This window comes from Pollicipes pollicipes, unplaced genomic scaffold (assembly GCF_011947565.3).
Source record: "Pollicipes pollicipes isolate AB1234 unplaced genomic scaffold, Ppol_2.1 Scaffold_7261;HRSCAF=8764_pilon_pilon_pilon, whole genome shotgun sequence".
NCBI lineage: Eukaryota > Metazoa > Arthropoda > Thecostraca > Pollicipedomorpha > Pollicipedidae > Pollicipes > Pollicipes pollicipes.
The window spans coordinates 63,108,343-63,179,099 of NW_023597054.1; the positions used below are offsets into that span (position 1 = coordinate 63,108,343).

General features: G+C 49.3%; 4 protein-coding genes across 5 annotated transcripts; 2 read left to right on the forward strand and 2 right to left on the reverse strand.

Annotated features, from left to right (window-relative positions):
• Positions 1–15,225: 15,225 nt before the first annotated feature.
• Positions 15,226–21,608, reverse strand: LOC119111720 (sodium- and chloride-dependent glycine transporter 2-like). The gene is made up of 6 exons (XM_037235527.1): positions 21,510–21,608; positions 19,808–19,958; positions 17,395–17,630; positions 16,293–16,484; positions 15,806–15,976; positions 15,226–15,354 (listed from the first exon to the last, which is right to left on the reverse strand). Exons 1-6 carry the CDS (start codon positions 21,606–21,608, stop codon positions 15,226–15,228), a joined length of 978 nt encoding a protein of 325 aa, XP_037091422.1.
• Positions 21,609–24,923: 3,315 nt separating this feature from the next.
• Positions 24,924–32,106, reverse strand: LOC119111721 (sodium- and chloride-dependent glycine transporter 2-like). The gene is made up of 7 exons (XM_037235528.1): positions 32,082–32,106; positions 31,580–31,765; positions 29,083–29,226; positions 28,255–28,407; positions 27,551–27,702; positions 26,296–26,534; positions 24,924–25,254 (listed from the first exon to the last, which is right to left on the reverse strand). The coding sequence occupies exons 1-7, from the start codon at positions 32,104–32,106 to the stop codon at positions 24,924–24,926; spliced, it is 1,230 nt and encodes a 409-aa protein (XP_037091423.1).
• A 14,933-nt stretch (positions 32,107–47,039) lies between these two features.
• Positions 47,040–53,802, forward strand: LOC119112583 (SWI/SNF-related matrix-associated actin-dependent regulator of chromatin subfamily B member 1). The gene is made up of 10 exons (XM_037236797.1): positions 47,040–47,125; positions 48,860–48,948; positions 49,288–49,393; positions 49,726–49,870; positions 50,621–50,758; positions 51,708–51,835; positions 52,201–52,367; positions 52,879–53,024; positions 53,218–53,391; positions 53,551–53,802. Exons 2-10 carry the CDS (start codon positions 48,868–48,870, stop codon positions 53,588–53,590), a joined length of 1,125 nt encoding a protein of 374 aa, XP_037092692.1. The 5' UTR covers positions 47,040–47,125; positions 48,860–48,867; the 3' UTR covers positions 53,591–53,802.
• Positions 53,803–54,776: 974 nt separating this feature from the next.
• LOC119112582 (amphiphysin) lies at positions 54,777–63,753 on the forward strand. Of its 2 annotated transcripts, none has more exons than XM_037236795.1 (8): positions 54,777–55,094; positions 55,533–55,680; positions 55,817–55,924; positions 57,437–57,640; positions 59,786–59,923; positions 60,346–60,491; positions 60,893–61,122; positions 63,152–63,753. In XM_037236795.1, the coding sequence occupies exons 1-8, from the start codon at positions 54,931–54,933 to the stop codon at positions 63,352–63,354; spliced, it is 1,341 nt and encodes a 446-aa protein (XP_037092690.1). In that variant the 5' UTR covers positions 54,777–54,930; the 3' UTR covers positions 63,355–63,753. The 2 variants fall into 2 exon arrangements, with proteins under 2 accessions (XP_037092690.1, XP_037092691.1); XM_037236796.1 differs by having other exon boundaries at positions 60,893–61,127; positions 63,152–63,267.
• The last annotated feature ends 7,004 nt before the right edge of the window (positions 63,754–70,757 follow it).

Sequence of the window (70,757 nt, forward strand, 5' to 3'; positions counted from 1 at the left end):
GCGATCTTATTGGTTAGCGTAAGTACCTACCATTCGTTACTGTTGTGTCTAAGTGTCACCCAAACATCCACCCTACTTTTCGGTTATTCAACTGAAATTCACAAAAACGGAAGATAAAAAGCGTGTCGTTGTCTCCTTCAGGCCCTAATAATATTCAACTATGCGAGTTCTGAGACACTACAACGCCGGCGCGCGCCAAACAGAGGTATCCCTGTTTGTCTGGAGAGCTGGATGGATGGGTGAGGGGGGGGGGGGCATAGCGTTTCATACATGTTATGAGTTCATTGGAGGAACATATGCCAAAATGTTCCCATCGTTGTTGCCATTGTTAAATTTTTCTAAGCACTCACGCTGGAAAACGTATATTAGTGAAATGAAATATTCACTTCAAGAACACTTTCAGGCCGCTTTTACACGATCAGATTAGGATCCCTCCCATCCTTAAAGACCATGGCGCACCATGCGCACCGCGGCCCACATGGTGCACCATGCGGACCAGGGAAAAACCCATGTGGGAAAATATCTTTGGGGTACGTTTTATCATTTTGCACTTCTCGGCCCTCCCGAAGCCCATGTTTGAAAACTATGTTTGTCCAATGTACACGGTATACAACTTATATGGTGTAGCAATCACGTCAAGTAAAAGCCTTTGCAGCAGGAAGAATGTCCCGTATAAGTAACATCTGTGTAAGCTTTTGCGGTAGAAGTGTAACCTTGCGCATAACTGACGTCGTAGCACTCCTGCCGACAGGAGCCTTTGTCGTGGCACTGAAGTCGTGGCACCATTGGGACATCATTTCCAACGCTGTTTTCCCAACTGTTAGGGCGTGTCGAGTTCTTGGTACGGCCGCACGAATCAAGGCAACAACGGCCTTCACCCCTTTGATCTGACATCATATATCGCAAGTAAAATAAGATTACGCCTTATTAGTGGCTGGCTGATATAATTTTCCAAGAGTTATGGAATGCTGCCATTTGCCTTCTCGTATCATGTTTAGTTCACGGGATAATAGGGGGTCTTAAAGAGTGTTAATTTCACCACTTTAACACGAGATCCCCCGCTGGGCGAAGGTGAAAAAACTCCCGTACAGCAAAGGTTAATAGCCGACGAAAGTCATGGACGCACCGGCCGGCCAATACAATAGAAAACAAGTCATTCGTCGCAGTTTAGTTTTATTAAAGAACCTGCCGTTTTTTCTTGGCATCAGCCCACCTGAATTCGGGGAAAATTTGCGTATATATAGGGTAAGGTGGGGCAAGGGGCCCCGCCGAGGTAAAACGCCCGATCAAGATATCTTAGAATTTAAAAAGTTCCGGGGAAACACTTTCTGCTATGTTAAACAAACAAAATGGGATCAGCACGCTGGCAGGTAGCGACGAGCCTGGTGGATCGCGTTGGAGAGATAAGGGTAAAAATGTGTTTGCGAGTGTTTTTTTCTTTCTTCCATTTTTGGGTTACAATGCCAAGCTAAGGCAATTGTTTATACCACACTACAGTTCAGAATCGTTAATACATATCTAGAGATCATAATTTGAACCCAAAATTGCCTTACTACTCGGTGTTGAATCCGTGTTGGTTCTCGTTCTTGGCGCCGCTTTCTATCCGAATGAGTGGTCGGGACAAAACGCCACAGTTGGTCGTGAGGTAATAAGCCCCACGGGGTGTCTCGCGCCATTTGTGCGTTTTAGTGACAATTTTCTGTTAAATCGGCTAGTGACTAGGTGACCATAGTTTAATCCGTGTAACTATTTTGGAACTTTTCAGCGACAGAATTTTGAGGAAATGCAATTGCAGGAAGATAATGATATTGACAGTTGATTCATCTCTTTAACTTAGAAATGTGATTAAAGTTAACAGCATATTGTTGTTTATATTGTAATTGTGCATTAAAAATGTCTTTTTGTTTCAGGCACAGTGCGGACATACAAGCAAAAAGCGCAGCGCATGAAATATGGCGAAATTGCCATTAGAAAATTTTGGGATGACCTCAAAAAAGGCTGGGTGTGCGGGAGGTGTCACGTAAATATGGTGCGCCACTTAGAACGCTCCGACGTCATCGCGACGGTGACGTGAAATGTCCGGGAGAGCGGCATCTTGGAAGGTACAACACAATTTCCCCTTCCGATGTGGAAATGGCTCTCAAAGAACACATTCTTGCGATGGGAAGTCACCTTTTTGGCTTGACTACCGTAGACGTACGGAAGCTGGCATTTCAGTTGGCTAAACGTATGAAATTCCCGCATCCGTTTCGAGATGGATCTGCCGAAAAAGAATGGCTATGCAGCTTTCTGAACCGCAACCTAGGCATCAGCCTTAGAAAGCCGCAAGGAACCAGCATCCATCGGGTGATTGGCTTCAACAAAGAAAGGTTTCAAAAAAGAAATGTTCAGGTTTTCGAGATCCATAAAGATCTTCTTGAAAAGTTCATATTCGAGAGCTGGCGGGTTTAGAATATGGACGAAACTGGTGTTACCATTGTTCAGACACCTTCAAAGGTTTTGGCCAAGTGTGGGAAAAATTGCGTCGGAGCGCTGGCTAGCGCGGAGAGAGGCGAACTTGTGTCAGTTGCTGCTGCCGCGGGACATTACATACCTCCGATGATCATCTGGCCGACAAAGCGTCTGCTGGACAAAGTCATGAATAAAACTCCTTCAGGGTCCATCGCTGGTACCAGCCATTCAGGATGGGCGGACGGTGAACTGTTTTTGAAGTGGCTGGTGCACTTTCAGCAGTGGCCGCAAAGCAGCATAAAAAACCATTGCTGATCACACTGGATGAACACCAGTCCCACAAGTGTCTTCCTGCCATCCTCTACGCCAGGGAACACCACATACATATGCTGACCCTGTAACCGCATTCTTTGCACAAGATGCAACCTCTCGGCCGAACCGTCTTCAAGTCACTCAAAGCCGGCTACAACGTCGCGGCAGAGAACTACCTGCGGACGAGCCGAGGCAGAGGCGTCACCGTCTACGAGATTGGGCAGCTGATCGGCAAAGCGTTCAACCGGATGGCAACAGCCGAAAGAGCCATCAAGGGCTCCGAAGTGACCGGTCTTCGGCCGTTCGACCAAGACGTCTTCACAGAGGAATACTACGCACCATCGCAGCTGACGGATGAAGCGGGGCCCAGTGGATGTAGAACTGGCGGCGTTGGCCCCTACAGAGAAGCTGGCGCGGCGGGCAACGATGGTCCCAGCGGAGGAGCTGGCGCGGAGGGTGATATTGGTCACACCGGAGGGGCTGGCGAGATGGACGGCGCTGGCCCCAGCGGAGGAGCTGGCGCGGAGGGTGATATTGGTCACACCGGAGGGGCTGGCGAGATGGACGGCGCTGGCCCCAGCGGAGGAGCTGACGCGGAGGGTGATATTGGTCACACCGGAGGGGCTGGCGAGATGGACGGCGCTGGCCCCAGCGGAGGAGCTGGCGCGGAGGGTGATATTGGTCACACCGGAGGGGCTGGCGAGGTGCAAGGCGCTGGCCCCAGCGGAGGAGCTGGCGCGGAGGGTGATATTGGTCACACCGGAGGGGCTGGCGAGATGGACGGCGCTGACCCCAGCGGAGGAGCTGGCGCGGAGGGTGATATTGGTCACACCGGAGGGGCTGGCGAGATGGACGGCGCTGGCCCCAGCGGAGGAGCTGACGCGGAGGGTGACATTGGTCACACCGGAGGGGCTGGCGAGATGGACGGCGCTGGCCTCAGCGGAGGAGCTGGCGCGGAGGATGACGCTGGTCGCGGCGGGAGAGCTGGCGCGGAGGGTAACGCAGGTAGCAGCGGGAGGACTGGTGCGGAGGGTAACGCTGGTCGCAGCGGGAGAGCTGGCGAGGTAAACGGCGCTGGTCCCAGCGGAGGAGCTCCAGCGAGCAGAGGGATTGCGTCTGCAAACCCAAGGCAGACAAAAGAAAACGCACCCGTAAAACGGAGAAGTCTGCAGTCTTAACTTTATCTCCGTCCAAAGAGAAGCTACTTGTAAGCCACCCCAAGAAAACAAAAGGCACTAAAACAAAGCCGGCGAAAAAGAAGTCAGTGCCGGACTCCGAGAAAGACGTGACATGCCTGATATGCTCAATGCGTTTCTTCTTCTCTGAGGAGGGCATTAAGTGTGGGAGCTGCAAAGGATGGGCTTGTGTTCCGCGCACTGATGCAGATGACACTCAGACGGTGTACATCTGCGACCACTGCCGTGAGTTGTTCTTACGTGGTAGTAACCCAGACACGCTACCGCATCAGCCACCGTTACTGTTCGCTTACCGTTCAGTGAAGGTATGCCTGAATAAACGTTGGTTGTTTTGATACTAATCTGTTTTGATGTTGAGGAAGGTGATATCTACAAGGTGGAAATACTTAGTTTAATAACTGTAGGCAGATACAAAATCTGTTTGAGCCCGGACATGAACTTTTGATGTTAGATGGGGTACTATTCCTGGTGAAATACTTTGCCCTAATACCCGGGGCTTCTTGCCCCATGGTCCGGGCTTCTTGTCCCACGCCCCGGGGCGTCTTGCCCCGGGGGTGGGGCAAGACGCCCCACTTGCGGGCTTGTCGAAAATCACTTCCGAGAAGCGTATGAAATGAAAAAGGGGAAGTGATCAGTAAAAATAGATCAGTAAAAACGTTCAAAGAATAATTCAAATAAATGCACTTGCAATGGTAGTAAGATAGGACAAAGGATATTCAGAAAAATGCACTTTCTGGGGCATCTTCCTCCCCCTTACCCTATGATGATCACTTTATTTCATTTTTGTGTGTCCTTGAAGAACTGCCTCCAATTTTGGAGTGCATTTGTTGTTTCGCCTGTTACAAAGCGTTAGGAAGCCAAGCTCTGGATACGATGTGTTAAGGCGTGGCATGGCATAGTTTGAATCGGCATGCCGATGAATAACTCTGCACCATGAGGCGGATACGCTGTAAAGTGTCTTGTCTATTGCAAGAAGCTTATGCTCTTTGGCATGCTCGTTAGCCATTGATTCCTGTGCTATGCAGTTTTCTGTAGCTTATATTAAGGTGGGCGTGTTGAGGTCTTAAAGACACAAGAATTAGTAGGTTATTTATTTGGTAAGACAACCAGCGAGTTGGGCCAAGTGTCCCTACGCTTCCGGCTTGCTTAAATTTTGTTCAGATTCACTCCGAGCTTGTGATTGGATGCATTTCTGGGATGAGTGCGGACGCTGAGCAGCACGAGCTGCGCAAGCCCTGACCCTAATATTCAATCGTAAAATTCCCGTCCAAAGGCAGAATTGTTGGCGAAAGCTTGACGTACCGCAAGTTTCGGCGCGGTCCGTCCTGCTCTCTGATGTCACCTGACCTTTATCGCAGCCACTGTCACCGGCCACAGACGATCGCAGTCAGAGTCAAAAAGCGAATACCCGAAGTGGCTCGAACCGATCCCACCGCGGTGGGTGAATCGGAGAGCAAGTTAGCCAATTGGGCCATTGGGATGGACGAATTTGGTAACATAGTCGTTGAGTGCACTCGTAAGGATATGACTGTGATGCAGTTCAGCACTCTTCATCTGTGATCTATGTAACGTACCTTTGCATTGTACACCGCAATAAATATGGATCGGAAATAAATGCAAGCATAGCTCCGTAACAGCCCTAGAAAACACGTCCTGAGAAGCAAAGCATATCGCCCCCCCAAGCAGTCAGAATGATGACGTTGCTATGCTGGATGTGGTCGTGAATTGTCCTATTGCCAAGGCGCTCCCCGACTTTAGGTTCGAGCCGTCGTGGCAGCATTTGACGCCTGCCTCACCGCGCCCACCCCGCCGTTTGACAGTCCGGAGCAGTCCAGTGACGTCACCGACCCGCCTGACGCCACCAGGACATGGGCGATCGCGTGACTCCAGGAGGTCGGGGGCGGTCTGATCCACGCGCGTGATTCCCACGAGCATTCATTCTTCTTGCTGACGTTAGTCCTAATCATAACTGCGACACGATTCCTGACACACGTGTCGCCAAATCCGGCGTACCCACGGGATTACTCACAGGCGCCTCGAGTGCAGAGCACGCACTCGGGCGCCGGCTGCAGTGCTGGCAGGGCCTGATGGGGCCATCGATCAGGGCCATAAGCGCCGCCGATCCGCTCGCCAGCCTGGTGGGAGGCCACTGGCCACTTCACCGCGCCATGCTGAGACATTGGACCCGGCTGTGCTCTGAGTACATTGCGATATGGGCTCCCAATGGGTTAAGCCGCAGGGAGAACGCCATGTGACGCTGGCGCTTGGCGTCAGCAGCAAGTGGCGCTTAAAGCCGGCACCACAGGGTTTCTCGCAACCCCTCAGCGCTTGCGTGTATGGCGTGGAGTGAGACGGGTCCCGCTGTTGCAGAAATTCACAGGTAACAAGTTCTAAGGACAGCTGCTTTCCCTACCTTCCTAACATGTTCTCCAAATTCTGCGGTCAAAACGTGAATGATCACGTTTATATTAGTTGCATGTCGCACGAGCACAGGTCTAAGTTGATGAACGAATGCAGTTGTGCACTGAATGTTTGTGTTTGAAGTGTGCAGTATTGGTCTTAGACCACATTGGGACGAAACTGTGACTTAGATGACTATGGCTTAGTGTATGACGGTCATTGCTAGAGGTAATGCGCTGCAGATGCCCATCTTCACGCCGTTTGTCGGTCTGTAGATTGCGTTCCCAAAACGCACTAAGCTACTGTGAAATATGGAGGTGGTGATGGTGCGCATTGAGCTGCGCGGACGACAGTGAGACGTATAACGCCCAGGTGTTCCTCGTTTGGGCTTATTACATAATCTATGGCATAGTTCACTAGACCTACTCAAGATCAGCAAGCCATGCGTTTGTTTGGCACAATTGGTTATTTTGCCTCGGTCTTAGGTAAGTTGGCGCATACATTGGTGCATACATTTGAGGTACGGTGGGGTACATACGTTTGCCTCCGGTTGCATTGTGGCAAGGTAGGAGCAAAACTACATATGTCGTAATTAGAAACTGATGCAGTGAAGGTATGTGTAACATTTGTGTTCTGGATATTTATTTCGCTTTGCGTGGCTGGCAGTGGTCCTAAGTATCCCGATAATATGATAATTACTCGGACTGCATCAACATCATGCGGTCAGCATTTTTTTGTTGTTGTAATTTCTAACTGTTTTAAAATCCACGTTCTTGAACTCCCATGCCTGCACATTGAGCAAATATTTTAAGTGGCCGCTGACTGCGTAAAGGTGGAGCACCTGGGCAATCCTGTGCGTCTTAGTGTGGGGGGGGGGGGGGGGGGGGAGAGGGGGCGGAGCTCGAAAAGTGTGCATTACACATATTCTTACCTTTTTATTGGATATGTCTTTTGTGAAAAAATCTTAACCTTGGACTCTGAGTTCTGAACAGTTTTCAGTCATACATTTGTGATGGTTTTGAAGGAAAACGGAAGAGAAATGGCAAGACATTCTTTAGCGGTAGTTTGTGAAACCCATGATAGATTTCGAACAACTGACAGGGGAAACGTCACCAAAGTTACGAACATACAAAACTTGTGTTATTCTCCCGAATGCATTCTGTTTACGTCGACGTAGCTAGATGATGAGATTCACCAGCATACATTAACTGCTCCGACAAGTCAGACCACATTTGGAGTGCCTTAAGTTGATGGCCGTGCACAAGTGGTGAGTGGGAGCCCTTGAAAAAGGTAGCTTACGAGTTATTCACCGTGAATATTGAATAACATCGTGAATAACCCAGAGGGTAAAGTGAGCTTTGGTGACGTGCAACCTGTTCCCTATTTGAAGACAAAGGCTCTTCACCTCTCCCTTTGTCACCTAGCTGTGATTCGGGCTTTGAATGGTCGCGGATGGGTGATTTCATGCTTGCATTCTTGGGGCACAAAATTAGATGCATATCGGGGTGCAGCAGCTTCGGCATGGCCAAAGGCGTGCGGGAAGGCGTTTTCTGGGGAGACCGACCGGTACCTTCCAGCCACACCTCTCGAATTTGAAAGAAAAGCTGGTTACGGGGCGTAATCAGTAGAGAAGAACGCACCCTGCACATTTACCAGGTCTCTCAGCTCAATATTTCAGGTATATGTTAGGCAGTTCAGTCTGGGCAGTTTCTTGTCGCGTCGTTGCAGGGGTACTGTTAAGAGCAAATCAAACCACTACGACGAATGGAAGTCAGGGAAATTACTTCAGATAAAAAAATGCCGATAACCTCAGAAAAGTTTTATGAATATGTGAATGATTTGAAAGATCATAACTTAGCATTGATACGGTTTAGTAAAATTGAGCTAACTATCTAAAAGGCATGGACGAATAATTTCACGCGCGCTGCTGTTTGGTCTCTCTGTTAAATATGAAGCATGGCTTCCTGATTATCTAATCAGCAACATAAAACATTTTATCTTCCTCACGTATGTCTGCTTCCTCAGCGCCTCAGTAGATCACCAAAATAAAATTGCAATGTTCCGTGGGGCGCGGGCTCCGGGGTTTCTATGACCAGTGCTTCAGAATGTCGTGAACAGCTTGGATCAAAATAATTATGGTTGAATTGATGTTTAGTCCTCCATTCCTGAAATAAGCAGATTACTGATTGAACATATATCCCTGCCGTGACCCAATTTTAAGCAGAACGTCAGCTGACATGATCAACGAGCATAGCTGCCACTGCATCATACTTACTTCTTACAAAGATCGCGACACAATTCAGTTTTTATTAGCAGCTTCCGACAGTGAAAACTTTCCAGAGTGCTATCATTTCCTTTGGACCATTTATTACCAAAGTGGTTCTCCCCGAAACGTGAGCTGGCCAAAGGAAAATGTAAACCAAACGTCAACTGGCAGGGACAAGGGACAGGTGCCGCATTTAAATAAACAAACATGTTCTATAGATATCATTATACTTAATTCTGACCTACACTATTGGTCAATGACATTTTTCTAAAATTAATATACCGCACTGTCTTAACTTTCTTGGTTTTCCTAGACTGGTTGTCTTAAAAAGGTTATTTCGAAAACGCCAGCTGGCGAATGTAAGCTTAAAGGGCTTGTGTTGTAGCTTATGTTCGGCTTTACTTGCTGTTTCTGTAGCCTTGCATGACCCCATATAACCGGCTTCCTGGCGTTTGCCGTCGGGACCGGCCGGGGATGCGGATGGATACGCCGGGCGCTCTCAGAACAGGCGACGATGACTGTCGTGCGACTGTCACCGCAGTTAGGTTTGGCAGTGAACATGCGTGTGCATTAACAGACGCTAAAAAAGCCATGTTGCGCGGACTCGTCTTGGAGGCACAAAACGCTGATACATTGCTGACTCAGAAATGTGTCAAATGAGCTAATGAGGAGTCAGTGATCCGCGCATAACAGGGTGCGCGTTTCTATGAGGTAGTTGTCGCACACAGTTATAAATGATCTTACAGTGACCTAGAGCATGCTATTGACAAGAGCGTCAGAGTTGTTTGGCACCGCTAAGCAAAAAGGCCTGACGTGGTGAGACCTCTGGGACCACACATATTTGCCACCAGCGATAGGGACTGCGTGATGCGGTCATATACTAACTATCGGAGGGAATGCGAGTTTTCCGCTTCCTGGGTCTGGTGCAAGATGAGAATCGGCCGACAGGTACGGGACATGACGAGGAGTGGTACTTTGACAACGAGATACGGTGAATTCATTGGACCGGGACTGACAGCTGACAACGGACCCAACACGGACGGCAATCAAATATAAATAAGAACTTAATGGTTCCGGAAATGCTGAAAAGAGACATTAACTAAGAAAAGAACCATTGAACCAATGCAATCAGGAATTTCAATTACAAGCCATGCACAAAAAGGTTAGATAGTAACTTGTTTGCTCAGTCACATATTCCTCAAACAAATTTTATGATGAACAGATCACACTGACAATTTGATATGAATGAGTGACACTCATATATGCTGCTATGGAAAACTTGGCTCTTATTCCTTCCAAACTATTAAAAATATATAATGATCTACAAATCTATCTTAAATAACCGTCAATATAACATACCCATCAACTGTGAGCATGCGTTGAGCAGCAGTATGTTTTGTTGATAGAAGGCACTCAACCGCTTTGAAATCAAAGCTCCTGTCTGAGCAAATCAAACAAAATAATTCCATAGCAACACTATAGTTTGTGCATGCCTAGTCCGTATCCAAATTTGAATTTAACATCATCTTCAACTTAAGTATGCTCTTTCAGCTGATCGATTTTCAGTTGTTTGCCAGAATATAGATTGTTGCACCTCAACATTTTATCCCCCCCCCATTAATGTATACCAAAGAGGAGCCAGGGACCAAATACAACTTCCTTACCCAATATTTAGTCACTTAATGTGAGTTAGGTACTCTTTGCATCCAGCGAAAAATTTGGGCATTAGGTAGGTATTATTGATTTGTGTCCTAGCTATTCTACTCCCACTCTCACAACCCATGCGCCAGTGGGACGTCAATAATGCATTTGAATGCCTATAATCCTTCCATAATGGTTTAGAAGGCCCAACATCCCACAGCAAGCCAGACAATTAACTTGGGTGAACATGCCACCAAAGACCGCTCATACATATCTCAAACGAAGATTTGGTAAGATTTAGAGTAGCTCGTGTAATTACCTTTTCAGCTCCTCTTGGCTATTCTTGATCAGTTATTCCATGTCAAGTGGATAGTATGTTTATCGGATGCCAAAGTGCCAGTGTTCATGACAGATGTCAGATGACGGACGACATGTCCCTACCTCTCGCACCACATTTGTTGAATATGGAAGGCAAGGCGATATAAAAGTGAAAAAATTCTAGGTTTGCACCTGAGAGACTCACGATGCATGATGCGCCACACCATTGGACTAATACGTAGCATCATTTAATAAAGTGTTTATTGTACACCTGTATGCGCGCTGAATACAAAAAAAGAAAGTGCCGCACAATTGTCCACAAGTAAGGAAAGTTAATTTTTAACTGTGTAAATGCTAATTCATGAAGCTGCGCGAGGCACTACTGATAATCAAAAAAATATTTTGTCATTTTTACTTATTATCAATATTACACTTAACTGTGATTATCACAAATAAAAGAGACTGCAAATAAAATTATTGCATTATTATTTATGTTACAAATACTATTATTACAAGTAAAAGAGGGCTTTCGTACTTTGTTTCAGTATGAGCAAAAAAGGGATAGCAGCCATCCTGCATGTTGGCACTGGTATTTCAAATTGACACAACTTCTTCACTTTCCCTGGATGAAAGAGCAGGTAACGCATGAACTTGTCAGTTGACAGCCGCGCACGTGGGTTATAATTTTGACGCAATCGGTAATTTAGCAGGAAATAATGGCCGCAGATGAGGCTGGCACACCAGTTGGCGTGTCTGGGAACGGAAACACACATTAATTATCATGAAGAGGTGAGGTGGTCGTCATATTTACTCAGATGGCGTACTAGCTGAGCGTCCACTTGCGCTTGTGAAGTGGGTACCGCTGAAACTGTCCAGTGGCATGTGTAGATATGTTGTGCAAATCTTGAAATACGAAAATATTATATATTGTGCTTGCGCCGTTAGGTTCTTGCGACCATAAGCGATCGTAGCCTCTTTGATTAGGTGGCACCTGCTAATTATTGGACAAATGTAGCTGTGATATGATCAATACTTTGATGAGCCTTCTTTGGTTTGATGATGTATTCCCGACAATGTATTCAGCAATGCAATGTATTCCCGACAGGCAACAAGCTACGCCAAGTATCTTGGCTCTTACTGGTTTCTGGCCACTTATGGCACCTTTTGTGTAATAGAAATTAAGAGACAACTAAAATTTAACGTGCTCAAAGGAACCAAATTTGCTGTTAGATTTTACAAGCTGCGAAGTGTGGAAAAAATTGGCACAAGTTTGCTCCATAGTTTTCTGCTGAGTCAAACCGGATCGGATCGGATTGAGAAATCCGAGAAAAGCGGATCGGTGGGCGAATGGGATCTGGACTATCTGGGCTGGACCAGACCGAATCCTGAACATGTGATCAATGAAGCGTTCTACATCGTACATGTGTGAATGTAAATAAGAGTGCAGGTTAGGTCCATTTTCAGGAAAATTTGGCATTTGACCTGCTGTAATGGGGTCAATTATTGACCTAGCAACATCAAACTTACAAAAAATGCCGAGATCTCATCAAGACCAATGAACTGTTTTTTTTTCTGTTAGGCTCTTCTTATATTTTAAATCTTGGATCTTCCGTGATTTGAAACGGCAGAGTGGTTGCACCGATTTCCCTATCAGTCCGCGGAATGAAAAATGGCGAATCAGGGCAATGGTCGAATCAAATGCAGCTCCAACGCGACGCATGAATTTCGAGGCGCATAATCACTGCATTACTGAAACATGTACCAAATTTGAGCACTCGATATTTTCCGCAAGGAGAGAAGTCCAACGCAAGAATGAGTACATATAGTCATATCATTTATGATATTGATAATTGTATTAACCACATCAACACTAACACTTTTACTTGTGATATTATATCACACTGCAGGAATGGCATGTGACTGAGGGCAACCTTTCTCCAACATCTTTTGTCTAGGTGTGTTCACAACTCCTGACTAGTCTGATTTGAGGCGATATTGTTTCTGTTGGTACTAATCACACTAAGCATCTGAAAAATGTAGAACAAGGTGGAAGCACGTAGTTAATTTTCCTGTCACATTTGATCACATGATCGAATGCTCCTTTATTATTCATTTGAATGTGAATATATCATCACGCGCCTGGCCGGGGGTCTGAGACAACGACGCCCGCCCAGCAGGGGGGTGGGGGGGGGGGGGGGGACTTTCCACCGGGATCTTCTATTTTCAGACACCGTTTGAGAGAAAATATGCATTTTTTAAGGCCTGGTCAGGTCATTAAGAATGCCACCAGATATTTTCCTCAGGTCAAATGCAAGCTCACCAGAGATCACGAAAGGCCAAAAACAGTCGTTCCGACAGATGCAGTTAAAACCTAAGTGAACACATCAAGACGGATATGGGGTGCATAGAAATAATCGTTAAGACTGTGTTGACTTCATTCCGTCCATTTCTGTTCTCCCACATGGGTCAGGCTAGATCAGGTCACCGTTCAAAATTGATATACAAGTAGCCTACAATAACGATAGTTTTCACAATGCGCTTCTGATCAGGTTTACTTTATTGGGTGCAGATGTAGGGCAAAAGTATTCCAGACACAAAAATGCCACGTTGGGCTGACCCTAATCTGTGGCCATCTTTGGCCAACCTAGGCCCAATTCATAAATTATCCAATTAAAAAAATTGTAGCGCTAACCGAATCCATCTGACCAGCACTATGTTTTTCTGTGTTCAGAAATAGTGTATTGTATATCTACAGGAACTCAAGATGGCATGACTGTTGTCTACATTGTACCTAGTCCCTTTGACGCATGACAATATATTTGTAGCAAACTACGAAGAGTTACATTTATGCTATGAAATATGCGTCATCAGATTCACAAACACGATAAGGGGATGGTTACAAGCGTCGCACGCGTTCATCTAGCCTCTCTGCTACTGACAACATAAATGATTGACCTTTGATGATCTCAAATGGCCTTGCATGTTCTCACTCGACCTACTGTGACCCCATTACGCATTAGAGTGATAACACAACATATTTCAGTGGAGTATTCCAATTCTGTGTACAAATTACGTAATAAAGCTGCCTATTTTGAACTTAACATGTACTTTGCAGAATGTACCTATGGAGTTAGGTCATGACCTAGGCCGAGGTCATATGATCTGTTGTCATATGAAAGCTGAGCATTATGTTATTACTTTTTTCCTTGCATACAATCGCCAAAATTACAAAAAACGTACAAATTTGCACTATTCACGAAAAATGCATAATTCACCTGACTCCACGTCACCGACCTCGCCTTTCCCAAATAGTCTGATACATACAACATGCTGGTACTATTATGTTTTATTAATAGGGCAAGTTTTTAGTGCAAATGACTCGCAAAAAAGCTATAGGTGGTCATAGTTAAATTAAGTTAATTCATTAAGTTTTAGTTAAAAGTGTTAAGTTTAAGTTTAGTTGAAGTTAAGTTTAGCTTTAAGTTAAAGCTATTTAAGTAAAGGTAAGTGAAAATTACATAATAGTTAATTTAGATGATGATTTTTTTGAATTGTGGGGAATTGTTGAAAGTGCATTACTGGACTGAGTGTGTTCCGCAGTAACATTGTTATCTTCATATCGCACCTGGAAGCAGAGAAAAGCTTCTGTTCCCACACTATATTACGGTAATCGACTGACATATTTGTAAAACCACTCCCTTGAGGTGCATTTGAAGATTGCTCATGTTCAGCATAACAACCCATACCATCAAGGATATCAACACAGCAGGGCCAAGCAATCAACAATCAGGTGGCTGACCTACGAAGCACGGGCAGCGACGCATAATTATGACGCGACTGCTGATGTATGGGGTCAAATCAGGTAGCATTGAACCCCACTCAATTCCAGATTCAGTTTGTGGCAAATTGGGTAAGACAATGCCGCCGATTTCCTGCCAGCTTATTCCAATGAAGAGTGGAGATCATGCCTACTAGCTGAAGATCTGATATCCACGAAACGTCTCATGCATATAATGTTTTTGACCGTTGGCCCCTTGCCTCCGTACCCCCGTGTCCCTTTGCGAGCTTGGCACCAATTTTCGCCTGATGGGTGATCAGGTAGCGTGGTGGTTGTCCAAGGGAGAACTAGCGAGGAGTCCGTTCGACAACACTTCTTTTTAAATAACCCCACTAGAGATGTGATGCGAAGACATCGAATAAGCATCAACCGACGAACGCATGGTTCCACTCGGCGGCAGGCCCGCCGCACCGCAGACGCACGCGTTATTTGGTGCGGACGACCGGCGGCCGCGTGGCATTGACGCTGTGACCGCCAGATTGTAGCTAAGAAAGCTGCTGCCGGAGCAGCGCCGTTCTGCGTGCATTTGACGGCCTGCTTTCTTATTAGGCACACGAAAAATTGTTCGCTTGCATTGCTTCGCTCTGCCCATATTTAAGAAAAATGAGTGCCCATCGACAGCGGGATGTTAAGCTGAGTACAACGGACCAGGTTTGAGCATACGCAGCCATATCACCGGGCCAGGTCCATAGCTGCTCAGACGGCAAAAAGGCGTATTGATCGTATTTCAAACGGGCTGGAGGTACCGGTAGTACGAGCGGTGCCAGCTACGCAACTTTCGGGCGGGAAATTGAGCTGCGCCGTCACAGCCGAGTGTCGTCGGTGATGGTGTTGTCCTTCAGGGATCGCCGCCGCTGCTCTTCCTGCTGCTGGGTGATTCGCCTTGAGTGGCTGTACCATTGCTCGGTGGGCGTCAAGGACGAGCGCACGCGCTGAAACGCACAAGCAACCTTCCGTCAAAGTGGCACTCGTTGGCCTGTGATGCCCATCTACCCTGGTGCTGATTTCTTTCTGATAGGGCTCATTGCATGTAGCAATAAGCACAAGATAACGCTACATTTAGGCTGTCTGGAACAATATCTTGTCAGGTTTAGGTTTTACTGCTTTTGCGGCGAGGACGTCTGGTTCATCAGGACTGAGAAGTTGGTTATGCTGTTTCTAAACAATTTCGGAAATCAATAAATGCTGAGTTGGTTACAAAGAGCGGTGAACAATCAAATTGTTTTTAATCAATCTATTAGGAAAAACAAATCTCAGAAGCCCCGGCACGCATTGGACAGCATGGCCGACGACATTTCCGGTCGACACATAACTGCTAGTGTCCATTCTCATCAATCAACTACTCGGCTGTGCCAGCGAAGATCATTCCAGCAGGCCACTCACGCTCAGCAGACTCCCCGTCTGTTGGAACACGACGTTGAAGGCAGCGCCCAGCGGCAGAGGAAGAATGCAGAAGCCCAAGAAGGAGGACCCTAGAATGTTAGCCCACAGCGGGTACACGTAGCCACCGGACTCATACGGTTTGAAGTCTGTCCAGCTCATCGCCATGATAGCCTGCGGATGGTGAAATCGATTGTCCACCTGCCTCGCCATCGCCGGTTATCGTTGACGTTCAGTTTAGGGTCTCACAGTGAACGATACATGCCAAAGTTAGAGGTCGCCCCGGTTACGTGTTCGGTAAGCCTTCGTCCCTGAATATCAACGAATTCCTTTTCTGTCATGCACGTCAGCAACAGCAATGCTGGGTGGACTGACGGCTCTATCGTTCACCCGCGACGAGACCCGGTAACGTCGGTCGGCCGTGGCAGTGCCGCTGTCATGGCGCCAGGAGAAAGCCACATCAACTCACGCCGACCAGAAGGGGCGCTACCGTTCCGTACAGCACGGACATGTGCGCCGTTACACGGGGGCCTGGCCAGCGGCCCGTCATCGCCTCCAGATTTGACAGAAAGTTGTCGAAGCCGTAGATGTAGTACAGAGCGAGCAGCTTGAGCAGGCAGATCAGCAAGATGGGTCGTCCTGCGATGTAGTAGTCGAGCAGGTCCACTATGTGTCGACCTCCCTGGCGTGCATGGAGCGGCGATGTCGTCGATGGCAATGTTATGTGCCTTTTATGGTGGTCATCAGGCTATGGTGGTAAATGGAATGACATCGATTCTGTTTACGGAATAGCCTCGCTATCAGGTGTTACGAGTAATCCCGGTATGGGCATACTGTGAGCATGGTGACCCAGTGACGAATACCAGCAGCGGTACGAAGCCGCTCACTATCCTCGTCATCTGTCCCCGGTCCAGCACGTCTGCTGTCCTCAGACCCAAACGTCCGCTGTCCTCGACCAACACGTCCGCCGTCCTCGGACCAACACGTCCGCTGTCCTCGGACCAACACGTCCGCTGTCCTCGGACCAACACGTCCGCCGTCCTCGGACCAACACGTCCGCCGTCCACACACCCAAACGTCCACCGACCTCAGACCCACACAATCGTTGTTCTCGGACCAACACGCTCGCTGTCCTCGGACCCACACGTTCTCTGTCCTGGTGCCCAGATGTTCGCTGCCCTCGGACCCGTCCGCTGTCCTCGGATTAAAACCGTCCGCCGCCCTCGGATTAAAAACGTCCGCCGTCCTCGGATTAAAAACGTCCGCCGTCCTCGGATTAAAACCGTCCGCCGTCCTCGGATTAAAACCGTCCGCCGTCCTCGGATTAAAACCGTCCGCTTGTCCTTGGACAAGAGCAGGCGGAACACGCTCCATGGACAGAATGAGAGCCCGCTAGAAGTTCCAGCCTGGAATGACCTCTGACTGCTTGCGTGCTCGCTATTCACGGGGTACTATTTGCCTATCAGCCAGCGGAAGTGGACGAAGAAACAGTTAATTCATATTAGATACTACACTGAAGTGTTAATGCGTCTACACTCCATCTTTACGGTAGAGTGTTTTAGCGAAAGAGCATCAATTTCCGTGGCGATTACCTGTGTAGAATTGACGAGGGATCCCAGGAACAGCGTGGTGCAGACAGCCAGGACCGCCCATGATTTCCTGGCCCGAAGACGTGGAAAGACGTCGAGAATGCTCGTGATCACGTTTTCGACACCCCCAAAGTGGGAGTCGATGCCGAGAGTGAAACACATCAGAAAGAACAAACATGCCCAGAGCGGTGAAACTGGAAGATGCGTCACCAGCTCCGGGTAGGCCACAAAAGCCAAACCTGTAACACAAACGGCAGATCAGTGCCTTGGCGTGGACGATGGCGCCTTGCTCGATACTCCCAAAAACTGGTTTTAACAACTAGCCCCGTTATGTAAGGAGTGAGAGGTGATTGCTCAGTCGTATTTTTTCCCGTTTTCTCCGAAAGGTGTTTGGAGCAGGCTGATGAAGGTATATGACTTTTCCTAAATATCCTCAGAACATGTGGCGTCAAAAATTTAAGGCAACTGGCATGCGCGGGGTTCCGGTTTTAGGATGAGCTTCTTGTGAAATTAGGCGATACTATTAAGATGGTGATCACCACAGGATTACGCGTACTGCCCTCGGTTTACAAGAGTTACTGCCGTTTCCGGCGACTGGCAAATGCACCATGAGTGAAAGTATGACAGCCAGTTTTAGGTCTCCGCAGATGAGGAGTTTCCACACAGTATAAAACGTATTGTTGGGCCGTCAATGCATCGAGACGAAAATATGACGTCATCTTGATGGAAAGATTTGCATGTTGCGCTAATATCCACACAAGAAATTATTACATACGGTCGCAAAGGTCTACTCAGGCGGATCCACAGGAGAAAGGGCGCAGAAGGTTGTAGTGCCATCCTAAGCCAGCACTACGGCGCTGTGAATGGATGATGGAGGACAACATACCAGCGTGTGAAGGAGGAATAGAGAAAACTCTACATAGATGAAATTTCCAGGGTTTCAGGTGTTAAGTGAGGCATGATTTGTGCAGGGCAGTCCCACACATTCACGGTGCGGGATCATGCATTGCTTTTTTCTTTCAAACGACACCTGATTTCCTCAGCCTAGTTCTATGCAGCTGTAATGTGGCGCCGCCACGCCCTGTGGCTGTGAATGCAATCTCGCAGACTGACACGGATTTAGAAGTTTTGACAGACCGGGGTGGAATGGATGCGCGATTTCGAGATTAGATTTCAGATTTGCACATCAATCCCATACAGCGGCAATGTGCGGCTCTATCCCGTCCTTTGACCTTGAAATTTGTTTATTGAGCTTTTCGACCAAAATCCTCGACTTTCAAGTGTGGCGCTTTCATAGCTCAGGGTAGAATAGAGGGCAGTTTTTTAGCGACAGCTGATTTATGCAGATTAGTCTCATATATTAGCAGCACGACCCAGTCACGTCCTTGGACCTAACATGTCAACTTGAATGTTGACCTTCATCAAAGTTTGCTAGGGGAAACTCAGGCTGGAATTGATACCTGACTCTCAAATGCATCACAATCAGGAACTTCCATCCCATACAGTGGCAATGCAGCGCTAAACCGTTTTTACCTTGAATGCGCCTTTTAACGTTGACCTGGATTTATCCGTACTTGGGGGTCAGACTTAATTGGATACCTGGCTTCCAGATGGTATCCAAGAGCACAGGTCCGTAGCAGCGGTACAATCGCGCAAGCCTAACTTTTGACCTTAAAATTTAGTGTTTTGAGTTTTTTAAACGGAACAAATGTCCTTGAACGGTGGCGTGTTGGATTGCACAAGCTGGTGCAGATGCCTGGCTTTCAAATGATTCCTAATCTGTTTAGATCAATCCCACATATTGGCAGTGCAGAATTACCCGTCTTTAACCTTGACATGTTGCATTCTATTTTAAAGCGGTAACTATCGGCCTTTAAAGTAGTTTGTTTTCGAAAGGTCAGGTTGCCCGTCATTTGACCTCAAATTGACATGCATGGTTGGTCATGATCAATGCGTTCTTGGAATGCTAGATTTGAATTTATAGCCACCATTTAGGTAACCTTATTTCAGTTTTTTAAAGCATGCTTGCTGTAATGTGTGTCGCTCTTTCACGGAGTTTGCTTCTGACTGTCATAATCTTTTTTTGGAAATAGCTTGCTTTTGACATGGCTACCACTTGACTTTGCTCTCCGACCACTTGAGGTCAATCTGTTAGAACAGAACAAAACGAACAGCATTTTTAACCGTATGGTGTTGTTTGAGCCTCATGAACACGGTTAAGATGGAATCAGAACACAACGCCAAATTCGAATACGAATATGTCGCTAACTTAACTCATGTTTTGGGAAGCAGCTTTACCGTGCTGAAAACCCCCTTTCGAGCACCAACTCTGGTGGTGAAATGGTGGTGAAAACCCACACGTTCGTCACCGGGGTATACGTCTATCCGGGATTGATCTCCAGCCGTGTGTGCGCACCTGATCCACTGGTGACCACGTCCTTGACAGGCACCTCCAGCTCGTGCGCCAGGAAACCCAGAGACGAGAAGATGGCGAACCCGGCAAACACGGACGTCAGGCTGTTACATACGCAGACGACCAGGGTGTCGCTGTAGGACAATGTCGCCGACTATCACGCACAGAGTCAGTGGCAACTGGTCACTATCACGCACAGAGTCAGTGGCAACTGGTCACTATCACGCGCGGAGTCACTGGCAACTGGTCACTATCACGCGCAGAGTCAGTGGCAACTGGGCACTCTCCCGGGCAGAGTCAGTGACAACTGGTCACTATCACGCGCAGAGTCAGTGGCAACTGGTCACTATCACGCCCAGAGTCAGTGACAACTGGTCACTATCACGCGCAGAGTCAGTGGCAACTGGCCACAGGCGCAGGGAGCCTTCACTCACTGGAGCACACGTGACTCTATGATGAGGGCTAGGGTAGCGTGAAGATTAAGGGCGTGCGGATCGAGGTACATCGTATGCTTCCAGCCAAGGGCGCAGCCAAGGGGAAGGAGCGGGAATCCCGACATCCCACTAACATTTCTTCACCGCGAATGACTACTGAGAGAATGTTTAAAATTGGTGTGATGTGTTCCCATCGAGATCTACAACCCCCCCCCCCCCCGTCTCATCCTTCATGTACAAGGCATTTTGCAATCATCGCCGATGTAGGGGATGGGGCGACGCTTCTGACGTTTGGACACATGGCGTAATAGCGGAAAATCTCCTGGCAGTGAACAGTGTTTCCAATGTATGCATGCGTGCATGATGTGTGCGTATCCGATGGCGGTCGTGAGCAAAAGACAGCACAGACATGACGCGCGCCTATTGATCTTCTGGCTTGAACAACGACATGCGCCCGTGCGTGCACGACACGTGCGCTGTCAGTCCTTGGCCTTCACTCATTGTCTGTCCTGTTAGCCTGTGCGTCGCACTCGTATACCACTGCCGCACTCTTGCCATGCTTTCCACACGCCGCCCTCCTGCATTTGCAGCGCCGCTGCTTCATTCTGTTCACAGCTTGATGTCGTCACTTTTTTGTACCCGCATTCCAGCTGGGTAGCCATTCACAGGTGACAGCGCGCACGTACGTTGTCTAAGCCGTGCGATGCGGAGGTGGACGTCGCGTGCTTGATTTTCAGAACAATCCCCGCTGCTAGTCTGGTTTTGAAGATCGTGCTGTCTGTGGGCCGGCACTGGATGGGCGGCTTCATGAGCGACAGGCCCAGCTGGCATGGTAGCATCTTCCTTCCGCCGTGCTGCGTGTCATCGTACAGCCTGGGCTTGCCTGCCAGCGCCAACGAGCTGCTCACACCGGCGATGTCCAGCAGCCACCATGAGCCATCATCTCGTTGGAACCCAGCAGGAGAACTGGTCGAGCATCTGATCGATGGTATTAATGCTGCTTTTGGTTTGGTTGCAGTACAGCATGACCTCCGGTTTTTACTTGCTGTCGGTGCCGGCTGTGAACACAGGCTTGCCGCGCCGTATGGGTTGAAGCAGCACGTTCTTCCCACTCCTCTTTGCGCAAGAGGTCAGTATGAGTCCCCCTGACCAGAAGAAGTTCGTGGGCTTCTCCTGTCGCCTTTCTCTTTTGTTGGCATCTGCCGGCAGGTGCCGCCAGGTCGGCATGACTGTGCCGACGTAGGTCAGGCTGTCGGCCAGCATCTCCTTGCCAGCTCCACGCCGGTGCAGTAGCCATCCGCCGTGACGTCGCGGCCGCTGTTCTTCAGCGGAGCCACGGGGCACTTCACGATGTTGACGGCGCTGGTCATGTGGAGTGCCTGGCCGCTCGGCTCTGCCGACGTGCATCAGCGTGTTTAGCATGCCCCTGATCTGGCAGTAACCATGATCCAGATGGGCAGCCCATATTTTGACGGCTTGTTCGGCATGTATGTGATGCAACTACAGCGACCCCCGAAGCCAGAAGCGTCTCGTCCACCGTGACGAAGTCGGACGGAGCTGCATGAGCAGAGCAATGCTCAGCATGTCACCGATAGTCGCGAACGTGTCCCTCGCCCGCCCCGGCTTTCGGTCGGCGCGACCGTCGAAGCAAGGGATGCGTACCAGAATCTTGAACCGGCCGACGGGCATCGTAGCTCAGCAGAAGGGCCTAGAAGACGGTCCACAGAAAAGGTTCTGGAGCTCGCACCGCCAGTAGAGCTGATGTAGAGCTGATACTTGCGAAGCAACAACAGGCCAATTAAAGCAAGCGGCTTCTGCTGGGTGACTGACGCATGAGTCTTCCTCTTTTGGAATGCCACCCTTCACTCTCTTCATTTCGGTGGTGAACAGGGGCGGATCCAGACCGGGGGACACGGGGCCATACCCCTTTGGGTCCGAAAAGGGCCTATAAGTTCCGAAGGGGCTCATACCTGGCCGAACAGACGCAGTTTTATTGACAAAATCGAAAGTCTTTTGGCCTCCAGGTGATCAAGAACAATTGCAAGTGACGGCGAAGGGCTCACGAGCAGACATAATAATTATTCACTGATTTAGAGGATGTTGAGTTGAGAGAGTCTAAGGCTCAATACGCTGCCCAGAGGCCCTACGCTGTTCCTATGGCGCTCTATGTGCCCACTTGCCGGGTAAATCCGGTCGCCGAGGAGCCTTTCTCGTTGCCCTTGATTTATTTACATTTGCTCAGAGGGCCCAACGCTGTTCTCGGGGCCCTTTTCTGCTGGCACGCTGGGGCACTCTTGTCGATCAGGGCGCAACCACGGATTCTGACAAATCTCGGCAAGGCTTTACATGCTACACTCGGGGCTCCATATGTTAAACTGCCGGGATATTCTATGCTTCTCAGAGGCCTTCCACGTTGGTTTCGGTTAACCTACCGACACACTCGAGATATGCTAGTGGGCTTTTTACATTGGTCTAGGGCTCTCCCAATTCCGTGCCACTGGCGGAGGGCTCTATCGGAGCCACCATCTGCTAACCAGCTCGGGCTTACTCGATCGCTCGGGGGCTCTTCACACTGGTTCTTAAGCGCTTCTTATTTGGAGGGCCCTACGCTCTTGTCGGGGTCCCCTTTATTAAACTGCGCGAGCACACTCGATCGTTCGGGGCCCATCACACTCAGTCTTGGGTGCTTCCTGTTAGCTTTTAAGGGCTCTACGCTCCTGTCGGGGGCCCACCTGTTGGCCTACTCGGGCACACTCGATCGTTCGGGGCCCTCGCCATTGGATCTTGGGTACTTCCTATCTGAATGGAGGGCGCTATCATATTAGGAACTTTGTATTTGCTACCACGCCTGGGCACTCGTAATCAATCAGGGGCCCTCCATTCACTCTTCATATTTGCCCAAAAGTCTCTACATGCTTTGCCGAGGCTCCATACGCCGTGGTGCACTCAGTTGTTCAGGAACCCTTCATATTAGTATTGGCTGCTTTCCACTTGCTCGGAGGGCCCTGTGCCCTTGCTGGGGCCCATATATCGTAATGAACCGAGGCACTGGATGCTCAGAGGCCCTCTTCATGGATCTTGGGCTCTCTCCCATTTAGCTGATTTGCGGAGGATCCTCTACTCTCGTCAGAGCTCTTTCTGTTAACCTGCCCGGGCACTCTTGATCGCACAGGGACATCAGTTCATGTGCACTGGTCTTGGGTTATTCTCATTTGCTTAGAGGTTCCTGTGCTCTGGCCGGGCCGTATATGTTAGCCTGCCGGGGTACTCCCACTTGTTCAGGGCTCCACCATATTGGTCTGGATTGTGGCTCCACCATATTGGAGAATAACCTACTTCTCGCTTCCTCTGAGGACCCTACGCTGTTGACGGGGGCCTTTTTGTTGGTCTGCCGCGGCACCCCCGATCGCTCAGGTGCCGTCCCTATTGGTGTAGGGTATCAAATGAGGGCCCACGCCGTTGACGGCGACCCAAATTTTAATAATGATTGTGGTTTTACGTCTCCATGAGTGCGAGGGATATTTTGAAACAGATGCCTTTATTAGGTATCATAAGGGATGCGGTGGTGACGTGGCCGGGGCCCGAATCCCAGACCAGCAGGTATAGAGTAGAGCTCCCTAACCATCCTACCACCCCCGCCCCGGACCTGAATGTTCATCGGTCGGGACACTGTCGATCGCTCCGGGGTCCTCCACCTTGGTCGCGGGCTCTTCCGATGAAGTCAATATTTTATTTATGGCCGAAAGCCCCACATGCACTTGAGGGCGCCCGGGCCTTTCTCCTGCTGGTGCATAAGGGCCTGACTAAACTAATTCATGTCTGAGATCTGAGTCTGAGATCACAAGATGACAATATTCCCATGGGCCTTAGCCTTACAGTAGCAGCCGGATCTGTGCTGATGAATTCTTACACGTAATTGTCGAACATAATTTCTCGCGTCGCCCATGTCGTGCAGGCATTTCCGTTGGTTATTAAATTCGTGACATTCATCACACTTGTGCGGAAGCTCTTAATGCATGTTGAATGGTAGGGTATTTTACACTCTTTCATAACAGTCAAAGCAAACTCTCTTCATTAGTCATCAGCTGATCACATTGATTAGCCGGCCAGCCGTGAATAAGCTGGGAATCAAGTTTGTGCTGATGGCACTTCGCAGCGAACTTAAGTGCATTTTGCCATGTTTTCTTCGAAATATTTGGCCTAAAAGCAACAGGATCCACCATGATCTGAGCAAAGTTAACAAGCTCTATGCATTTGCATACGCAGCAAGCCTAGTTTTCTAGTGCTGCTCACGTTTGGATGGGTTCCCGTATACAAAAAGCATATATAAAAACATTAGAATGTAATGACGGGAATAAGAGGACTTTTGGGGGAGGGACCCAAACTCAAGGGGCTTCCATACTGTTGCACGTCTCCCCCTTGACGAAATTCTGGATCCGCCCGTGGTGGCGGATTATTTTTTCAGACAGGCTAAGTGGCAACAACAAACCCAGAGCTTGGGTTGTACTTTCCTCGTCCCCACGTATGTTGGTGCTCGCGGCACGGACGCGGTAATTGGGCGGCTCGGTCGACCATATCCTGTCGGTGCGGGCCGGCACCTGGATACTGTGCTGCTCCACTCTCAGGAAACCCCCTGGCCGCCTGTCCGAACCTCTTCGTCTTCATCTGAGCTGTCATCAGAGAAATCACCGGCCGGCGCTGGAGGAGCTGCCGGTGATAGCGGAGCTGCCGGCGATAGTGAAGCTGTCGGCGGTAGAGGGTCTGCCTGGGGTGGAGGAGCTGCCGGCAATAGCGGAGCTGCCGGCTTTGGAGGATTTTCCGGCGCTGGAGGAGCTGTCGGCGATAGCTGAGCTGCCGGCACTGTAGGAGCTGCCGGCGGTAGCGGAGCTGCTGGCGATAGCGGAGCTGCCGGCTCTGAAGAAGCTGCCGGCGCTGGCGGAGTTAACCGCGCTGGAGGGGCCGCCAGCGCTGGAGGAGCTGCCGGCGTTGGAGAATTGCCTGCGCTGGCGGAGCTGCCTGCAATAGCGGAGCTGCCGATGCTGCGGGAGCTGCCAGTGATGGCGAAGCTGACGGTGCCAAAGAAGCTGCCGTCGATAGCGGAGCTGCCGGTGCTGGCTTATCTGGTGGCGCTTTCAGCGCTGTCTCGCTCTCTTACAAGGCCGTTGTCGGCTGAGATCTCCGGTTCGCCTTCAATGCCAGCTTCGTCAGACGACTCTGAGAACAGTGGACTTGTTGCCCCGAGGACAGCCAACGTGTTCATGAAGAGGCACTGTATCTCAGCGGCGGTTAGAGCATGGTTAGCATAACCTCGTCTTGTACCTGATGTTGATGCTGCCGGGCTGGCCGCCGGTTTCTGGCATCATTTTCTCCGCGGTGTCTTCAGCGCCCCACACGGTCGTACACGGTCTATCTCACCGGCGTTGTAACCAACCACAGCTGAGCATGTTATTCCGCGGTCGATCGGCTCCGTGCAGCCAGCGCGTGCCTTATCTTGTTTCTTTTTCAGTTTCATGAGTCGGCGTGTGCGATGCCGAACAGGATCTATGCGATCAGCGAAACGGCCTCAGCTGCAGAAGCGCTCTGGAACACGCAATCGATATGACCTTTCAGCTATGTTGAATGACAGACGTTACCACGACCGCCGTGTGTATGGTGTACTCAGGGACTCAAGAAAACCCAGAGAACATGAGAAGTATTGCTGGAGGTCAACCCAGGGCAGGGACTTTGAATCATCTTCGAAAGGTCAAGAGGCAACGTGCAAATGTAAGTCCAGATAAATTCGGGACAAGCATGCATCTTTACGAAAAATTGGAATCAGGAACAACGTAGCCCATTTCAGTATTGGATGCTGCCGGGCGCTCACCAGGACAATCGCCTCTCTGCTCCATCCAGTGTATGAATATGTGCCTTAAAGGTGGCATCTGCTTGTTGGCTCGAGACACGCTTTGGCGTCTTTTAGGCATTTTAACGTTGAGTTATCATACCGGGCCGAGTTTTCTACACACCTTTAATATTGTTCAGCTGCGTTAAGGAAATGCTGACATCAGTGTCACACACCGTATGACGTTGTTGTTGAACCTGTTGTAGCTGGCGTAGGTCATGAGGCCGCCACTGCCGGCGCTCAGTGAGAAGAGCATCTGTGAAGCGGCCAGCTCCCATGTGCGAATGTCATGAAACTTGCTGAAGTCAGGTGACATGTAGAAGCTGATGCCGTCCATGGCACCTGGCAGCGTGATGCCACGGACGAACAGGACTACCAATACCACGCACGGGAAGATGACTGTGAAATAAACCACCTGCCAGGCATAAATGATCAAAAGTTGACCGCTTGTTAAGGGAAGAACATGTTAAAGTACACAACGGGCCGACAGAAAATCATTTTAGAGTACACAACACTTTACTGTGGAATAGTTGGCTGCTCAACATAAAATCGAACCCCTCTGAGTACCAAGTACAGACAAGTGGTACCGTGACAGGAACGGTGGTACCGTGTTCAGCTCGGTATTGAACTGTGAACAAGTTGAAATATTGACTTCTTCATGCCGAGTAGGCCCGTCTCTACGAGAGCCAGGATGTAAGTCATTCGATATGCTAACATAAAGATGTACTGTTATCCAGCTGTGAATCAAAGCTGTGAAGGAATTGAGAAACGAGGCACTCCTTCGTCTAACGTCGCCTCTACCCGTAGTGATAGAGTGTGGCAGAGTGTCAGACATCCGATAACTATGTGGTACATTTGTGAGTTCGTAAGCAGAAACAGCTCTAAGTGATTCGTCCCTTAAGGCTGATAAGTAACTGACGAATAGAAACAGGCCGACCCGAGGCGGTCACCGTGTCACGATATTGGAAAACACGATAATAAAACTTGGAAAAATTAAAGTTTACCTGGAGTGGTTCTACTGGTGATGTGGGGTCACAGTGTTTAGGACAGGGCATGTGCTTAACAACCACGTGGTCATAAACCATGATCCCAAAGTTTGGGACCCAGACCCAGCCGACCACAACGCTGGAATATATATCTTAAAAGCAAACAGGTGAATAAAAATTAAGCTGCCAAAACAAATCGAAGCACCGAAAAAATCCATAATTATTTTGTCAAGCGTCGGGCTAGTTCACAACTTGGTCCTTTTCGGCTCTTGATGAATTTGAAAGCAAGATAAAAAATGACGTCACCACTGAGCTACAATCGGTGCGACTTCCGTCAGCTGCCATGCATGGGCTGATGAAGAAAAATGACAGACCTTTGACTGTCCTTACACCGTCCGGCCTTACCATGCTTGTCTGCACTCAACAGTCCGTCTGCGGGAGTCACCTTGCCGGAGGACTTGATGCCCTTGCTGAGCGTGGCGAAGATGACCAGCCAGGTAGCTAACACGGCCAGAGCTAGCCCCCACTGGATGCTGCCCAGCTCGCTCACGCCGCTGCTCAGCTTCAGCACCCGACGCTCCAGGTATTCCTCAGGAGCTGAGGCGGTGGAGATTCCGGGTCATCTCCTGACGCTCCAGGTATTCCTCAGGAGCTGAGGCGCGCCCCGCACGCTCATCAGCATGCGGGCGCCCCAAGAACTATAAAGGAGCTGTCGTACCCCATACGATCAACATGCGAGCGCACCAAGTACTCTTAAAGAGCCGCCGTGTGTGAACGCGCGTCACTTGTTTAACGTGTGCGAGCAGAATGTCACAGCACATTGGGCTTGAAATCTTAGCTTCTGGGGTAGCTCTCAAACATATAGAATATCCCCAGGTATGTAGCCTCACTACCTCAATGCCACACTCTCCCGGTGGGATTTCTTGGTCAAGCTTACCCTACCTCTGTTGCAGAGAAGGTGGCTTGGTCACTCTCACCTATCATCCTCTGCCATCGTGGGGTAGGACGGTACTCCTCAACCCACTCTCTCCGCGAGACAATATCCTGACCGCCCTCACCTATCATCCTCTCCCCTCGTAAGATGGGATGGTCCCGTTCACCTCACTCTCTTTCTCTCTCTCCGCGAAACCATAGCCTAATTGCCCTGACCTGAAACCCTTTCTGCTGGTGGGATCGTCTGGTTGACGTGCAGCTGCTTCGCTTGGCTCCGATTGTGAATGCACTGGCCGTGGTTGTAGATCCACCAGCTGCCATTAGCGTTCTCCGACTGGCATGCGTCGAACGCATTCCGGCTAAAGCACGCTGCAAAAGGTGGATCGTGGAACTGAGCGAAAGGTAGGCGTTCATTCATCGTGTCAACCGTGGTTAATTGTTAATAGTAAACGGGAAAAGATATCGTATCCAAACTGAAACCAAAATGTCAGAAATATTACGTTAAGCGTTTGGAAACGTTCCGTTAGAGCCGGCCAAAAATTGACAAAAATTTTTGACTTCTGCGTATGCATAATGCTACATGGGAGTGTAAAGATTCGACACATTCCATGGCAACGAGGTTCTGAAGATGTCTTCCATCGCTCCGCCGAATTAAGGCGATAAGCACTTCAGTGAGCGCTGCTTATGGACGTGTTAAGAATGCTGTTTGCAGCGCCCCGGCGCACGATAGACTGTGGGTCAGTGCTGTCTCAGTTGAAAAAAACGATTTAATAAGGCGAAAATTAAGCACAGTCTGCATTAAAATAAACGCCCCTGACGGAGCCGCTTAGAATATGTTCATATTGCGGGACAAAATAAGTGCAATATTACCTAAAGCCATTTGCATCTTCACGCCTGTCGTAGTGCTCTCATTTCCACTCATTACGGGGCCGTGCAATGGTGTGAGAAATTTATCATGCTTTCTGCAAGAGAGCTTCGATAGCGGTGAGCTGGCGAGCATGGCAATACAATGCCAGCCCTTTGAAGTGCGTTCGGGATTCTTACCCGCGGTGTTGTACTCGTTGTTGCAGTACTGCCACGGCAGGTCGCTGGCCATGCTAAGGTACAGGTAGTACAGGCACCACGCTATCACTATGGTGAAGTTGCAGGAGCTGATTGCGTTGGCAAAAATCATCGCAAAGCCGAAACCTGAAAGTAATTTATGTGGGTATTTTCAGAAGAGGTACACGTTGCCATGTGAGGCTAAAACATTAGGGCACAGCATATTTCACGGTTAGACGAGGTTGTTGGTGTCAAATCAAAATGTACAATCCGTTTCATCACTGCACCTATGAAAACAGTTGAAAGGCACATCACCAAGGGTATCCGATAACACAAACCTCGTCGTATTGGTGCATTTTCACATGCAACCTACAAACGGTGCCTCAGAGACCCTCTCCACACTAATAAGTATGGGGGTAATATGGATACTAGTATGACAAGAGCTAAGCAAGCTACAGACACGCCGGAAATACCATTGCCAACAATAGAAATACAAAATATCCTGGAGACTGTAAGCTTTGAAGGGAATGTTTCACAATTGAGGGCAGTAAAGAAGCCATCAAATATGATACAATAGCTTGCTATAACTATTAATGTACTTTAAAGTGGTCTGTGTGACCAGTACGATGCCTTTCTATGGCCAGAAAGAGTGTATTGGACATCTACATGTACTCAAGATTGCATAGATGTTTACATTATGGATAGTCCCTTTGAAGTTTGGCAAAGTATCTGTAACAGCCTGAGAACAGGTACGTTGGGACGTTAAGATAGACGTTATCAACTTCGCAAATACGATAAGGGACTGGTTACACGCATCGCTCTCGTTCATCTCCCCTCCCCGCTACTGGCAACATAGATCACTGACCTTGGATAGACGTATTTGGTCCTGAATATCCTCACATGACCTATTGTGACCTTATCATATATTATGATGATACCACAACATATTTTCAGTGGGGTGTTCGAGGTCTGCGTCCGAAATTACCCAACAACAATGCCTCTCCTGAGCTCAGCATATGTTTTTTTCTTCGAAAATTACCCATAGAGATAGGTCATAACGTGGGCCAAGGCGATGTACTCTGTGATCAAATGATGATTGTACATGCAAGTTAGCAATCTTTTCCTCATACAAATACACCAAAACTACACAAAAATACGTACAAATCTACATTGTTCACAAAATAGCAAAAAATCGAACTCGCTTAAAATCACGGACTTTGCAGCTTCCAAAAAAATATGAAGCATACAAAATGTATATACTATCATGTTCTATTACTACAAAAAGTTTAAACCGCAGCAAATGGCCCATAAAAAGGTATGTGTGGGTAAAAGTTTTTAAGAAGTTGACCTGTTTGACCTGATCTAGGTCACTGATCTTGATATACCAACGCTTAAAATATGCACGAAGGATGGCAGTTTGATAGATAAACAGGTACTGAAAGTGTCGTGTTGCTGCGAACGTTTGTTTTTGGCTCGTGGTCAATGGTCAATGCAGCTGCTGGCGCTCAGTATTAAAGGGACGTGACCACGTGTGCGCCGTTCTCCTTTCTAAAGATCGCATTCAACGCTTTGACGTGGCATGCAATATCACAGGTCACATGTGTGATGCAAATGAGTGTCCTATCTCATTGACTTATCCAATGCCATTCAATGCCGTTCCTGCATTGTCCTGTCAAGGGTTAATTTGACTACGGTGACCTGGTTTTAACAGGAAAAGTACACAATCTGACTCACAATTGCCGAGATATATCTATAGGATGTAATTTGATAACTTCTAGAGAATGCATACCACAGTTTTCCAATGCCGGTTTTGCGTAGCCTTTGCTGGCCTAGAGTTTGAAATTTTAGGTGGCCCCTGAGGCCTTTGAGGAAATTTCCTTCTTTAACGTTACTCCAGAACAGGTCACTAGGAGCGCCCTTTCTCTATCCCAGCGATGCCGTACACCGTACGCTAACACCAGAAAATAGGAAATCAAGCCGCGGCACTCGCAGCTAAGAAGAAAAACCGAACACAAAGAAGCAGACGAAGAGGTGGTGCAGATCCGGCAGAATTTGTCAATTATCCAATGGACAATGACAAACCTTATAGGAGAAGGCTCAAAGTAGTGACAGCTGAAGTCAGCTATTAACAGTCCGCTAGACACTGCCCAGTGAACTACTTGCACTCATTCAGTGTAAGCAAAAGTTATCGGCCATACAAGTCGGAGAGGCAATTAACTAGTCGATTTCATGCTGGCTATTGGGCTGGATCTCCAGGGAGTCCACTCAGCTGAACGGAATTGTTGCTGAGAGACTCCCAAAGCCAGCACCATTAATTCGGGTATTTGTTTATGGGCATATCTATGCCAGTAATTATGGAACATGAAGGGGGCTAAGCATGGAGCAGAGAAATTTTTCCGCCGATTCGCGGAGAAACCCTGCTCGCGATCACAGTGTTGATGCACGGACGCCTGTGCCAGGCGGAGTGGATGATCCACCTTATCCTCACAGTTGGGCATACCTTTCAGGGCGGGAGCGAAGTTGGCGTAGCCGGCAATGGGTGACATGGCGCTGAACTGGCCCAGCACCAGATCGAGCAGAAAACAAGGTATCCCCAGCACCAGCAGGAAGATGAAGTACGGAACCAGGAACGCGCCGCCCCCATTTTGGTAGCACAGGTACGGAAACCGCCAGACGTTTCTCAGGCCTGCAAAAAAATCACGGCTAGTGCATCGACGGCGCAATGTCCTGGTATTTAAAGCCTTCTTTGTAAAGACGATGCGCTGAATTGACAAGCGTTTTCGTTCATGCAAGTTATCAACGCATTCGCTTAGGTCATCAGGTACTGAAAAATGCTATTGTGATATGCTGGCGGAGGTTTACATACATACACGTTGAGTACGGGGTTTAGTAATGACACATTTCGAACAGCACATCAATCAAAGCCTGACACTGATTGCTTTTATAAATGTTTCAATACCTGACAAGACGCCTCTGCAGCTGGAGGCAGTCTATGTCCTTACCAACGGCAAAGCCCAGAGCAGACATGATAAAGTCCAGCCGGCCCGACCAGTTGCCTCTTTCCGGATTTTCGTCGCCTTCAATGAGGTGCCTGGAACCAGCCTGGACCGGACGCGGTGGCACGGCACCCTGGAATGCATCAGCCGTCTGACTGCCTACCAACTAAGTACCTGCTATGGCGAAACCTCTCTCATGAAAACCTCCCCAAAGGATTGCTCGTTTACAGATACCAAATCGCGCATATCGTTCAGGCGCGAGAACAATGATGTTGTTCAATGGAAAGCTTGCACCGTATGTGTTATGGATCTGTCCCAATAGCTCCGTTGGCTGCAGCGCCTGCCTTTCAATTCACCCACCCACGGCGCGGTGGGTCCGGGCCGCTTGAGCAGCTCACTATTTCCCCTTTGACAGGCATGACTTGCGGCCGGTCATCCACTCCAAGTACTGGGACTAAATCTTAAAAATGACGAAGATACAACAGCTCCTTTCATAATGTAGCAATGTGATGCAAACATATACAACGCAGTGCGGTAACCAGGCTGTAAAGAACTGATCCACGTTTGCATGGGGGTTTGATCTGAGATAGCCAGATACATGGCTATTCCGTGAAATTCACAACCATGGCCCGCTTGTGACCAAAAATGTTCTAGTCTATGAGCTTGACAAAAGTGAATTGGTGCCGACTTTGTCGTTACAGCCTATCATATATATGCATTACGTCATAGAAGCGTCGCGAGAAAGCTACATATCTCAATCACACTTCCCCACAGCTCCCATGAGTCACGATCGACAGTAATCGGTTGTAGGAAATTTGTTTCCAAGCAAGACATGGGGCAGATGTTTCGTGAGCGTTAACACTGCCATTGGTCAACCACGCGGCAGCCAGTGGACGTAAATGGGCCAAAGATGGGTTTTATTTCCGATCGCTAGCGGCGAATACGGCACGTCCTGCGGTCTCGACATTGATATTGAAGCAATGAGAGTTTGGCGCTAACTGCACTCCAATTTCGGTTCGGCTGTAACTCAGACTGAATTTGCCGCATTGCATTGATGTATATGCTGCACCCGTTCGAAATTAATGCCTTGAATTTCGTTGTACCTATGCGTGTCTACCTGCCACCATATTACTGACATATCAATAGATAAGTTGATGTGCTGTAAACATGGGCATGACGATACAAAATAGCGACAGCGTGAATGTAGCAAGAACGGTGGAGATATGTTTTGAGCAGCTTGATTTCTGTCCTTGGTGGGACAGCAATCATTTGGATTAGCTTGCTGTTGATAAATGCTGTCTTACGCTTGCTCGAAATCTACCCAACACTAGACCAACCACCCTGAGGCAGCTCAGACTATCTTTGGTCCTCCTTCTTAGCATGAGCTGGCCCTATGGCAAGGGTTATATCCACTGATATAACCCCTAAATTAGACTTTGAGATGCATGATGGGATCAAATATCAATATAACAGCATGCAAATCAGTACCAATCGTGAGATCTCATTGAGACTAATAAATTAGTGATTTTGCTAAGCTCTATCTTTATCAGGTTGGAAACGCCAGGGATATCGCATTTTCCCCGCTATCAATTCACGTTACGAAAAACGGCGAATCTGATTGAGTGTTAAAGCTCTCAGTTTACAGCCGATTAAAGGGAGTGTTCTACGTTTGTGTGGGGTTTTAAGCTGAACTAGCCGTTTTAAGACCATTCGGTGAAGTTCACAGGCCTGCCCTTCTTAAGACCTTAAACCGTCTAGTTTCTTAGCTATACGCGTGCAAAGATGTGCAGACTATGTTGTGCCGACTATTTCAAGGTCATGCAGGCATATATGCCCCGTATCAACGTCATTCAAATCCTGCCACCCCATAGATCATGTGGCATTTAAGGCCAAAAAGAAGGTTATCGTGAAGCCTTTCAAATCTGGCGTCCGTAAGCACGATTTGCAAATTTAGCGGACGTCGGTTCGCACTCAGTGTTGAGCAAGCACAACAATGTTGAGCAATCTGTATACGTTTCACTGACAAATCGCGATTTGTGCTACATAATAAAAGAAATTGGGCATAATGTCTTATTTCACGGCAGTGTGAATTGCAATCGAATAAGCTGAGGATAGCTCCATAGCAGAATATGTACATACAAGTAAGGAATTAAAATCACAGACGGATATGCACAAACACTACAACGAAGGGTAAAAACAAGAGCACGCAATGATGTTTGGCTCAGCAAACACGTCCAGCACCGACAGTGCCATCTTCCGGCGAGGTGAAGTGCTACACGTAAGTGCTAAGGTGACAATTTTGCTCGGCTATTTTGGCAGCATCTCAACGTCACACACGTTTCACGACACAATCCAACAATGACGTATTGAACAGCATATTTTGCTAAAAAAGAGAAATGCTGCTGTCTAAAGGAGGCTTTTCCACTGAAAAGTGTACTGATAGTTATGTGTGCTCATTTCATCATATCTGATGCTTGCTCTTATATCTTGAAACGTGGATCATTGCGTTCAAATAAGCACAAGTTGTTTTGTAGGGTGTAGTCTGTGCCGTCGACTAAGAGAAAATTCAGATCGCCCACCAATTCTGTTGAGATCCCTGCAAATTTGGCAGAATGGATAATAATAATACCTTCCGGGGGTCCGTACTTTTTCAGCGTGAGTCCAAGACACCCCGTGTTCGAGTTTTGTTTCGCTCAGTTTCTTTGAATACAGCACCATCCATGTAAAGCATCAGATAGCATGTTTGTACATTTTGTAAGGGAGGAGCAGAGGGAACTGCGAGGAAGCATAAAAAAACGGAGCTCACAGGACAGGGGTGCAGTGGGGCAAAACGGCGTGTTTCTATCAGAGATGTCAAGGTCCTAGTGCGACCTTAAGGGACTTGAGGGATAAAGGGACTTGTCCATATTTTAAGGAACTGGGATGTATGGCAGCCATCTTTGACAGCGCGTTTCTTTTCCCGGAATCCATAAACAGGAGAGAGTGGTGGACGTGTCACTTCGCGTATGTCCAGCGGTCGGGTTGTGCCGTCAGTGACGGCGCGGCCGACGCCTAACTCTCACGCAACATGTGTCAGCTCATGCACGTCGAGGGGCGTTTCCGGGTGACCCCAACATTCACGTGCGCTGGCTCTGGAACACTTCGGGCATGTAGGACATCATAGCAATATCTAGTGCACGGCCTGACATGGGTGAACGTACTGAGCTTGCAGACAACGCGAGAGTTTGTGCTGAGTGACAGACAGCCGGTGCCGGAATTAACGGGCGATGGACGAGCGGCAGAGTTTGTGGACTCCTCAATGTTCTTGACAGCGAGGAGTAGGAACGACGATGACATAGGCGACGGGAGGTGGATGATAGGACTCCGAGCCACTGGGGAGAGGTGTCTTAAGGCGCAGCCGACAGCGATTGCAGCCGGTAATGACCGGAGTGTATATGCTATACTTGAATGACGTTGAGCTGTCGCCTTGGATGGGGAAGACATGTGGCGCGACAAAACAATCGCCAGCGGGTAGGCCGTGAACTGTCAGCTTATGGAGTGCTGAAATGTTTGTGGACTTAATGAGGTGTTCCGAGACGGGTGCCAGATTGGCATGGGATGGTCGGAAATGATAGAATGCATTTGGAACTGTAGCAGCTCTAGCTAAGTTTCGCCGAAATGGTGCGACGATAGGTAGGAAAAATATGTCGTAGGCTGAGCATTCGACGGCAAGCTGTGTATCTACTTGATCGCGTATCACAGAGGTTTCGCTTGGCTAGCTGGTGGCGCAGAACGTATTCAAACGGATGGGCTTTGTAGAGACCAAAAGCGTTCGGCCATGTCTGAGATAAGGGCGTTTTTGGGTTGCTACTGCCATAGCGATAGGGGAATACAGCTAATGAACTAATACGTCTCTATGGAATAACACTACCATGCACAAATAGAAGATACTGTAAAATAGGCGAATTCATGTAGTTGATAGCAAGGCAGTTTCCTACTAACACTTTTGAATTTCATCATGCACAGGGAGAATGCACCGTTGGGAATTTTTTGAATGCTAGCTTATGCCCGTCATGCTAGCCAGATATCTGAATAATTTTTAGACGTCTAACGCCAATGTTACGTGAATGAGCGGCATGTAGAAAAGTACATGAAAGAAAGAGCCTTCTGTGCCAATGTTTATCCGATCAAACAGATGCACTGGCCTAGTTTTTATCGCGAGAGAAAAAAGGCAACGCAAAAGATGTAGGAAGCACTTTTCCTATCGTCCAAAGAACTTTTTGAAAGTCCTGGACCGAGATGAGGTTTGTATGGAGAATGCCAACTTTTGTCAGACTGTTGCAAACTTTGAGCCAGACTGTTAACTAGGTTGTTTAATCGGTGATGTAGTTTGCACAGGACTTGGAATAGTTCAAAATGAGGGCCCGAAACATGCCAAATGTACGTTACGGTGCTCACTACACCTGCTGTCTGATTCACGAAGTTATGTAGTGTATTTGTAGTAGATTTCATTCGTGAAGTCATCGCGAGTACCTGAATGTTAGTGTGAGTGACTCTGTTTAGCTGTTTGCGTTTACCATTAACAGCTTTTTGGGTCGAGTTTATAAGAGCAAGGGCTCCATTGAAATGGCGAGTCAGTATTTTGTCCTCTTGTCATGGTATCGGCATTTTAGCCTGGAGATGGCCTTTTCCTGCTCGGTGGCTATTCCGAACAGATAAGACATAACATTACCAATACCACTGATACATTTTCGTCGGGGCCGTCCGTTTCTGCAAAATCTGCGGAAAGGCGTTCTACGGAAAAAGGATTCCACCATGTAAACCTTAAATCATGCTGGTGAGGCGTGTTATTGTGCGATTCACCCCTTATGAGGTAATTAATTAACAGTTGATGGAGGTAGTCCGCCAAGCCCTTTATATTCTTTTTTTGTCTTTTTGATTTTCTACCGTATGACTTTGCGTCCGAATCAATGACGTTTTAACTGAGATAGACCGAGTCCATGAATTGTAATTTGGTTTGATTTTACACATGGGGTGAAATACATGACTGGGTCGCCAGGGGTTAGAATCAAGAAGAACAAGTGGTTCATAGTACCAGGACGATCACCAACTGTCAGAACTTATTGTAAAAATCAGCGCCTTTTCAGGATATTGCGCTGGACAACACCGCTAAATATATGACAGTGCTGCACAGTACGGTCTTCACCATCTGCGAATTTGTGCCGGAGCATTGGTATCGATACGACCAATATCACGTTCGTCTTTCAGCTGAACAGCAGAAGTGCGAGGTCCTTTGTCATCATGCGGATCATCAAGCCTCGGGCAGCTCGTATCCCTTTGTTTGGCAGTAGTTAGGAGGGTCCAGAAACCATCCTCATGTCGTCACGTAGGCATTTGCGATCGCGATGCGTATCCATGTGAGGGTACAGGATTACTGTCTACTCAGTCCGATAAAATTGTTGATGTCATCCATCAGTAGTCCGTTCCGTATAGGGTGGTTCCCACCCAGTAATAATCTCCTGGCACGTGGGCTGTTAGCACGTCTATAGCATGTGGCTTGTCAGCATCGTCTGCATTTGCCGCAGTAGGACGGCCAAATGCGCGGCATGTTCGTGGGGGACAACGTTACCGAATTTTTCTATGTAGTTAATATGTTCCTCAGCAGGCCATCGTTTCATTACGTCATGGACTTTTTTGTGACGTCAGAGTCGCTGACGGACTGGCCGATTCAGAATTTCCGTTGAAGCGGACAGGCTGACTCACTTGTGGTATCTTAACTTACTTATAGATGGGGCGTTTGCTGGCGTCTGTTCGCTGAACCCGAGTGTCGTTGTGTGCGCGTGTTTTAGCACTTTCTCGTGATGTGCTTGTATATTTGTCCAAGACTGTTTCACTAATATTCATGTAATCGGTCATGGCGTTTTTCTTAAGTTATTGGTTTCCATGTCCCATTTCCGTCATAATTAGTACCACTGCCCAACTTCCTGTATCATGTAACGCGAAACGTGATTTGTGTTCGAAACTTGCACTCAACGCTTCAATTGATTGCATACCAGCTAATGTTCGCGATATGACGAACGGCGAATAATAGCGAGGGTTGAGGTCGGGGTCCGAAACCACATGATACGAGTACAGCCAGATGCCGATTGGGTGACTGACTTCCCTGCTGATACACCATGTACGACGGCGCATATGCTGCTGATATACCATGCATGACCGCATGTATGCTTTGTGTTGGTCGCGAGCGTTGTGTGTTTGACCGACCGTTTTATGTAAAGTCTAAAACGAAGTTCAGAATAGCCATACTGTGTAGAGTTGCCTCACGACGTGTACAAATACAAATACAAATACACGTCCCCCACGTCCCCCATGGTGTCACCGCCCCTGAGCTGGAGGTAAAAACTGATGTCGGCGTCGTTTGAAATTTTTTCAGGGTTGCAAGATGCGACCAATGTCGCGCTGTGGCTACACCACCGATGAGACGCAACAATAGCCAAGTCGTAGGAAATGTCTTTTTGAAAAAACTGCACCCGAAGCCCCGACATTTACATCGCATTACACCGTATTCTTTTCATGGACCGACTTCTGACTCACTTAACGGATTCGTGAGGGGTTGAAGGATATCCCAGCATTAAGTATCTTGGAATCGATTTTCTTAGTCGTACAGAGCAGCTGTTGAATAATTTACCTTTTATTTTACAATTACCCTCAGCATTGTGACAAGAAAGGCGATGGTTTCGAACAAGTTGCCAAGGAGTTTTACTCCCATCTGTGCCTGGCTATCAATATTACCAACGCAATGTCTGCCATGTGAGTTGGCTATTTTAGCTCAATGGTAAAGATACAAGTTCTGTCAAATGGGAAGCAAGTTCGTGACGGTCAACCTCAAATGCCCGTGTGAAGCTATGCTTGCGACATTCATCCAAGCAGACATCGGTAAGATCGTGTGCGCTGTAGCGTGCGTCAACCTTTGGCAACGGCATTTTTTAGCACGACATCAGGGCGGCTCCGGCAACTACCTTTTTAACATTTACGGAAACATCACCACTTTTGCGCTCTGAATCCAGTCATAATGCTGCGAGAAAAAAAAAACGATGGCATTACAACTGTTCCATACACGCCTGTCGCGGAGCCCATGCTGGATCGAGAACTTTGCAGAATTATGACAGCGTGAAGAGAAGCTCGTGCCAAAAATAAAGACACCAAATGGGTCAAGAGAGTCGGCTGCAACTTTCCACGTACTTTCTCAAAGACGGTTTACTGGAAGCCCGCTTCGTTTAAGGGATACAATCCAGCATCCCTGCACCCTATTGTATGCACCCACCTGAGGCCTGTCCGCCACTGGAATCTGCGCTCCGTTGTCGTGGGCAGCCATATCGGAAGTACCGGCTGGCGTGTGTACGCCGCAGCAGAAGACCGCCTCAGGACCTGACCAGCGCTAGCCTAATCTGCCACTCCGCCGCGGCGCCCAGCCGTGTGCTGGCAGTCGCAGGGGCGCAGCCAGGAGTTCCAGCCAGCTCCAGCCAGGGGGGGGGGGGGAGGGACGGAGCCCAATGCGGGGATGGGGTGGGCCATACGCCCCCCTGGCACCCGTAACCAGCTATAGCAGACACGTTTGTTCTCCGCTGCAATCAGTCACGCATGGCGCGCCTGTTCTCCGCTACAGTCAGTCGCACAGGGTACGTCTGTTCTCCGCTGCAGTCAGCTGTGCTGGGAACGTCTGTTCTCCGCTACAGTCAGCTGTGCTGGGAACTCTGTTGGCAACTGCAGCCATAAATGCAAGCATCTGCATCTACCGGCTCCACGTATTGCGCCGATGTGGGGGCCCTGAGGGCTTCTTGTACGCACTGCGCATACATAATGCCTTTGGACACGATGGCGATTTGAATTTGCGATGGCGATGACGATGGCGACGGAATTCGTATGCACATCGGGAGCGGCCACCGGGCAGCACTTCAATAGAAGTCAAAGGTGACCGCTGGTCCGTTGGTGCTGGGTCCAGCCACTGGATGGCGGTAAGGTCAGCAGCGGCCCGGTCACCTCTGGTCGGATTTACGGTGCTGACTGGATGGCTGGAGCGTGCTGCGAGTCCAGCTCGGAACGGTGATGGGTTCCGGCTCGCCCCAACCATGCGCCGGTGTTCGGCACGTGCCGACTGACAATACACGCCAGTAGCTCGGCATGGACGGACCAGGGCAGCAGAGGTATGCACCAGGGGCGGCGGCGCTATTGGTGGCGTGGGGGATGCCCCCCCCCCCCCCCGACGCGCTCAGAATTGGGAGATCATCGCCCGTAACTTCAAAGAGACGGATTGCCGGACGCATACACATGCGCTCTGGATGAGCATCAGAACAGACTCTCGCTCAAAACGCTAAACATACCTGACATGATTACTGGAACGCCATAGGAATAACAAGCCGAAAATATTGCCCTTTTTGCCGAACTGAACCTACTTCTTTCAAAATTTGTCACCACAATATCACATCCCCTGCTTTTCCGCCCGGTGCGATGACCGGGGCTGTGGTTTTGCCTAGTTCTGTGCTCCCGCGATGTAATGGTTCCGACTTACTTATACTGTGCATGCAACCTTTCATGAACCAGGAAATGGAGCGTGAAGAACTCAGCTCGGGTGTCTGGAGATGAATGTCAGCTCAGGTGTCTGGAGATGAACGTCAGCTCAGGGGTCTGGAGATGAACGTCAGCTCAGGGGTCTGGAGATGAACGTCAGCTCAGGTTAAGTGTGGCCTCACCCAAATTTATTGGCGTGGTATCGTGAAACCCTAACTTGACCTATGACTGCTCCGTCGAAGGGTCCGTGGTTACTTATAATATTCTGTGCGACCAACATGCCAGGAATGTTAATTCACATAGCCTGTACCCACACATCACAAGCCCGTGTCAATAGACAGCGTATTCCTTTGCTTTTAGATCAATATGTCCTGAACATATGAAGCAACCAACCTAATACATTCTATAGGCTTCTACAGTGCAACTTACGAAAGCTCAATGAATCTGGAAGCATAAGTCTTAGTTTCGCTCTTAAAACCCTCCCTCCCCCCCCCCTCCCCCGGTGTCGGAAATCTTGAACGGTTGGGCTGGCCACTAATTATCCCACCTTTTTAACCTGTAAGTCACCGAAGGCACGCACCCAGATCAGGACTGTCCCGCACAGCAGCTTTTCGGCACGGTACAGCCTCAGCTTCCCGGGTTTGAGCTCATTTGAGAGCTTAAGTGCGCTGGAGCACGAAGGGTTCTATTTAAGCCGCGATTATGCACACGTTTTAGTGAAGTGAGTGAAAGGACAAAATCCTGTATCAAATTACAATCCCAAGAATTGAAACTTCCTTGACATGAATCTTAAACCAAAGATAAAACTGAACAGCTCGAAGGCTCAGGACTAACCTCAGTCACCATGACCCTGTTCCCGTTACCCCATAATCCGAGGGAGCTCTCACCAGCATTGTTGGTCAAAGGGAAGGTTGGATTGCTACCAACGACCCTGCATGACATCAGTGAGAGTCAGTCGCTGGAAGCCCCAAACGTAAACAATCCAGCGTCCAGCATACATTTCTGAATCTGCAATTAATGTTAGTGCGAGGTTGGACAGATTGGTCGGGTTGGGTCGTGGTTATCTCATTTTGACAATTGTCTACCTGCGTATTCGGAAAATGCTATTACCGTCACTGACACCAGCTATTTAGGCCAGTTGGCTGTATCTCACCTACTGGGAAAGTATTGATGGTAATGGTCGGCAGACAGTTTTGAGACTGGGATGCCAAAGAAAAACAAATGCACATGTGAAAGGAATCGATTTCACGACTATTTAACTCGTGCTGATGCCAGACGCACCTACCTACTTACCAACATATTTCCTCTGTAGCTTAACCCTGGCATTGAGAACTACCTAGACAGTATTGTCCTACGCCCAGAGAGCTTCCGTGGGTCCATGCAGGCTGGGTGACCTGATCTGTACGCTCTTCGGACGATTCCCCGGGTTTGAAATCGGGCACTGTTATATTTATCTGACACCAGGGTCCACCTACACTCCGTATTTTTATAGCCACACATTCAGCCGGCCACCCAGGCGCGTGTTAGAGCTCGTGTGCGTATCCGCAGTTATCACATATGAAAGCCTACCAGTTTGCACTGACTTGTAAACACACCAGTTTTGTGAAAGAGAAGGGGTGCAATGCACCTCTCTTGTACACTGAAAAGTAAAATTTGTTGACGGCTTAAATTTATGTGCTGAGGTAATTCGCGATGTTTTTGGTTACGTATTCACGATAAGGCAGTATTCACAAAATATGCACCTATCGCAACCCGTTTACACGCACGTTCTCGACACCAAGATCCATTCTAAAATGCATTATAAAATTATAAAAGACGTTCATCGACAAAACATATACACTTCAGTCAATGTAGCACAAAATATAAGCACTCATCCAGGCAATGAGAAACGCTTCCAAACTGGGTAAAAAATCGGTAGAGCATAGCCAGGGCAACATTTAACCAACAATTTAATAAAGAACATTATCCACAACCTTTCCCCAAACACGCTTAGGCACGTGCCATCCCGTCGAGAATGCTTCCCCACACGGTGTCGCCGCTTGTTCCAATGATCACACACTGCGAGCCTGCTGTACTTCTGTACTTTTTCTATTCAGGCTGCTGTGCCTCTGAACGGAAAGCGAGCTTTGCCTCTCAAGCGAGCGCCTCAATTCGAACGTGCGGCAAACGAGGCGTCTGTCACGGCAGTGGCACGCGCTGCGCAGGTTGATTGCAACCAGGGCAAAGATTGTAACAGCACTGCCAGCTGTGCGGGCTCTCCAGTGACCGTGCGGTTACACGTCTGCACGGATGTCGCGTACTCGGTGCTCGATGAACTCACCCAATACCCCCGGAGGGCACTGACAATGGTTGTTTTTTTTCGAAGGCCCGCCATTATTATGACCGATTAATGCTTTTTAAACGCATCACCTACGCGGTGCCCACAGCGATCTAGTAGGGTACATTCGGCAACATGAATGATTTTACTGTTGGGATTCTTTTATATCACAAGACAGTGATGTAATTGGACAACTAGAATCAGTGTGCACTTCTGCACAGTCGCATGAAGCGATGTCCAGTGAAAGGTTTCGTAAAAAATAACACTCTGATCATTTTACTTTCACCGCGGAGATGAGTCAGTCATCAGAACGGAACAACTCGGGGGTTTCTAATGCGCTGACACACTCCAAAGAGCTAGTTGGTACCTTGCTTTTGCTTTGACAATTGGTGGGTTCTCCCTCATCCGGTCGTATGCGAACCACTTACGCACTAATACAAGGGCTTCGCCCATGACTTTAACAACTGGTTCAATATTTTCTGCGTCTCCTACAAGTGCTCCGAAGTTATCCCGCACTTTGTCAGCTTTGTAGCACCAGCGAGATGATCACGTTCGTTTTTTATTGTGATGAACAAAATGACATCCGTGGACGAAGCCTGGTGCACGCTGCAGGTATCGGGGCCAGCGATACTGTCCGAATTGATGTTTTGTTTATTGTGAATGCCGCTGAGGGTTATCAAATAGCCATGGTCGTAGCCCGTCATGAAATTCCTGCGCTTCCAGCAACAAGCAATGAGAAATTAGTTTAATGTCTTCTATACCAGAACTAGTGGCATTAGCGCTACCTGGCCAACACCTATGGCTCGAATATGCTATCCGAGACATTTAAGATTGTCATATCCTTTAAATGATTCTAATGTCGCCCGTGCTCACTCGGATTATCAGGGAATTGTATGAAAAATGCGTCGAAAGCTGTTGGCACCCCATATACTCTTTTAAGACAAGCGCTATGGGCAGGGATGAGTTTATTCTCTAGTAACTTGATCCCTGCTATGAGAATTAACGAGATTTGTATGAGGTTGTTTAATGCAGCCAGATCTAAGAATCAGCCCTCCAGGCCATATCTCCTGCTTCTATGACAGCATCTCAGAGCCAGAACTGTCGTTGATGATATGCAAAACGCTGGCGTAAGAGCTGGTAAGCAGACCTTGTCAATATGAAGCGCCATGTCATCGCAATCACAAGCTCCACTGGTGTTTATTGATATCAAAGAGTATTTAGGTTCACGTTCCATAAGATGTCGTAGGAAAACGGACCGGCGCTACATTCGTATCACACAGAAGTCACGTGTTCCCGCTGGGGTCACTGTCAATACCTTGTCGGAAGTTTTCCTCCTGATGTGAGCAACGAATTCGCTGACCTGGTCTACCAGCCCATCTAACAGCATTGTTGTCGAACAGTCCCTTGCGGTGCCACGGATAACGCGGTGCTCGCTGCAAGGCCTTGCCGTCCCTATGTGTCACTAGATGTCTTCGCGGCGGTCGCATCGGCTGGCTGCACGCTCCCGGCGATCCAGTTGCCTGCACATGGCGTAGATGTGACGAAGGGCACAGTGTTGTGTTATGTGTTCCTTAGTAGCATCTGGCACAGAGGGAGCTGTCGAGTTGTGTATTAGATCTTCCGCTACGGAGCAAGCTTGTCAAACAGCGGTTTTCGGTTCCGTCAGCGCGATGACCAGTAACGCATCCCACTGTTCATCAGCTGAAAAGGAGTCAGGCCAGTGCTTCAGTCCGCCACGGCCAGATTCTGCAGAAGCCTATCAGTATCAATTAAGAGATAATTGCGCATACTGTTTCGCGCTTTTGCTGTTTTCTTGCCCGCTATTCTGCCGCGTTTTATGGTGGCCTGGTGAATGCCACTGCATTGGCTGGGCACGATATCCGTGTGTTGGATCTGGTTCAGAGAGCTGGTGATAACCATGTCCAGTGATGACTCATATCCACTGGGTAGCTGGAACGTTGGTGCAAACACAATCTAGGTCATTGGAAAAAAGTGTCCAACACTTGACGAAGTTGACACACGCACGCGATGCCTATCTGCCCTCGTGCAGCAAGTTACGGGTCAGGTCCCCATGATCGGTGTCAACTGCTACACTGTACAGTGTACAAGGGAGTGGCCCCATTTCCAGTGACCTTGCGAGACGGTCTGGTTTAAATGAGATAGAATGCTCCCTGCTCGATGCTGGTTCCCTGACTGATACAGGCTCTTTCATTGGCCATTGTTGACTCTCACCGTAAGTTTTCATGCATCTCTTTCTTGCCAGAGGGCCCGACCACCGCAAGAACCCCCCAGCGTTCGGGGTCCATCCCCGTCACTGTTAAGTTAATGTTCTCCTGCCCGCATCGGGACTGCTTGCCGACGCAGAGGACACAGTGTTAGACACAGTTGACACCTGACCGACACAGGGTCCCATCATTGTTTTAAAGCCCTGATCAACTTAAATCGCGCGCCGACTTGCATGGGAAAGGAGCCTTCAGGGCTCAGACCGACATCTAGTCGATCGTTCGGTGCTAGTGGGTGCTGGCAGAAAAAGAGGCCCGCGTTGTCCCATGGGGCTCCCAAACAGCGCAAGCGGCCATTTGACCAACATTTGAGGAACGGCTCCTCGGGCCGGGGCGCTTAATTTGACAGTCCTTCGGGCCCTCCAATTGACGCCTTGATCGTTGGTACCGCAGTCCTCTATGGGCCCAGTGGCGCAGCCAAGGGGAGGGTCTCAAGAGGCTAACACCCCACGAGACCCTCCGACCCATGAGTCCCCCTCCCCCGTCGGGTCCCAACGCAGCGTGTTACCACGACCCTACTAAATATAAATCTGGAAGCTAGTGGTCAGGAAAACTATGTTGATTTTAGATCTCATAGACGCCACCATGGACAGCGACATTTAGGGCTCATTAGGCTTAATTTGGTAAAAGTGCTAGAGGCTAGCCAAGGGAATATGTGCGGTATGCAGCCCCACAGTTATGGAAGGCGCCGGGATGCACTATCATTCATAGTTCATTAATACGCTTGATACTGCACCTACTAGCGTTTGTGGGATTGCTCGCAGTGAAAAGGTGCTGCCAACAGGCAGTATCTTCTGCGCAGCATCTTCTACGCAGCAAATTGCAACTTGCTGGTGAAAATTCCTACCCCATCATAAATCATAGCAGCGCCCCCTGTCGCATACCATGGTAACCATCCCCGTCGCAAGTTCCGGCTGCACCGCTTTTTGGGCCCCTCGAACGCTGCCCTTGACTAACTCGGGGCCCGTTTGCAAACACAGGGCTCCTGCAAGGCACCGTAGTCCGACCAAGTTAAGTCGCGGTTCAAGGCCTTGTCCCTGCTTGGGAAAAGGCTCTCAGACCCAGGCCGACGCCGGGCCGAATTTTCGGCGCTGGTGGTGCCTGACTGACATAGACGCCCTTATCGACTCAGGGGGACCACGATCGGCGCAGAGCCCTCATGCTGGCATTTGAAGGTCAGCCCGTGCGGGCCGTGTCCTCTTAAGACCTCTGATCAGCCCTTCGGGCCGTTTTATTGTCGGTGCTGAGACATAAGGGGAGGAAGGAAGTGCATGTGCTCCCCGTCCTGCGCCCCTGGCACCCACCAATACTAGAGCAAGCTTCCTCTTGTTAATCATAATTGGTGTTCGTTTCCACCGCCAGCTAAAAATCGTAGCAGCAGAGAGAATAAACAAAGCTAGGGCCGTCGTTTCACAAAATGAGTTGGGTGTGAACTATAAAAACGACTCAGCCTACCCCTCCCTCCAAAAAAATGCCAAAGAACAGGTTTCTCCCAACGTTATGTCAACATCTTTCTCAAAGTTGGGAGGCTAGAGTTGCAATCGAGGATAGAGCTGAAGCCCCTCCCTCAACTGAATAGGGAACTACACCTATGAACGAGCAATTAACTTTGCACATCCAGGGCCATAAGGCATGCGATGGTGTGGGAGGCTTAACTGTAAAGTTCCGGGGTCTCCCAGAACCAAAAATTCGTGCCGTCGTCGATAGAACTTTCTAACTTGATTTTAAGAAAACTGCTAATATTTCCCTCTCCGAGATGTAAATTTCACTTCTGGCGCAGCCGGGTGGGTTCATACATAAATGACGCACGTAGACACCGGCTCTGGGGACGGGTTGGTGCGTGGCGTGTGTAGTAATTTGGGGTTATTTCCTGGAGCTAGTGTTGACAATTGGGTACTGTTACGGTAAGTGCGAATCCTGCAATTGCGAAAACATTGGCATGCCTTGATGCTTGTCGGGCATTAATTCTGATGCTCCGTGCCTTTGGTCGGTATTCAGTTAATCGGCCGCCGGCTTAAAGTATCTTCAGTGATGTCCCATCTACATTTTCATTTACTACATTTTCCACCATGTTTTTTGAATGGTGTCTAACGTATAGATCAAATTCCGCTTTGTCCATATTTGTAGTGGATAGGTTGTAGCGTGGTAAGACAATGTGTCTGTATAAAGCCAGACACATCCATTAAGTTTGACCTTGTTTTCTGCTTTAAAGAAGACTTCAGGTACATTATGATCATGTGAAGTCAGGCAAAGCCCATAAGTCCATTCAAATTGGTGCGCAGCTGTTCCAGCATGCTACTCTGCGCACACTTGCACTTAATGTATTTCTCCTCATACCAGGTAGCCAAAAATACATGCTATGTTGAACAAATTAAGTGTGGCAGAGGCATCATGGAAAACATTTTGGCACATGGATATATGCTGTAAATCCAGACCCTTGCAGTTTGGTGCATGTTCACCCCAAGTTGAGTGCAGAGAGCCAATGTTTTCAGGATTAAGATGTAAAGGTAATTCCTGGTAAAAATGCTTAAAATTTTTTTCACAAAATTAATTGAATGTTTAGGAAACATGGCCAGTCCTTAGTTTGGTCACCAGAGCAAAAATTTTGGTTACTGATGTGAAGGTGTCCTATACAGTGGATGAATTGCTTGCAAGCTAGCTTTATGCATGGAATGATATTTTATGACAATCCAAAGAAGTCCAATCACTCCAAGTTATTAGCACACTGTCTGTGTGCTAAGCATTAAGCACCATTCCAAAATTAATCCAGACAGTTGTGCAGGATATAAGCATGCGTTCAGGCTTGCCAGAATAATGGCTTTGCAGCAGCCCCTGCACATAATTTTTTGAAGCTAATCTGTTGCCATTTGGCCCTGACCTAGACATCTGACCTGACCAGCCCACTTGTCAAGCCAAACACAAATGCCATTACATGAATTTTGGTGCAAGGTGCCAGCAGTCTGTTCTGATTGAACAAGATTTTGTTGATCAAACAGTATTTATAGCCCTACCTAACCTAGGTTTAAGTTTTAGCTTTACCTGCACATACATGCATGCCTACAAATCTACAGCTACACCTATAAACATAAATCTATACCCATATCTTTAACTGCAGACTATACCACACATGCACATTCACCTGTACCTATACCTATACCTACACCCCAATCTGCAAAAAATCTATCCATATCACTTGACACTTCTGAACATGGTGCACTCATCCAGCCAGGCATGCAATCTGATGAACTCAGGCTTGGCAAAATCATGAGATTTTGAAAAAAATTTATGCTTTAGAATATTTTAGCAACTATTTTTGCCTCCATTTACATTCAAAACCTTGCAATTTCCTTACATGCTGCCTCTTTGGGCACTGAAATAGGAAGTGATAGGGCAGCAATTTCAGAGTGCTCTGGTGTATATTGTTCATGTACAAAATTGTTGTTGCAGTTTTGCACACAGGACATGTTTAGGGCAACATGTATTTTTACTACCCTTCACCTTCACTTTATCACATACATACTTTATAGTGTGTAATGGGTTATGTTGATCTGTTTCAGAGTTTTCATGTATAGGACTTGTTAAATTGCAGATGCAGTGATTTGTCATAGCTGGTATCTAACCTAATACTGACCCTGCAGGTACAATCATGGCATTAAAAACATATGGAGACAAGCCAATCAGCTTCCAGCTGGAAGAGGGTGGAGAGTTTTATTGTATAGGCTCAGAAGTAAGTGTTACATTGCAGTTTGACCTGCCACCCCTCAAAATGTCTGTGTTGATAAACAGGTGCAACAGTCTCTGTCAAGACTGAATTTGTCAGTGTAACATGCATAATGTGACATCATGCAGTGTACTGCTTTTTCTGGATGTAAGGTGCGGGGGGTGATTTCATGGAAGTTGATATGTTTGTACTGTACTGCAGTCCTTTGCCATATCATTGGGAAAATGCATGGATGTGATACTAGAGCATAATAGAATTTGACTGGCTAGTGTAAGTTGTTGAGTATATTTTCACATTGACTGCTGTATGCTTTGCTGATCATTTTGTAATCACACTGCTTTTCAGGTTGGAAATTACCTGCGGCTCTTCCGCGGTTCTCTGTATAAGAAGTTCCCCGGTCTCTTCCGGAAGTACATAACGGTTGAAGAACGCAAGAAGCTTATGGACATGGGTTCGTAAATAGCTTCTTGCTCATTAGATACAGATGCCATTATAGTTACCTCACAATGTTCATTGCTTTATCGGAAGCCATAATCCCCAGACCATATTAAGTGCACTTGCCAAGAATACGGAGCTCTGTGTGGCCATTAGTCGCCGGTTGGTGACCAGCTGCGGTGATGAGCCTGCGGCCCGTTGGTGACCAGCTGTGGTGATGAGTCTGCGGCCCGTTGGTGACCAACTGGGGTGATGAGTCTGCGGCCCGTTGGTGACCAGCTGCGGTGATGGGCCGGCGGCCTGTTGGTGACCAGCTGCGGTGATGAGCCGACGGCTCGCTGCTGGCAGGGCTCAGTCAGCACATCCTGGCGTCGAGCGTGTCATTGCTGCGTGCCGCTGAGATCGAGGACCTCATCACCGGCAAGGACGACCGGTACCGCTCGGCGGCGCTGCAGAACGCCGTGCCCAGCGAGGTCATCGCCGTGCTGCCCAAGTGAGTGCACCGCCTTGTTGGAAGCCGGGGCGACGGCGGCCGACCCGGTCGGGCGGCCTGTCACGTCACGGACGCGGCGGTCTGTCATATCATGGACAAGCGGCTTGTCACGTCACGGACGCGGCAGTCTGTCACGTCACGGATGCAGCGGTCTTTCACGTCACGGACGCGGCGGTCTCACGTCACGGACGCAGTGGTCTGCCACGTCAAGACGCGGCGGCCCGTCACGTCACGGACGCGACGGCGGGCGCGCACGTGAGCTGGCAGCGGAGCAGCCGCCGTTGTGGGCGGACGCTCCCAACCGGGCGCCGTGAGTGAATCTGTCGTGACAGCCGTATGGAAACGGGCCCATTGCAGCGGACCGGTCGCATCGTAACCAAGTGTCCTGTAATGGAACGCCGCCTAGTGGAAGTGCAGCTATGTGTCTCTTTTGTGTTCCCCGATTTGAAGGCTTGGACTTAACAGATACCCATTGAAAGAACTAGAAACCGAAAGGCCAATTTTGCTCAGAGAAGTGCCTGTCCGCAGCATCCCCTCCCTCCAGAATAGATTCAATCGAGCCCCGGTCCCGATGCGCGTTACACGTTAAGCATCCTTTGTGTTGTTCTTGCGTACGTTAACGGTGTTATTTAAGCACATGTCACCGCGAGTGTATTGCAATGCTGGCTGCTGCCGTCTGACCGCATTGGCGCAAGCCGAGCCGGTCACACTCCGCCTGTCACCGAGCCGGCACCCTGTCACCTGCCGCAGGGAAATCAAGACTCCGCGCAAGAGTGCTGTGCACGTGCCAGCTCAGCCCAACAGCTCGCACATGGACCCCGTGCCGCAGTCGACGCCCATCAACCGCAACCGCGTGGTCACCAAGCGCGTGCGCACCTTTCCCATGTGGTAGGTAGCGTAGCACCTACCCCACCCGCCGTCGGCCTGTCGGGGGAGATATCAGTCCGACCAGCTGCGGTTGGCATCGCTGTGTGAATCTCGTGGGAGGCCGTGGTGTCCTGTATAGACGGACCATGGTGAGTGTTAGTTTGCGCTCGTGGGTGGATAAACCAAGGCTATAGGTGTTGGCATGTCTGCGCAGAAATGTGTGTGAAATTGAGCACAACAAAAATAAATCTGTGTTTCTCTTGTTTATGAGAGTGGATGTTAACAATTTTTGACGAAATGAGCGGGAGCATTTCGAATCATTCATTGGATAATATTTTGGTAGTACTTCTCCACTTTGCTCACGGGTATTCCCTTTTATATACACATTGTTTTATCTGTTTAGCATGTTTGAGCGTTTTGAGATGCTAGTGTCATCAAGGCATCTTTATTGGTCTCGAAAATCGTCGCATTTTCAATTTCAATAAGTGGCTCGTGGCAGCCCCGCTGAATGTACTTTTTACGCGCGGTTGTATGACTAAGGCTGTTATAATATCTGTGGAAGTTGGACGCGCTTTGCTCGTGTTGCTCACAAGTAGCCGTGTGCCGACCAGGCCGCATTGCGTGCTGACCCGGCTGCACTGCGTGCTGACCTGGCCGCACTTCGCACTGATCCGGCCGCACCGCGTGCTGACCTGGCCGCACTTCGCACTGATCCGGCCGCACCGCGTGCTGACCTGGCTGCACTGCGCACTGATCCGGCCGCACCGCGTGCTGACCCGGCCGCAGTGCGCGCTGACCCGGCCGCACTGTACGCTGACCCGGCCGCCCCGCGTGCTGACCCGGCCGCACCGCGTGCTGACCCGGCCGCACTGCGCGCTGACCCGGCCGCACTGCGCGCTGACCCGGCCGCACCGCGTGCTGACCCGGCCGCTGTCGTTCCGAGCGCTGATCGGCGCCGTCTGCCCGGCAGCTTCGATGACACGGACCCGGAGCTGATCCAGGACAACGCCATGCAGGAGGAGCAGCTGGTGCCCATCCGGCTGGACATGGAGATCGAGGGCCAGCGGCTGCGCGACATGTTCACGTGGAACAAGAACGGTGAGATTCGCGGCTCGCCGCTGCGCCAGCCGGACTGCGAGGCGCCGCCCGGCCGGCGTCGGCATGCGATGGACGTGTGCGGTTATGTCTCGGAGCGACGGACACCGGGGCGAACATTCGAGGCACGTCATGAGCTGACACGAGGCAAGTGGCCCGATTACGATCACGATTATAGTGAGACCTGCCGCAGCCGCAGCGTCAATTGTGCAGTTTTAGCCTGCCTGCTGAATGGTTGTTTCCCGGACACTATGTTGCCTGTGTGCTTGGCGGGTCGGAGCACCCCCGGTCTTGACCTGCTTAAGTGGAAGCAGTGCCAGCGAGCCTGCACACGGCTCGGCCTATGACATCACCCGCCGCCTCGCCAGAGACGCTGATCACGCCCGAACAGTTCGCCGAGGTGCTCTGTGACGACCTGGACCTGAACCCGATGGTGTTCGTGCTGGCCGTGGCGCAGAGTATCCGCCACCAGCTGGACACGTACCCGACCGAAACCATCAGCGAGGAGGCCAGCGATCAGCGCGTGGTGATCAAGGTCAGGCTCTGGGACGGGCCAGCCGACGGGCGGGTGGCGGGCGCCGGCTGTCGGGCCGTCTCCGGCGTATTGGTAGTGTTCTGTGCCATGACGCCAGGCGGGTTCGCTCCGGACTAGTTGGGGGGAAATCGGCTGAACCTGTGGACGGGTCAGGACATCTTGGTTGTGTCATAGCTGTGTAATAATGACGATCATGATTGCGCTTTACGTTCCACTGACTGTCGGGCCGTTCTGGGACAGGATGCCTTCATGACGCACCAGGTGGGGTGCGGTAGTGGTGCGGCCAGAACCCGAACACAGGATCCGCACGTCCAGAGCCAAGGGTTCCATGGCTGTGATGAATGATGGTGAATCCTCCAGGTGATTCACAAGCTTGCAGTTGAAAGTAGGTGTAATTGTGCCGGGGCCAAACGCTTGTCGCAATTCGCTTGGCATTTACATACCTTGACTGACACCAGCTAGCGTGTGCGCTCTGCAAGAGCTAACCGGGCGTGGTACGGTTTCGTCGCAGCTGAACATCCACGTGGGCAACATATCGCTGGTGGACCAGTTCGAGTGGGACCTGGCCAACCCGGAGAACAGCCCCGAACAGTTCGCCCACAAGCTGTGCGCCGAGCTGGGCCTCGGCGGCGAGTTCGTCACTGCCATTTCGTACAGGTGCGAGCGTGCTGGAGGGCGTGCGCCGCCCATCCGTGCGGTGTGCCGTGTGAGGCCCGTGTGGGGCGACGGTGAGGCGTGGGATGACGTGTGCGTCGGGGAAGCCGCCTGACTCGACACTGTACTGTCGCTGCTGTCGTGAGCTGGAGCTGGCTGTCGCCGATACTGACTCTCGGTGCCTCCGCGCTGGCAGTATCCGCGGCCAGATCAGCTGGCACCAGAAGTTCGCCTTCAGCGAGCACAGCCTCACCACCATCGGCCAGCCGTTCCGGCAGCGGCACGAGGCTGACAACTGGGGGCCGTTCCTGGAGGCGCTCACCGACGCCGAGATGGAGAAGAAGATTCGGGACCAGGACAGGAACACCAGGTCAGTGTCGCTCGGAACCGGCGCGGTCGCTGCCGTCTGGTCCGTCCTGACGGTGCAGTGGTTTGGACGTGTTTCCGTGATCTTCACCCCGCCGTTGTGTGCGCCGTGTACGGTAGTCGCTGGGTGTTGACGCCGCGGTGCCGTCCCTGTTTGTTGCAGGAGGATGCGGCGCCTGGCCAACACCACGCCCGGGTGGTAGACCGGGAGCGCCGTAGCGTTTCGATGTCACGTGAATCCTCTGTCTTCGGGATTAGGGGGAGGGGATGTTAGGTTGGTAGACCTGCTTGATCGCAAGCAGTGAATCTCATTCGTCGTCTTTGTGAACTATCTTGCTCTGCTCTGATCCCTCGTGTCATTGATTGTTCATCATCTGATGTAAGTATGTGTTTTAAATACATTTTCATTCGTCCACATTTTATGTTGATGAGAACACCGTGTTCGTCTGCGGATCAGCACAACCGCTCACAATGTCCGACTCAAAGCAGCTGTGTGTCTCACCGGAACTGAACCATGATATCACCTGACCCATTAAGCTGCCGCCCTGCTGCTGAAAGATGAGCAGACTGCGAGCCCCCGGTGCGAAAGCCAATGCCCACCAGGTCGTTATTCGTTCTCACCGATCTGAATGTAATTGGAACCAAACGCCGAAATGTGAGCGAATGCAATTATTGGGCTACTGCTTACCCGGATCCAGGAACAAATCGCCCTCCGTTAATTTAAGTGGGCACTGAAAGTGATGGAGGGCAGCGTACCACGTGTAATTTAACAGAACTTCAAGTCGGGCAAACTGGCATGGTTCGTTAAGTTCTCCAGAAACCATGCTTGCAATGCTTCTAGTCGCAATAATCGCGTGCCAGACATGCCGGTATATCCCGGCGGTCTGAGGAGGCTCGAACCATTAAGATAATTGGCAACGTTCATCAGGTTAATTTTGCCAACATTCTACAGATAATTGATACCAAACGCCCAGGCGCGGATCGTTGGAATGCCAGCGGCCCTGCATCTGTGTGTGATGAACCGCAGGCGCCTTGAGCCAAACAAGTATGTCTATATGCATTTTGACCGGATTACGAGTGTCGTAAGCGCACGGCTTGTCATGTTCTTCTGTCCCTACAATACCCTCGGTCGCATTATCACTGTCTGGTGGGCCTACGCAAGCGATATGCGTTGAACTGGGCAGCCAACGCGCCCGGAAAGTGACAGGATTTACCACGCGGATTATGCACCAGTTTGGTTTGGCAAAGGCGTCAAAGGGGACGAAGAGAATAGTTCATTTTGTTTTACTGATATGAGATCACGGTATCTTGCTGGAGTTCTTAAGGTAACCACTGTTCCGCTCCGGATGGAAAAAGTGTCACTTTTAGTGGAGAGCGCCAGGTTGCATAATCGCACGCGAAGTGAATAATTGAGCCAGCATCCGTATTGTGCTTGGTTTTCCAAGCGTCGCAAACCTTGTTGGTGGATCCACGAGGAATATCCGGAGTTTAAAAGAACCTGTGTGCCGTGCTGCTAAACGGAGGTCGTGTCGGATGTTTGCGTATGGAGCGCGGCTCCAACAGATCGAAGCGGACTGACTCCAGTCGTCGGATCAGCGAGGCCTCGAGACAGCCGGGTCCCAGCGAATGGGAGCCGAGCCGGCACCGCGACCGCGACAGGATGCGAAATATCGACTCCCACAGCAGCTCATTGGGGGATGGGAGAAGGTGAGAAATCGTGGCTGCAGCGCCTGAGGTTATGCTGCGTGGAACTGGACACGTTGCTGTCGTGTTAGGCTTGCTAACAATAAAGTCTGCTCTTACTTCAGAACATAAAAACCGAGTGAATTGGGCCTCGCAATTAAAGGTAGGAGGGAATTGTCACATGAAGCCTTGGAATGCCCTGGCATGCGTAAACTCGCAATTCAAGGGCCTTCCAAATTGTAGATGCCTAAATGCATGCTTCGCAGCACAAACGCAGTTTTTACTGTCACATAGCATGGTTCAGACACGTAAACAAATAAACAAGTGGATATGCTTTACTCACATCTGAATCACGACATGCCCCCGCTTTTCACATTACAAGCCAGCCACCTCACCCATAACTTGCCGATACGCGACCTTGACTTTGTCTCGGAGGTCAGCTAACAGCTGGGCTGTGAGTAGGGGCAGCCGCACAGCGCCGTCGACTCCAGAGCCTCGGCGGCGAGCCGATGACCCGGCGCGGTCACACTCCATCGACCGGCCTGCTCCGCGCCGCCAGGAGGGGGCGCGTCACTCGAGTCCCTCCCAGACCAGACGACACAACCGGCAGGTGAGACGGCACGACCGCGGGCCCTCAGTGATGTCTGAAAGCCCTGCGGCCTGTCTTGGAGCGCGCACGCAGCCGTCTCGCGCTATGTGCTGGAATGCTATGGTTTCTCGCTTACGTGCCGTGCGTGGTGCTGCAGGACGCGGACCGCTACGAGAAGAGGAGTCGCGCTCGAGACGAACGCTCGGGGGGCGACTCCAGCCGATCCCACAGACCAGCCGGTCGCGAGCACAGAGAGGGCGAACAGGTACACAGCTGGCGGGGTGGGAGAATGGGGGGGGGGGGGGGGGACGGCCCGGCACGGATCACTGCTCACGTAGGAATGTAAAGAAAAAATGCGATTTTCTCTGATTGATGCCACATGACCTGGTTTTGCATCGCGGACATGAGGACGCGGATTCTCAGACACCAGTCAAAATTTATGGTGGACAGCATTACGGGGCATATCAGCAACGCGGAGCACAGACTCAGTTGCGTCGGGCACCGCGGGGGGATTTTTCTTAACAAGCGCTCGGGTGGGGGGTCAAATTGCCCCCCGAAGGCTTTTCCAGAATAATTTCCGAACGGCGTCCCTTAGCCGCTCCGAACTTTGCGTAGCTGTAGGGAACGGACTAGCGGATCGTTTGATGTGAGAAATTAGATATACCTTGAAAGGTCGTTGACCTATAGCCGGTCAACGTCAGGCCATGGCTGTCAGCGAAGGGCCTTTCTAGGGAATCGTTCAACGTGATGCAACAAATCAGTGTTAGACAAAGCCCTATATATATATATATATATATATATATATATATATATATATATATATATATATATATATATGTGTGTGTGTGTGTGTGTGTGTGTGTATATAAGTATATATATACACATATGCATATATAGGCCCCTGAGATAGCTTCTTAGGTAGTAAACCGCTCGAATTTAGAAACGCAACCAATTCTATTGACCCAAGGTCAAGTAAGAAGGTCAGAACGTGGTCAAATTTAACCTGCTTTTTATTTGAGAGCTTGGTTCTGTGAGGTGGTTTCTAGTGCTTATTTCGAACCTATTGAAGACAGCGACCGCAACAAACATGTTCCTTGGCCTTTTTAATCAGAGTAGTTCACTGACCTCAAATGACCCGGGTTAATACTTTGTTTTTAGGAACATACCGCTTAATGTATCCCCTGACGCTTATTCAACCAGCGATATAAGAGCAATCTATTAGATGTGTTGTTACATGGACCTTGTAAAGATCAGAAAAGGTCTCTGGCCTCACTGACCTTTTCCTTAGAGCAGGTATCTAGCTTCACGGTGGTTGCATAAGGAAGTTTGGGGCACTTAATGCACCAATCTGGAGTTTGGCCTTGTTTGCTCTTATTGTCCTCAACATCATGACCTAGGAACGTACAGGTTGGCCTAAATCTGTGAAAGGATATTCAGCCGGCCACCCGGGCGCTTGTTAATCCATGGCAAGTGCACGCGTCAAAGAGACCGATGATCACACATGCACGCACACAGACATACATCGTAAAGACATTGTGGTAGCCAACGCCAAAAATGAGCCGTGCGAGCTCTGGTGGGAGCCGTTGGCCGACTGGAGTTCATTCCTCCCATTACTTTTTATTTACCAGTGCAGAGAATGGTAATTCATTCAAAGCGCAAGTACTTTAAACCTGGGAGGAACGTGACAGCTTAGTATCCCAACTGGAGACGGTTTTCACTTTTGCGCTAGCCTCGCAGGTGAGCCCCGGACTTCACCAGTGCCCCTGTCTGATCATAGGAGTTTAAAGAGCACCAGCTTGGCGTGTACCAGAAGGCTCTGAAGGAGCAGATCGTGCAGTCAGACCACCTGATCAAGGCCATCTACCGCTTCTCGGACTGCATTGACATGACCGAGAAGGCCATGCGAAACCTGCATGACGTCATGGGCGACTACTGGGAGGACGACTGGCCCAGTTCAGAGAAGTACTACGTCACTCTACAGGTGAACTGGTCGCACAGTGGTGGACCGCGCTCAGATCGACGTGGTGCCAGACACCAGCCTCATGAAACAACTTGACAATCATTTGGAGCGATTTGAAGTTATACGCCTCGCGTTCAGCTGGATTTACTATTGTCAGTTTTTAACCGCCCGTGATATTTCTTATGCTCTCTTGGTGCGTTTTCTTCGCAAATTTACTTGCGATGAAGCATCGCCTTCTTTTTTTGTGGTTTGTAAGGTAAGGTTGCTGAATTGATATGAGGTATTTTTCTCCGATGGTGTGCGAATGATACAGTTTTTGTCTGAATCGGGTGCGCTATCGTAGTTATCCTAGATCACTTAGCGATATAAACGCGTGGGTTCATATTGATCCCCGGATTCGGTTGTAACAGCATGTCAAACCTCTAGGCTCGAAGCGTTTTGAATTTTGATGGCTTTTCTGAATGCAAACTCCACATGTCTACATGAACTGTGGAAATATGAAATCCAAACTTATTGTATGGAGGTCATTTAAAGGTAAATTAAAAACCTCAAATATTTACGTGATTTAGAAGCGATAAAATGACTGTATTTTGACTACGAATCACGAGATGCTCAATAGAGTAATGGATCGTCCTCGGTTCTTTTGAATATACTCGACTGATGTTTGATGCAAGTGAGTTAGAATTGCGCATGCTGAATCCTGAGTGATCATATGCCTACGCCATGTGACACATGCGAACTGTCATGGGCGAATCCAGCGGTGATAAAGTGATGGCGTCATGCACTGCCTGTTCACATGAACTATGCTGGCTACTTTCGAAGCAACGCAATTCTGTGATAGTGATTATCGAACGTTCTCGATGTTTGAATGCATGCAGATAACGTGTACGGGTTTAATAACGCATTATACAAAGCGATCACAGACAACAAATCATAAAGAGCGAATATTATGGGCATTGTTTCTTAGACCAAGCTAGGCAATGCCGCTCGGAAGCTGTGATGGGTAGTTGTTTTGAGCATAGTTTTCGGGTAACATAGCCGTTGTTTCCAACTGCCCTCATGTTATGTCGGCGCCTTAGATAGGTTCAAACAAATATGGCGTCATGCAGCCTGGATAGAGGAAGATAGGGGATATCTTTATCCCGTGTTTAAACCTATCCGAAGGCCAACGCTACTACGATCCATGCAGCATGTCAACATTACATGGATTGTGTCTAACGCTCAGTTGGGGTGGAGTCAGGTAACGTACAAATGGAGCATTGTGCATTCTGATAATTGATGCAGGTATGCCTGTCGTTGTGCTCGTGACAACATATTTTCGCAAGAGATCGTCGGTAAAGTGAAAAGGATTTAATCTAACCGACACATTGCTTAACATCCATTAATCCACCGCTGACTAAAGTAAGTGGCCAATATTTTATTGAAACCTCTCCATTCTTACAAACAAGGAAATCAACCGTTGTATTTTTACTAGTACCGAACTGACACTTGTTGCTCTCTCCGCCTTCTAATCCTTCCGAAGCCCAAGACGCACGTTTCCAAGCCAGTTTTTTGCATTTCTGTCACTGCATGGAGCATGTTTCGCTTGCTGTATGCAAAGCAAGTAGAGAAGAGTAGAATGGAAAGGTCAAACCAAAGGCATAGTCACCTCTAAAGCACCATGTTACAGCATGCATTTCCGATACAAAAAAAGACTTATTTGCAGCGCAAGACGCTTTGCATATTTGCTTGAATCCCGTAACCAATGTGGCGTGTGTCTGAAGTCCACTAAAACGCGACTATGTAAGTTGCTCTCTTATTCCACTCTTTCCCTTCTAAAGCACCACCGACATTAACTTATTGGGGTGTTTAACTTAAGAGGGGTGCTCACGTTCCTCCGGTCTGCGTGAGCCCTGAACGACAAAATCAGTCCTGTAGACTTCTAGGTCTTAGGTGGAGGGTCAGCTTAGTACAGGGGCAATGTCCATGCCCCCGCATAGCAGCCGAACAAAATTTACCGCATTAACGCAGGGTTCAAACCTAGGTACGTGTGACAGAAGTACCATCACTAAGGATTTGCACGAATATGCCGCCATATATACCACAACATAATGCTACGTTCACATCACGGTAATACTATGTTGACATCACGGTTCGTTATGTTCACATCACGTTTTGTTTGACCAGGATCAAGAAGAACTGTGGGACCGTTATGAACAGTCCATGAGAAAACTGCTGGATCCCATCAGGGAGTATGAAGATCAATTCGAGGGTGCCGAAGATAAAATCGAGGAATACCAATCAGTTCGTCGACAGTTTTCACAGGTATGAGTATATTGCGCAGCAAAGCAGCATTCCTCACTACCTGGTAAAAAGTCGGAGAAATCATGTTGCCAAGGAAGCACGTTTCCTTAGCAGTTGGCACCACATTTGACAGTGTCTCGACCACCATAACTTCAGTCCTTTTGTCAGCAGCAGGGAAAGTTCTAGACAGCTGCACCAGCTCTCTGACAGCTCTGACAGTTATGACATGGTCTAGCACTGTTGAGACAGCACTGTCCACCTGTGCCGATGCTGGCTGTGATCGGTTTGTGCGGGTTCTGATTAATTTCGATAATGTCTTGACTCATCGCACCGGGCTAGACGCTGCAGCTGTCCGTGCGGTGGATGCGGCTGTGCCCAGTTCTGTGTTCGCTGTCTCGTACATTTCCTGTCCGGTCGGGTGACCCCGCGACCCACGAGGCCAGGCATGCGCGGCGCTGGAGGACCTGCGTCACCGCCGCGCCGCCGGACACGACATCACGTTCGCCGAGTCGGACCGCGACCGCATCGGCAAGCGGTATGAAGAGCTGGTCTCCTTCCTCGGCCACGGCCTGCCCAAGATCATTGCCAGGTGGGTCGCCTCTGACGGTCCCACACCGCCGGCCGCTGGTGAGCTCACACCACCCGCCGCTGACGATCCCATACCGCCGGCCGCTGACGATCCCACACCGCTGGCCGCTGACGATCCTACACTGCCCGCCGCTAACAATCCTACACCGCCCGCCGCTGACGATCCCACAACGCCTGTCGCTGACGATCTCATACCGCCCTCCGTTGACTATCCTACGCCGCTCGCCGCTGACGATCTCACAACGCCTCCGCTAACGATCCTACACCGCCCTCCGCTGATGATCCCATACCGTCTGTCGCTGACGATCTTACGCCGTCCTCAGTTGGCGAGCCCACACCGCCGGTCGTTGCTCTGTGCGCCCTGACCACAGGGAGTGACGTCAGCCTTTGACCCTTCCGCAGCCGCATACCGTTCATGGAGAAACTCTTCTACCAGCTGAGCAACAACCTGCTGCAGTTTTGCCTGGAGACGTGCAAAGTGCAGTCCAAGTCGTGCCAGATCCTGTCGAAGCTGCGCAGTTATGACCTGGCTGTGACGCTGGTTGACGGGCGCAGTCGCACCACCATCCGCGCTCCGGCGAGAGAAGCGCCTGGCATTCTGCGAGGGAAACCCTCCGGCACCACGCACGGAGGTAAGGTACGTCCATTGCAGAATTGTGGTACCGCAGTCCATGAACGTGTACCTGGCGGAACTAACCAGTGGACACTTCTGAATTTAGGCAAACTCTGAGAGCTCATAATAACAAAGCCAATGGTCATTATAGCAGTCACTGTAGTTTTATCATCATTCCGGTATCATTTCATGCGGCTTCTCCGAGTTGATAAAGTGATAGCAGCTTCGCGATGGCGCCTCGGCTGCAGCTCAAGACAACCCTATCACCCGCCCCCGTGCACCTTCTACTTCGGCACATCTACATGTCTTCAATGGTGCGAACATGGTGGACGCTTGGGAGCTCTCCTCGCGCCAACCATGTGCACGTAGGCGCTGCTCAGCACCAGAGCTATCTCACTTGAGTGATGCGCACACGCCAGGCTCGGCCGGAAGACCAAGTCACCGGCCGGGTGGCGCTGGTTCATGTGGGAAAGCTGCACCTTCTGGAGGCACCACTCTCGGTAGAATGTCCAGTTGGTATTGGCGCGACTGGTGCAGGGCGCAGGACGTGAATCCCCGTTGGGGGAGTGGTGACCCAAGCGAGCAATGTCCCCGGAGCTCCTGCTAGGGTCGGAGCCGCCCGTCGTCGAGGACGTCTCCATCCGGCCGCTGTAGAACCTCCTGTCCGCTGGTATGGCAAACCCATCGCACGTGAAATGGGTGGACGTAGAATGGCCTCGGCACCGACGCGTCCCTAAACCCAAACCGCCCAATGTGAAATGACCTGTATGATGATGATGTCGTCATGTCCATGCGTGCACTCAGCAGCCCAAAGGACATATGTCGTATTTGTGATGTTTACGCTTTTTCTCGTCACCGGGGGGCACCTGGGATCTTGGCGCTGGTCTTGTAATGTACGCCACCTTTTTCCTGTAGGTTGTCGAACTTTGGAGCCCAAATATCTGTGGGATACCACTGAGCGTGTAGGTTAATTTAGGACCGTGTTCACCGCAGAGCGGGTATGTTATCGCTGCTGCGAAGCCTCGATCAGCCGTGCAGAGCGCCCACCTCTCCCGTACTTGATGACACCGGGTTCGCAATGTCGAATGATGTCATATGTGACGCTGGGGACACTTGCCGATAACCTCGCTATTTCAATCTTAGCTACGGTTATAATCAATTCGCCTTTTTATACGCGAGGTTTTCTTCAATGTGTTTTGTGATCAAAAGTTCTGCGATTTTGGTTGGAAAAGCTGGGCATTGTGAGTAACTCTTAAGACAGAACAGACAAACCGGCAGGGCGAATACTTAATGTTATGGACGAACCGTCCATCTCGATAGCTCAGGTGATACGAGCGCGTGCATTCCGGCTCACCCACCTATGGTGGGGTGAGTTCGGTACGCACCGGGCGCTCGTTATTTGCCCTTGACAGGTATGACCTGCGGCCGATGTTATCGACCATGTTAAAGTTCATGTGGCGCCAGAGGTCGGGGTGGACGGTGCCGAGTGTTGCGGCACGTAAAACTTTCACCTCCAAATTATGCCGTTGACCTGGAATTGCACGATCGGATCAGGAATCAGGCCTCAGGGCTCAAACAACAAGCACTGGCTAGCGTGAGCTCCGATCCCAGAAATCCACCCACTCAAAAGGCTCAGATTACACCCCACCCACCCCACGGAAAAAAACGCTTGGAAATGGCGGTTTGAAGTTCGTCCGAGTCATTGATGGCATCCGATATGGTTAAGCTGAGCGGGGCGTTTTGGATAAACACGCTTGTGACTGCTTGGTACTGTGCTTCACGGCCTGTTCTCAGCGTTGATAGACATGGGTGAGTCAAGCGGTAGTCAGTTTCTTTTCTCAAATGAGACGCTTGTTCACAACTTCTAACATTCTACGTTGATACACTTGTGTTTAATGTATATACAACTAGGTGTAGTTTGTGCTTGTCGAACATCTACGCTTGACAGACACGGAAGTCCAGGCGCCGCTAACTGCAGGAGCAGATCACCTGCAGCGCACCGCGCGCTGCTCCCCGGTTGACACAGGCCCCGGCGCCGTGCTCGGCAGGGTTCAAGTTCACCGAGTCGCCGGAAGTGACGCGCACGATCGAGCTAGTGCGGCTGGGGGACGCCGAGCTGCCGAACGAGGCTCTGCTGGAGGAGATCCTGGACGCGGGCGGCTCGGCATCTGGCCGGCGGGCCCCCACCCAGGCCCAGTCTGCTGCCTTCGGCCCGGTGACGCGTCCCAAGAGTCACTGGGGCAAGAAGTGACGCGGTCGCTCAGCGGTGGTGGCGGCCCCTGCGGTGTCTGGTGACCCAGCCGCCTGGCGCCCCGGGGGGAGGAGGGTCTTTCTCACAGCGGTGGGGGTCTCGTCTCGTCGCACAGGCCCCGTCTGTGTCGTGGGGTGTGACGCATCTAAGCGTCAAGACGAAAGCTCCCCAGCGCATGAACATGAAGTGGCCTGGTCTGAAGCCTGATAGAGCGTGTACAGCCCGGTGTAATAGGAAACACGGTCAATAACCAGCGGCCGTGAAAAAAGGTGTAGCGTTAGGCCCTTGTTTTGGGCTGGGACACTAACTCTGGTCAACCAGCTATCTTTGACAAAACAGAAAAGACCACGGATGCCCGTGACATCGTCATACACTGATGTGGAATGGAAATAAACGAATTATGCCTGCTCTCTTGCTTTTCGTGAGGGACGTATTCCACCTAACACGTTCACGCTGTCACGTGAGTGTGTTCCATGCAGAATAGCTTGGGTACTCTAGTGATATGTATGTGCATATATATAGTGATTGCGCTGTAGTGATCCAGCAGCTGGCACTGATGTTGATGTTCAGGGAGCGATGCACGACCAAGCGCGGGACAGCACTGACAATGCCGCACGGTGTTCGGAGCTCACCGTCTGGGGCTCCGGCTGCTGTCCCCGCCCGTTTATTGAACATATTAATGTCCAGGAGAATATTATGACTCAAGGCTGGTCCAGCTTAGCGCGTAACTACTGCCATGAGTATAACAACATGGCCAGTGCACTGTCCGGAAACAACACCAATGCAAATACAAGTAACAGTCAGCAGCTGAAGGCGTGCCAACCTTTTACCATATATGCTTGAATACCAGGAGAGGGGGGGGGGGGGGCGAAACATTCTTTTTTGAAATGCGATGTAGATCTAGTGAACAAAAAGTCTCACTCCTTTCAATAAAGGTATGACAACATTTTCACCCACCCTTCCTTGTCCGACGAATCAGGCGGGAAGCAAAATTGTGCGTGGGACTGGAATGACACTAGATGCTGGGCGCTGATATCATGGAGTAAAAGCAGTACGGTCTGCTTATGACCACTCTGAACAAAGGCCATCCACGCAAACCAGTTCGACGGATTTGCTAGAGCCGAGGTTTTTGACCCCGTGGTCATAAGCATCATTGAGGCTTTTCATCTTATTTTCTGTTTGGACCCTATGCCATTTTCCGTGCTGATCTGGACTAGAAGCGTCATCATTGGCGCAACCCATACTCATCAGAGCGTCTCATGGCCAGATGACCCTTTTTTGGTCCCTGGCGGCAGCAGCCGATCTTCATCGTGATGGGATTACCTCCACACCGGTCCCCAGTGACCACAGCTAGGTGGTCCTCCCCTGATGACCTCCTGTTTGAAATTATTTTAACAACCTGCTTTTGCACGCTGTTTTCACTGATCGCTTCGTTCCTGTTGACTTGTTTTCCATTTTGGAACATTATCCGTGTTGCATTTTATTTTCCGATTCGACCTGTATCGCTGCCGACGATTATCCACTTCGACTTTATGTCGTTTGACATAATCCAATTAGTCATTTTCCATTTTCGACTATTTCCAATTAAGTTTTATGCATTACGAACATTTTCATTCAACTTTTTCATTTCGACTGTTTTCATTTCTCTTCTTGCCCGAGAACACTTCCAGACAATCGTGAACGGAAGGGCTTTCAGAATATAGCATGGCGAGCATATCAAATTTTGCATTTTGTAATAAGATTATATTGCGGCCGTATGGTTGTAATAAGGCCCTTTTCAGGCACGATCCCACAAGATTTCGGATGTCTCCCGTTGGCGCTTTTCTGGATCTGCAACTATTTGCGGCGCCAAGGCACGCAGTAATGCTTCCCTTGGCGCCGCGTGCACAAAACCACCGCTCCTCAGGTCGGCGTCGCATTTTGCATTCGTTTATTTGAAGACGCGAGGCTCTTTTTCAATATACGTACCTCGCACTCTCCAAAAAGGTGATTCGCTCAATACAGGACGATCAGTGGCAGGTGATACCTGCCACTGACCGTCCTCGGACGTACGCTGTCGGTGTGAGGCCAGCTGACAGCATGATCGGACAGCAGTCGGTGGCCAACGACAACGGCGCCACCTTTACTAGGTGCAAACTGACACGTCATCAATCCCTCGTTACGGCCTCAGTCTTGGCACCAAAGGAGGTTTCCAGGCATTCTTGTCTCATCCGGGACTGTTTTCGGGGTTGTGGGCGATGCAGTCCCATGACGTTATTTTCTGTAAAGCTGGTAAATAGCTGAAGCCCCCAAAGTTTCGCTCAACGTCAAATATCTGCCATTGGTATCTGAAAATATCTGCAATTTCACTGGCGATATATTCGTTGATCACATTCCATGTGAAATCATGGATACCACGCCACTGTTCAATGCTATGCAATCAGCTTCACGGGTGTGGTGAACACGCGGGTACCCTCATGGAATGGGTAGCGGGTCGGGTTGGATGCATATTTACGACATGTTACGACTTGTTTACACAATTTCGTGCACATGCATCACGAAATGTTACACAGTGGTGCTGTTTGCTCTTCTCTTATTCGTAATTAGAGTCATTCACCATCTCTTGTAATCATCAACGCAATAAGATCAATTTGGGCACAAGCTTTCTGAGAGTTTTCCATATTTTGAAATTAATGCGTTGACAGCATGTAAACGACTGGTTAACAGGTGAGTGGAAATGATTAGGAATGGGTAGCGGGTCTCTATGGGCGCAGCCTCCCACTCCCCACCCCCCAGGGGTAACGGGTGGATTGGCTGCAGGGATGCTTACCAGTGAAGGCCTCTACGGATAGGCGTCCGCTCTCCGTGACATTTCGTAGAATAACTTCAGAACGAGTTGTACTACTATCCCCCGACCGCTTCTGCACCTTATCACCAAATTCAACAAGTCGCACAATGCAGGGTGAGGTCCTCCCAGGTTAATGACCTACAGGTTTATGCAGGCGACGTCGAAATAAACAGTTGTGGGACATGTGCATTAGTTAGCACTGCCCTGAAATGTCTTTGAGCTCTTCTCCGACTAACGCTTTTTACACAACGTTTCCAGTGCCTGATCTGTAATAATTTCATTGTAAGCTATTAACTAGCCTGGCTGCATAATGCGTGGATTTTTCATGCTATACTAAACAGCGTCGTTCTTTTACCTGCGGGTGACATCTATTCGAACGGTCACCATGGGTCACCTCTACAGGCTGACCTATTCCTCTGTAGTTTTATAATAATCGCCACACTGACACAATTTGTCTGTTTTCCTCGTCTTTAGGCTTGATAATGCTGTTCGCTCATCTGCAAATGAGTTCGGTCACGCAAGCTTATCATAGATTCCTGGCATGCGTTGATCTAAAAACCCTGCTGGCTTACCAACTGGTTGACCTACGTCAAACACCGGCACTAGTAGTACATGATAATGGTCTCAACACAGTATTGCAGCTTGGTAGATGACTTAGTTAAATGTAATGAAGATCAATGCTTTGATTGATTGCATACAAGGTAGAGAAGCAATGACAAATGACCTGACAACAGAGTCGAAATATTAGCATATTTTTGTCGCACTACTGAAAGTCATTAGAAATGCGTCTCTCTCCACGCCTTCAACCGACATGTTATTATGAGAACGGCATTTTCAGTCTGCTGTCATTGGGGCTTTACGATGCGCTCAGCTGCTGAGGCTATATGGCGTCGCCTGCCTCTCACCCTGGCAGAAAGGGCGGGCACCGCGGGGAACCGAACTCCATACCTCTGGTTTCCCAGATGCACGTTTCCGAGGCATTTTCAGGCTGTTCAATTCAGAAACTGGTTTATTTCCTGCATTGATATAGAATAGCAAGTTGGGATCATATCATGTCATGATGAGGTCAGTCTAATCGTAGAGCTAAAGCCAAGAGGTGTAATGATGTATCAACTGTGTATCGGTCAGTCAACGCCTCGATACTTTTCGGTGTCATCACCAGGATATGAAATACCTTATTACACAATGAGGAAGCACGCCTACATTTAAGAAACATTGCTAGGGCACATCGCATGTAACGCTCATGGCAAGAAAGTTCGTGGACATCGTTTGCACTTAGTTTTAGGGCCTTGAGTTCGCACAACTGCGGACAACGAGCGATGCTCTGTATACCAGGCACGACCGTCCAGCGATTTGACTGTTAACTCACGTGGTCACGTGGCATCATCGGCTTGCACCTCGTGAAATTGTCTTTGCCCGTAATATTTTTTTTGCGTGGTGGGAAACATATCTTGTCATTTCTTTTCTAATAAAGAAATGACAGGATGAAACTCGAGCGCTATGTTATAGAGCATACGTTTCTTTACAAAAAGGCGTTCGGCTGTCTGTCCTGAATCGAATCGTTTGCGTAATACACCACGTCAAATCAGACCACGCAGATTCACGTCAATGCGCCTGTTACCAATACTATACACGTAATCACACTTAATCTGGAAGTAGTAGGCTTTTGCTCGTTATGAGGCTGATTCTTTTCTTCGCGGGACCTTTGAGTGCGGAGCGCGAAGGCCCAAGCCAGTTCAGCAGCGAAAGAAGTACTTTTGTACAGAAAAAAGTGTAACGACATAGGATTACCATCTTCACGATTCCCATTCTGTCACATACGTTAGCCAGGAAGCCGGCATCAATGTATCAAAGCTTATGTCTAAGCCTATCGTTAACTCCGTATCTGAGCCGGTATCAAATTATGAAACTCGTAGAGAAGCCACTGCTTCCATGGTACAAAGATATCGGAGATTGTCAGCAGCCACAGCAATGTCTCCGAACACAGCCAAGCCATATAATGGAATTTCGAATGCTTTGGTTGGGTACACTCTTGCGCTTATCCTGTAAGTATTAGAGATAAGCGGATAGGAAGTTAGCTGCAGTACGTTTCAGAATGACTACCACGTCATTAAGCATCCTTAACTTCGCTTTATTCATCACTTCATGTACTACCAAGGATTGAGTTGTGTACTTTTGTTTTTCTATATTTCGTGTTGCCTTTTTTGGAAAGCGAACGATATAAATTGAACAAATCTCGTAGGCCTACCACAAGTTGCTTACCCTTTTCTACTACTGATAATCGTATAAGTGAGTAATTGCATTGCTAGACCTTTTCAAGTTAACACATGAGCTTCCAAAATGTGTTGTCACTGCAGTCATTTATAGATATTGTTGTGCTGTGTGTGGAGTATCGTGCGTGAGCTCCAACCCGCGCAGCTTACATTGCAGAGTGCAGGAACATTCGGCAGGTCTGACCGTACAGGTAACATTCTTTCCAACCCAGAGTCCTCGCCAATCTGAGATCATTCATTTATGCGGTACATTTGCTTAAACATTGAAAGTTCTAGTGCAGTAGGGCGATGCAGTAGTTCTCTCAATATTAGAACATAAAGCATCCACATTTATCAAAATGAGCCGCCATTGAGTATCATAAGGTATACACATCCCTTGCAAGTTAGGTACACTTGTTTTCTTATGCGGGGCGTAACGATCTTTCGTCTCGAGATTTTGTATTGGGTTTAAGCTGACCCGTTTGCGTGCAGATGAGTGCTGTGCTCGTTGTGCTTAATTATGTGAATCATGACCGTAACTGACTCACCATGCACGATGCATGCAATGTGACCTAGATATGTTTTTATGTAGTCCTGTGTTCTCATTATGTAAGAAAGCATTTCCTGTTCTGATGATGATACCCAAGGGTATCAAAACTTTGACTGATTGGCACCTGCATAAATGACTATCACTGCTGTCTGGGCCATCAAGTTTTCACTTCTACTACACACCAACACACTCAAACCCATACGCACACCCACCCACACCCACACCCACACGCACCCACCCACGCCCACATCCACACCCACACCCACACCCAAACCCACGCCCACACCCATATCCACACACACACACCTATATGTATATGTGTATATCCCTCTCTCTCTCTCTCTCTCTCTCTCTCTCTCTCTCTCTCTCTCTCTCTCTCTCTCTCTCTCTCTCTCTCTCTCTCTCTCTCTCTCTCTCTCTCTCTCATCTCTCTCTCTCTCTCTCTCTCTCTCTCTCTCTCTCTCCTCTCTCTCTCTCTCTCTCTCTCTCTTCTCTCTCTCTCGCTTTCTTGCTAAGATAAGATAACGATATGACATCATTCTAATCATCGTATTTGTGCAAGTCTATAACATGCAGTGTATTTCTACCAGATTTTTGTGAATCGCCAACATACTCATTATCAGCTAATGAAACAAACATTTCAAGCATTTCTGTTCGTGAGTGAAAAAGTGTACACCATAAAAGACACGCTGAGCCCTGGCAAAGTGGAAAGTGTCAATTTCAAAAAAGTGTTGATGCTTTTTGGCTCTTGAAGGTCATGGTGCAAACTGCACAAGATCACGAGTGCATCTTATTAGAAGTCGGCGTCCTGGCCTCTGAGGCGGCCAGGTACGCCACATTTGTCCGTGGCTTGTAGTTGCACAGCGGCGCTAAATAACGCCTGCAGCTGCTCGTTCCGCTCCCCGTCTCAGCCAGCCTTAGATGCCGCCCGGGCCTGCGGCGCCGGTAGCCGCACCTAAACCCATTATGGGCCTATCTGGACCAGGTGCGCGCGCCACCTGGCCGCGTCGCTGGCGCCCTCTCCGGGAGTCCAGCCGCTGGCGGCCGCACCCAGCAACGGCGACCGCAGGACGACCTCCAGACCAGCGTAGCGCTGTCGGAAGGAGGCGCCGATCTGAATAAAATACGTTGCCTAGGACCGGATTACAGTCCTTGGGTTTTGAGCTTGTGTACAGGTTATAGTCTTGGAGGTCCAAGCCAGAATCCAATTCTCGAGTCCTCAGATTCCCGTATGTGCAAGTGCAAGTCCCCAGTGCAAGTCCTGGGTTTGTCGGAACAACCAGCGTTTCAACAAAACCAAACATTTTGCTCGACAACCTGCGTTTCATTGACTTCGATGTTGCCAGGGACCTTGCGCGTCAACCCAACGGTTTTCTTCTTTCCTTTCTTTTGGTTATTTTGTCCGGGGTGGTGCCAAACAAACAGTGCCAAATGGAAAATAAACATTATGCCTTCTGTCGCCGCAGTGGACGGCCACAAGCTAAGTCGGCCGAAAAGCGTGACTTGTTGCTTATCCGTGTCGTGTCTGATGTGGGGTCTTGCCGACATTGTTACCGCAAATCATCACCCCCATGACACTCGATAGAACTCTGGCAAGCAAACGGGCCACGTCTTAGCATGCACAGAACATGTGATAAGGACAAATGTCTGTGGTGTGCAATGCATGTCAAAGCAATTCAACATCTCTTTTGGCATTGGCACGCTTTTGACGAAGACTGCTCCAGGCAGCGCAATCCTGTATTTAGTAAATATGCTCCTCGATGTGTCTTGGTTT

Excerpts from the sequence above, each read along its gene's own strand:
- LOC119111720 (XM_037235527.1), bottom strand. The coding sequence starts at position 21,608 with ATGACCAGCGCCGTCAACATCGTGAAGTGCCCCGTGGCTCCGCTGAAG. Across the intron at positions 17,631-19,807 it reads CGTGGTCACCAGTGGATCAG|GTTTGGCTTTTGTGGCCTAC; the intron begins GTGCGCACACAC and ends TTTGTGTTACAG. Across the intron at positions 15,355-15,805 it reads AGACGGGGAGTCTGCTGAGC|CGCGTGCGCTCGTCCTTGAC; the intron begins GTGAGTGGCCTG and ends TGTGCGTTTCAG.
- LOC119112583 (XM_037236797.1), top strand. The coding sequence starts at position 48,868 with ATGGCATTAAAAACATATGGAGACAAGCCAATCAGCTTCCAGCTGGAA. Across the intron at positions 48,949-49,287 it reads TTTATTGTATAGGCTCAGAA|GTTGGAAATTACCTGCGGCT; the intron begins GTAAGTGTTACA and ends ACTGCTTTTCAG. Across the intron at positions 50,759-51,707 it reads GTGCGCACCTTTCCCATGTG|CTTCGATGACACGGACCCGG; the intron begins GTAGGTAGCGTA and ends TCTGCCCGGCAG.
- LOC119112582 (XM_037236795.1), top strand. The coding sequence starts at position 54,931 with ATGGAGCGCGGCTCCAACAGATCGAAGCGGACTGACTCCAGTCGTCGG. Across the intron at positions 55,095-55,532 it reads TCATTGGGGGATGGGAGAAG|GGGCAGCCGCACAGCGCCGT; the intron begins GTGAGAAATCGT and ends GGCTGTGAGTAG. Across the intron at positions 57,641-59,785 it reads AGTACTACGTCACTCTACAG|GATCAAGAAGAACTGTGGGA; the intron begins GTGAACTGGTCG and ends TTGTTTGACCAG.
- LOC119111721 (XM_037235528.1), bottom strand. The coding sequence starts at position 32,106 with ATGTCTGCTCTGGGCTTTGCCGTTG. Across the intron at positions 29,227-31,579 it reads CTTCGCTCCCGCCCTGAAAG|GTTTCGGCTTTGCGATGATT; the intron begins GTATGCCCAACT and ends AATTACTTTCAG. Across the intron at positions 28,408-29,082 it reads CAACGAGTACAACACCGCGG|CGTGCTTTAGCCGGAATGCG; the intron begins GTAAGAATCCCG and ends CACCTTTTGCAG.